We start from the raw sequence: 72,089 nt of genomic DNA on the forward strand, positions 1-72,089 counted from the left end.
TATGGTTTTGCTGTTATAAACAGAAGTTGTTGGTATTGATTGAGTGTTAATATCTTTTAAGGGGTCTTATTCTATTTCCTTATCGAGGGCTGCTTCGATCATGTGACATTTTAGGTGTGATACAACATCTGGTTTGTTAATGTAAGTGTTAATGATGTCATCTTCTGTTTGATCCTTAAATTCGAGAGCATCTTCTATGGTTAGAGGCGATCTAATGTTTTCAGTTAGATATGATACATGTTGTTTTCTAGTTTTGATTATTGTTAAACTTGGCTGAACTAGAGGATATAAGGCTAAATTCTTCACATTGTTTCCTCTTGCTATAGTCATGCTACCTGTTCGACAACTTATGTAAGCATCCACGGTTGCTAGCCAAGGTCTACCTACAGTTAGGGGATGTCCATGGAGTCGCTTTCTAGGATTGATGATCAGAAAATCTGCTGGGTATTCGCAAAAGTCTACAGACACCATTACATCCTGTAATGTGCATTCTGGTTTGACTAACGATCAGTTAGTCAATTCCAACAAGGTCATGCCAAGCTTTTGACAAGTTGTGGTTGTAAGAATATTGATTTCTGCTCCTAAATCGACTAATGCATTGGGGAAGGAGCATCCATTTCTTTGCACCGTGACTATAGGATTTCCTGGGTCCTCATATTTTACAGGTGTTTCTCTTCCTGATAGTAAATTAGATAAGGTACCAACTACATGGACAGTTGGGGTTGTTTTTATTTTCCTCTTTGGCTTTTTGATACACAATTCCTTAATAGTTTTTCCATAAATTGGAATGTCTTGAATAGCCTAGAGGAGTGGTATTTTTATACACAAATTTTTCAATTCTCCCAGAATATCAAAATCATGATATTTAATTAGGCGAGGTATGATTAATCTTTCTGGGAATGGTGGAGAGGAGGTGGTTGTTTGATCATGAGTTTTCTGTCTAACCATGTTCTCCACTTGTGGTGCTTGTTCTACAGGTAACGAATCTTCAATTTGTACATTTTTATCCCCCTCTGTTTCTATTATTTTCCTAGATCTTAATTGAAGCTCATTACACTCCCTTAACTCGGTTTCTGGTTCTGATCCTTCAATAATTTGCACAGATTGAATCGGTCTATTGTTGGGGTTCGGGTTGGGTTGGGCTGGGAGCTGCGGTTGTAGGTTGGTCTAAGGGTTTTGTTGCAATGTGTAGGGTGCTGGCAGTGTGGGTTGAGGTAGGGGGATTGTTCCTACTAGCTGATTTTTAGGTCTTTGCCACTTGGACTGCTAGTTCTGGTTCTGTGAAGTCGAGGGTGGCCATTGGGATTGATATGCATTATTTTGCCAAAACGGTGGGAAGTAAGAGGAATTTGGCCAATTGTTATTTTGATTTGATTGGTTGGGCCAAGGTGGCATAGGGAATGGTTGTTGTGGCCAATTTGAAAAAGGTGGCTGATTTTGCCACATGGCTCTCGGGTATTGTTGTGAATTATATTGCGGAGTTTGAAAGAAAGAAGATGGATCAGTCGGCGTACCTATTTGTCGTGGTTGCCATTGGCAACGCTGGTTTAGCCGGTATACTAGTTTTGTTTCTTCTTCTGCCTCCTTATAGACTATTTTTAGCCCTGGGAGTGTTGGGAAACTTTCTGTAGCATGATCTTTCGTACATATGGCACAGGTTTGCACCATATCCAGTGAGCACTCTTTGTGACTATGCTTCTTTCTACGTCTAGGACAGAATATCACCAAGTTTTGTTCTACTTCTGCCTACTTTTGTTTGGCTTGCATAATGTCCAATTGCATTTTTTGAGTTCCCAAAATATCTATTTTGAAATCCTCTAGCAGGTTGCCAATTTCTGCAGAAGTTATACTTCCACCAGAGATTTTGTTGTCCTTAGTGGTCATGTCGTGTTCTGCTGGTTTCAATCTCATACTGCCTCTTGAGGACCTGATACACAATTTAATAATGTCAACATATTCCTCTTGATATATATCACCTTTACCCATAATATTCAATGTTTCTATCCATTGTTCTTTCATCCTTTTAATTAGTGTAGTTTTCAGCACATTATCAGGTAAAGGCAGAGTTGCATAGGGAGACCGCTGGAGGTTATATTGAAATCGTTCCACATATTCTTCTAATGTTTCACTGGGTCTTGCTACCATTTGGAATATTTCGTCTTTCAATTCCCTAGATCTGCAATAGTCCTGATACTTTTTTAGGGAATCAGTTTTCATTTGTTCCCAATCATTTATTGTGCCTCCACCTAATCCCATAAACGTTCGCAACACTACTTCTTTCAATGTAGAGTGAAACAAATTTAGTTTTTGGGGGTCGGTGGTATAATCATAACCCCAACACAATACATCAAACTCGAACAGGAATGTGTCTGGATCCTCTAATGTCAGTCCATGAAATGTTTTGGAGAGGGATGGCCTTCATGGGTGTGTTGACAACTGTGTCAATGATGGGATACTGCAATATAGAGGTCTGAGGTGTTTGTGGGTTGTTGGTCATTTGATCAAATATGTGCCAATACCCTTCCAGGATATCTAGAGAGTTACTCCTAGGATGATTAGAAGGGGTGGGAATGATCTTAACAACACTCCCTAGTCTGGGATAATGAGGGTTCCTTGCTGAATTACTACCTGAGGGGATCTTAGCTCCTTTGTTTCCCCTACTTCTTCTTGAATGAACTTAATAGAACTCCCTTGATTTGGGATGCTGTGTGTTCTTGGCTGAATTATTACCTGAGGGGATTTTGGCTCCTCTGTTTCCCCTGTTTCTCCTCCTTCACAAAGATTACAAGAATTCCCTTCTTGTAAAGAAATTGGGTGAGAATTTTCAATTTCTTGAAATCTCTTCTATTTTGCTGTGGACCTCAGGGAAGGCTACAGATGGTGAGCCTGTGGCCCGAAGGGAGCTAGTAGGTTGTCTGGAAGCAACTTTTCTAGGGCCTATTGATGGCTGAGATTTGGCTTTCTTTATGATGTCGTCTATGAAAGTTGATCATCCAAGGGTCACTAGTCCCTTAGCTTTGTCAGGTTTGGGTAGTGGAATTGGATTATTTTTAGGTTTTTTCTTCTTAGTCATTCATACACACAATTCAAATATTTACCTCTACCCTAAGCTCTTAACAATTCTGCTGGGAAGCGGGTGGGGGAGCAGGCATTTTATGTGCTCTGTACACAAGTTATTACCTTTCATTTTTATACCCAGTTCTCTCTCAACAGACAGGCAACAAATACTTACTTCAGTTTTCTGTAATTGTGCTGAGAAGCGGGTGGAGGAGCAAGCACTTTACTTGCTTGTTACGTAGGTTCTTACCTTCCGTTTTCAAAACCCAATTCTTCTTCAACAACAATCATCAGATGTACATTACTCCTTAGAAATGGCTACACTCTCCCCGGCAACGACACCAAAATGTTGGGTGATAATAGGTGCCTTCTAAACTCCTAATTATCTTCACATTAATTATCACTTCGGGCAAGTCTTCTTGTTTCAAGAGTGTACACAGTATGTGGCGGCTATTTAACTCAGAGAGTAATGTTTCTAAGTTGCAGTATAGATCTTAAATACAAAAGTAAACAGATGTAACAAGTAAATTCTAATTGCAATTAAAAGAAAACTCAATCCTGTAATGAAATCAAATCCTACAACAATTCAGGTAACAAAAATATGCGATTCAAGTAACAACAGTATCAGTTAAGTGTGCAACAGTGGTAACTCTTCTCTTAGAAACTAATTGAATTTAAATCAAACGCATGACCCTGTAAAACAACGATGATATCAATCCGAGAGTCTAACAACAGTAGTTAATACTCATTACAATTGATTACATCGAGAAAAATATTTATCTAGGAAACTCAATCCAAAGCGAAAGGAAACTAATTGAACAACAATGTTGTAAATTATATAAAACAGAGCTATTCTGGCAACGCAAAGAAATAAGGAACAACAACTAAATAAAATAACATAAAGCAATAATACTATCAAACTGTCACACTTGCAATAATTGAAAATATATGACACAGGGGAAGCAGTGAATTCCACCAGAAGCCGGGCCCTTAGCCGCTAGCGTACACCGCTGGTTTCTTTAGATAAATGAAACGGAACAACAACTCCTCTTATGTATTAATCATGAAAAAGTATTACAATGTATTTGCGTTCTTCACTACAGCGAGAGTCTGCAATTAAGGATTACAATAATAATAACAATCGTCCCCCCCTTCTGCTTACAATCGTTGCCTTTTATAATGAGAAAGCGGTAAAAAGATAAATGGTAAAAGCCATCCACTTCAGACATCTTTTCATTCTTGTGCTGATCCTTGTGATTCGTTTTGGTCTTATCTGTAATTGCCGCACTCCTTCCTTGGCTTGCTTCTTTTTCGCTGTTCCTTGGTTAGGGAACAAAAGTTGTCCCTTTTCGTACTTTTCCTGTATAAAGAAGGATAACAATCAGATAAGTCGTAACTGCAGAGAATTTCCTCATTCGTACCATAATTCTTTGATATATTAACATATTAGGATATAAATAAAGGAAAAGGATGATGAGATAAATAACATATGCATACCTTTTCCATGACTCAACAGAAAGTAATAATTTGAGACTCATAAGAGTTGCATTCCCAATATTTTTTAGTCCAAAGTAGCGAGAGGATTGATTCTCTTAAATTAAGGAGAATGGTTTGTCAAAGGTCACAAGAGGGGGAGAATTTTCCTTTAAATATTCATTGGTTATGTTCTTTCCAAGTGTTCCAAATGAGAAATATTGGGATCTATATCCATGCAAGGTTAATAAGAGGATTGGATAAAGGGGAAGATGGCCATGAATTGAGAGTATTGAGGATGGAATTGGTATCTTGGTTGGTTTGATGAAAAAGAATGGTGAGGTTATCCAAAATAGTGGCAGTATAACAACAGGTCTTCAAGAGGTGATTGCTAACTTCAGAGTTGGAGTGGCATAGAAAGCAGATTGAGGGGTCAATAAATCCTCAGCATTGGAGTTTATCCCATGCCAATGTTTTTTTCCAAGTTAGGAGCCATGGGAAGAGAGTGACCTTTGGCCAATGCTTGAGGTGCCATTTTTTTTCCCACTTGCTATTGTTTTCACTGGGATCAAAGGGGGAGAGGAAGCTACAAGCTTTTGATAAGTTGAATTTCATCGTGGATGATGTCCCTAGTGAAGCGTATCAACACCACCTTGAATAGGAATTTTATGAGGAGAAAGGAGATGATGGAGATCTAATAAATTAGGAGGAGAGTGTGGTTGGAGGTTATTATCCCATTCTTTCCATGTTCACCATGTAGATCTTGATCACATCAAATCTTTCTAGTTCTAAGCAACTATAAATAAACCTTTAGCGTGAAGAGCTTCTTTGATAGGATGGATTTGCACCTATTGGGAAAGTGTTGTGAAGGAAAATCCCCTCTGCGCACAGAGGCGATCTCTCTAGCCCAATGAGTGGGTCTAGCAACAAACAAACCAAACTGACATGCCCTTTCCTAGATTATATTTGATAAATGAAGAGGAAGAGTGGCCTACCTCTTATTGATGCTAGTTGCTTGATCCCTTTGAAGATGGATTTGAGTCTTTCTCTCCAGGCTTCATTCCTTACCGTGGATTCATGTATTATTAGATGCCTATTCATGTCTCATTAGGCATGATTATCAGATATATCAGATATGTATATGTATGTATATGCTTGATTTACAGATCTACTGATGGTGATGTTCTAGTCCTTGCACTGACTTGTAAATCATCTCAGCCATCACTACCTGTTCTGCCTTCATGCTTTAGGGGGCATCTGTTACACAATATTTTTTCACACCTCCTGTTCAATTCTCGTACCCTATCCCGAAGTGCCAAAACATTGACTAACTATGTAGTATATCCATCATGATATGTAGACCAAATCCTCCCTGAAGAACTAAATAAGAACTTCCTTGAGTCATTTTTGAAGAGGATTAGCTGAAACCCTAGTTTTCTAGGTCAGTGCATTTTTCTACTTTGCTTGCCCATGTTAATGGTAGGTTTCTCATCTTTACTATCACACTACCAATGTGGGTTTTGCGATGGAAATCCATGCTAAACCCCTTCTAACAGGTTTTCCTAAGCTGGAGGAGAAGCTTCGTATAATGGAATCTTTGAGAATGACGAGATGGATATTGGTTATTGTTGATATGGTCAAGCTCTCCCATTTGGAGCTCTTGATCCTACAAATATGGGCCTTCCCCTTGATATGTGGACCTTCCTTCCTCTTTAATGGATCCATAACTCCCTCTCCCTTCCTATAAATTCATCCCCTTCGATTCCCAAATGGATAGTCTTTGATTGTTTACACCCTTATGCTGAGATTATGCCTAAATGTTATTCGTTCTAGCTTGGAGAAGGAGTGCTTGAGAGACTTTGCTTGGACAAGGTGTTGTTGGGAAAAGTATCCAATACGGAGTGACCCTATCCCACTCTAAGGGTGATAGTACCTCAGCAACAACTGAATGCAAAGCTATTCAAGATTACTTCTTTATGGGATGAGAGAGAGAAGAGAAGGATGATCTACTAACCGTTATCTTGCGCTTAATAGTCTATCCAGTCTTCACTCCTTGCTGCTTGCTCCTAGCTCCTTGCTCTTTCACCGGCCCAGCTACACAGAGATCCTGTAAAAGCACAAGAAAAGGAAACTACAAGAAGCATACATCCATAATCGATTCAGGGATTAGCATAAATCAAATATACAAGCATCTATTCACCATAAAGATACATGCATATAGAAGAACCTCAAATACTTTATTAATGGAAGAAGTAAAGTTCTGAGAGGATTACAACCATAAGAGGCCCAATCCAGCAACACCTCCCAGCAGAAAGAAATCTCCTCTTCACCTCCTTCAAGCAATCACCCAATAGTTCTATACACAAACCAACAACACTTCCTTACTTGCACAAAATTCCAGCCTCCCTAGACCTCATGAGAGAGCTCTATATATAGGAGATTTGGAGAAAGGATGAGTCAGCTTGAGGCTGGCATGAAGCTGACTAGTGTCCACTCCCACTTTAGTTAATCTTCAGTTCTTGAGTCCACTTGGAGATTCTTGCTTCCACTTGGAGATCAAGACCCTCTTACTCATCACAAGGCGAATTCCTTGACCCAAGTGTCAGTTTGGAAGCTTCCTGGGCAATTGACACCTTGCAGAATGACTGTGCCACTTGGCCAATCTCGCCCAGCGCAGGTAGCCTTCATCAGTTTTGACATTCAGCGCAGGTACAGAGTGGAGCAGTTGACATTCAGCGCAAATGCTCAGTGGAGTAGTTGACATGATCCAGAAATAGCCTGTTTTTGAGTGTTTTCAAGTGGAGAACTGATTTTCAGTGCTGTGGTTTGCTGACCTTGTTCCTCTAGGGGTAAGAACAACATGTTTAGGGACTTTGGATCCCTCAGATTATTGACATTTCATGCTTCATGCTGTTAGGCACAAAAATGTCTATAACAGTTGCCCCCTAAAGTATGAGGTCGTTTATCGGGTGAAATGCTTTATCAGGAGGATCCGAAGTTCATTCAATCGCTCAGAGGTGCCCTGTAATAAAATACAATACAATACATTATTTTTCATTCTGCTTTCATGATTTAGCTGAGGCGGGCATTCCCATGCTCAGCTTTATAAATTCATTTTGGTACATAGAACAGACGATCGTCTGATGGTAGACTGATAATTCTCTGCTAAAATTATCATCCTTGGAGTAGGATGATCATCTGCTGCAATGATGTACATAACAAATGTCTTTATATTTCTTGAATATATATCGCAGCCCGGATGGATGAAACTAGATCCGAGGTCTTCAATCTCGTTCGATCTTCACTCTAAGTACAAGTCGATCCATGTGAGAATTGCGCTGGAGTCGAACATGGAAAGACATCGCTTGATTACCGTCAATAATGTAAACCGTTAACAAGCGCGAGAGGAATCACCAATAATGACAATGACCCTCAAGGTACTGCAGTACAATTCACGTGGTGTGAATAAAGTACTTGGCGTCGAACACCACGCAAAATCTTCTGGTCGAAGGTCGTTGATGTATACCTGTCGCCGGAAGTGAGAAACTTGCCATTGAGGCATGCAAGCTTCAAAGTACTGGGGGGGGTGTTCCTAGATCAACTTCCTGGATAATGAGCTGAAGTCGACAAGAAGCGATCCATCAAAGGAGGGCCTTAATGAATCCCACATCAGTGACACGGAACGGAGCTAATGATTTTAGTGGAGGTGAAAACAATCTGTGAAATATGATTCAGGGTGGCGATCATGGGTGGATGAAGGATAATGTATGGCAGTGGATGGGACATAGTTGACTCTTTCTGAACAACATCTCTTGAACATATAACGACACTAATGTGATGGATCGGTAGCATTACCCCAAGTGTGGATGGTTTGGCGAGGACCATGGTGATGAGACCGGTGAATGAAACAACCCAACCCGATGTGATACGGAGGACAAAGTGTCATGTTCAAGAGCGACTTGCTACCATTAAAGCTTTGAGGTTCTCCCAATTTTTCCCCAGTCATTTCTGACCAGTACCTCTTTATTTTTGTCAAGCTTGAGGAGGATAACATATGCTTGTTCTATAACCTGCCCTTCGGGCAAGCCCATCGCTATGTTTTAACGAGCCTAGCGATAGGGAAACTCGTTCTCGTCTAAAGACAAGTTTGTCGCTATTTAATCATTTTAACGAGTCTAACGACAAGGAAAACTCGGTCCTTTTCATTTTTAGAGAGTCTAAAAAGGTACAGAAAGTTAACTCCAAAATTCCTTTTTCGTCATCTAATCCCTTAAGTCCGAAAAAGTATAAAACAATACAGAAGGGATGAGTTTTCGATAATTTTAACGAGCCGAATAAAACAAGCGCTCAACCTTTTTGTGCAATAATCCCTCAGGTCCAAAAAGATTAAAATCTAGAGGAGGGATAGCTCTTCCGGTCACTTTTAACGAGCTGGAAGGCCAAAAATCGGCAAACTTTTCATATTTTACGAGTCAGGAGAAAAGAGCTCAAAGAAGACTCGTCTTTTGAGGAACGAGTGATAAACAGGGATAACAGCAGATTCCAGGTACAGGTTGGAATTTTCCAATCATGGCAGTGTCACAAGGATGGCCAAGGGAAATCACTCTTCGCAGCTGTTCCTCAAAATGGGTAAACAATCATATGGAGGTGAACGATTGGCCAAATGAAATGGAGGTGGCGGGTGCAAACACGACCAAGGCTTTTATGGCTAATAAATTTACGATCGCAATGGTTATTTACCGGGAAGTTCATTTTTTAACGAGCTTGAATTTGCTCAAAAGCTTATGTTTATTTTTTAACGAGCATGAACTATGACGCTAAAACTGCTCGGATCTCGCTTTTCTATTTTTTAACGAGCATAAATTCCGCGGTAAAACTGCTCGACAGCTTATGTTTATTTTTTAACGAGCATTAACTATGACGCTAAAACTGCTCGATTGTATGGTTGTATGCCCCCAGCATAATAATGCAAACGAGGTACATGCCCCCTAGACTTTAGGGGGGTCACTTCATTTTTTAATGAGGTTGACGCCGTAAAGAACTATCCTCTTGACTCTTCATTTTTTAACGAGGTTGACCTGAGATAGGAACTATCCTCGACGCTTTAGATCCATTAGAAATAGAAGGTTTCATATTCCATTGTGGCCATTTCCGCCAGATCATTCGTAGGCGGTAGGGCAACAGTACTCATTAACCTGGGGTCTTTTAGGAAAATGATTCTGATATTTTGGAGAGGATGATTGCTTCTATGGATCTTTGGAATGCTTCCTGTTATGAATGGTGGTGCTACTTCTGTTGAAGTTGTTGTCGAACTGCTTGGTTGATCTTTTCCTTTGCCGTTTGACAACTGTGGATTCCCGCAATCTTTGCTTCTTGTCGAAATCAAAGCATCATCCTGTTGCTTGGAGGTCGACAACATTAGCACCTGGCACCGGGAAGCATTTTCACTATCAACCAGATTTTGACCTGGATTCGGAAACGGATCAGTTAACACAGCTGGAGTTTGTGAATTCTTTAAGAATCTTTTAAACTCAGCTTTGTATGGACAGTTTGCCGTCCAATGATCCTCGTCACATATCAAACATGGACTTTTTGGTTTTCCTTTCCAAGGAGAGCTCGAAGAATTCTTTTTAGGAGATGACTCACCCTGTTTCTTCTTCTTCCCTTTGTTTTGTTTCTTCTTGCTTCCTGGTTGATTGGTTTCTTTGCCCTTATCTTCCGATACAACATTTACTTCCGAAGCAAGAATTTCTTCTTTTGCATTTTGATCCGAATTATTACGGGCTTTCTTTGACGAAGCCTTTATCGATTTCGCGTTTGCTGTGCCAATCACGCCGTCACCGGCATGAGAGTCACTGTTTGATTTAGGAGGAGGAGGAATTGAAAACTCTGGTCTAGGGGCGTCAGGTATTTTGTCATAGAGTGTGCCGGACTGAGTATAAACTAAGTCCAAATATTGTGCATGAGCAATAACTTGCTCCTCTGTTACGACTCCCCCCTTGGCCACATCTTCCGTAATAGCCGGAAGTAACGACTTTATAAACCATTCAACTAATAGCTGATCGGGAACATATGTTTTCACCATCCTACGACGACGACGCCACTCATGTATATGATCGGATATATGGGTAGCAGTTGTCTATTTGAAGTTGGTTAATATTTATGTTCCCGTTTCATACCTTATCGGTAATTGAAAGTGGGTTAAGAAAGTCGTGGCTAGGGAACTAAAATTGTCGAAAGAGGCTCTTGGCAATTCAATATACCATTTAGCCGCTGGACCTGTCAATGTCCTCTGAAAAAGGCGAAGTCTTATCGAATCGTCGTTAAGGGTGTTCGACGAACACCACAGATGAAAAGTCATCACGTGATTCGACGGGTCTTCACCTGGATTTCCATTGAATTTAGGAATGTCAGATGGAAGTTTATGAGGAATCGCTGGCCACCAAGGGGCATAAGCAATCAAATCGTTGGTTAAACAGTGTAAATCGGGTAACTCTAAAGTTGCCACGAATGATAACTGTTGATTCAGGTTAGGTGAAGCGTAACCAGGGTATGATGGAATCGCTTGAGCAGTGGGCCTTTGCATACCAGCATAATGTAATTGATGTTGGTATGACTGATACGGTTGGTGGGCCTGACCACTGTAAAGTGGTTGGTTTTGACCGTTTTGGATATACGGTTGTCCACTATTCGCAAAGATCTGCTGCTCAGAACCTTGGTACACTTGCTGGAATTGTGGTTGTTGGTATTATACAAGCCATGGTTGTGACGCCATGTTCTGTTGCGCCATGCTAACCATTGGACCAAGGTGTGGGGTAATTGTACCCGTTTGTACTTGTGTCGCCCCACTAGTTGGCGATTGTGGTTGTGACCCATGGTCAAGCGACTGTTGCATTACAACTTGAGAAATATGAGGTTGACATGTAACAGGTATCGCTTGAACTTGTGACACGGTTACAATAGTCGGGGTGGTTGGGATGTTCGTCACAGGTACGCATTGTTGCATAGAATATACAATCCTTGGTTGTTGAGGTAGCATAGGTACCCAACTACTTGATGCAATTCCAGTATAACCAGAATACTGTTGAGAACTGCCATATGGATATCCTCCCGGAGGAGGTAATGAAAGGGCATACTGCCCCCCATATGGTAGCAATCCGGAACTCAGAGGGATTGTTAGTCCTTGAGGACCTGATGGCCCAAATTGACCTCCATGAGGGTCAATCTGTCGAGTTTCAACATAAGAATTACCGGGTATTACTCCGGATGAACAAACTGGAACAGACCATACTGTCGAAATAGTCCCTTGGTGGACTCCTTCTAGCTGTTGAGAGCTAGTTGGGACAGCTGGTATGCCGGTAAACATCATTGGAGTGACGGCAGGGGCTTCTGCTGTCGCTGTGTCATTTGACACAGTCCTAGATGATGACGGTTGTTCAGACATTTTAAGTCTATTCAATAGATTGCCTAGCGATTCTACAGGCACTTCCACTTGTGGTGGATTAACCTCTGATGAAGGAAAGAGAGTGACCCCTACTCCAAAATGAGTTGGAGTACTTGCTTGCGGATCCTCTGCAATTTCCTCTATCGCAATCAAACCCGGTGGAAGAGGGAGACCGTCAGGTCCATAAAATATTTCTGGTGCCGAAGAAGTGGTTGTTTCGACAGCGACAGTTGTTTGGGGAACAAAACTTTCTGGACCGGTTACAGATGGAACTGGTTCAGTTACACAAGTATTTGCCCCCAGACTAGGATCAGTATTACTGTCCTTCTGTGGTTGTTGAACTTCTTCTATAGAGGCAGGGTTTCCAGAAATGTTAGGAGTAACCAGAACCTCAGTTGCAGTTGGAACACTTGTTCTAACTTTCAAAGGAGATTTTGAACCAGTTAAACGAGTTCGCTTTGCCCGTACTGTTTTCGATTCCGGGGACAAAGACGGTTGACTCGTAAGCCTCTGCGAACGACGGGGTTTCAATTGACTTTCTTCCACGATTGCGGATTACTCGATCAACTAAAATATTAAAAGGGGAAATTTGTGTTTCCGAATTGAATAAATTTTATTAGACGCTTTTAGACACAACTTGCTTTTTCACTTTTTAAGAGTCGAGAAAAAGCTAAAGATGACTCTAGTCTCCTTCGATGTATTAACGAGCCCAAAGTGACAAATGCTCGGTTGGACTTTTTCAGTTATAGAGTTTGAAAAAGGCCAAAAGAAACTGCTCTGGAGATCTAGGCAGAGGGTGTGCCAAACCTTTCGCAAAACCACATAATACGTTTTACGGTACGGGTGGTCGATCTTCGTGAATGCTGTGTTCACTGCATTGCGATCAGTAGGGCGGCCGACATGGTTTCCTATTGGATAAAGGCTTTATTCCTATAGGGGTCTCCCAATATATACGCGACGGTAAGTGGGAGCACAAGTCTGTATTAGTGCCACCGACTCTCAGGAGGAATCACCCACCTTCGTCGAGATCGACAGTCACTACGTTTAACGATGCCGGAACACGTCTCTAGCTTAGACCTCTAGATGTTTGCGTTATGTTTCAAAGTGTTTTTAGGTTCATTCAGTATATTTTAAGTTGATCTTTTTAAAGTTTGCCTTTCAAGGTTCACCACGGGATGTATTGATACAAATTCCTAAATGCAGTCTAAGATGAGAAGCAAGCTTTTTCAATCTTTTTGACTTATGAAAATCTTAACTACTGAGGGAAAAGAGAGATAAAATCTTTTCACACAGATCAAAGAGCACTCGCTAATGCACTTTTCCCTAAATCAACATACAAACTTATATGCAAAATGCAAAGATGCAGGTATTTCTTTTCTCTTTCTTAATGTTGGTGAAATGCAAAAAGAAAGCTGTTCGTATAAATTTGAATTCAATTTCAAGTGAAAGCAAACAAGCTTGTCCAAAATCAAAAGACACCTTAAGATTTACTTGTTTCGACACTAGAAATATATAAATTCAAACCAAATATGACGAAAGCAAAAGCTCAATCAGCTATGAATAGCAAATAAACTAACTCTTAAGATCGAAATGACACTTTATCACAGGTCTAGATCTAAGAGGCCACAGTAAGACTAGTTCGCTTTCATCATGGGAAACTGTAAATGTATAAGAAATACACAAAGAACAAACACAGTTTCTTTATACAACCGAGGCGGAATAATGATAAGGAAAGTTGGTTTCAGATAGGCCTACTGACTGGTAACAAACAGCAAAAACAAGAGTGAAAACAAGGCAAGAAACAGCAAGAAACCCCAGCAGCACAAGGCAGGACTGGTCCAGCGCAGGTGGAACACTGCCTGTTTGACCTTCAGCGCAGGTAGCCACTTCGGGAACTGCGCTGAAATGCAAACAGCCTTTGTACAGCCTGCACTGAAGAACAAAACTTTCGTTTCTGGTGGTTTCCGGGTCACAGATTGCTAAAAAATTCACAGTTTTTGCTCAAATCAGAAGCTATCGGTCAAGGACACACTAAGGGATGACAAGGAGGATGAAAAGCTATCACTAAGAGCTTATTAGAGTCCTTGTGGATCAGCTCTTCAAATTATAAACTTGCCCAGAAACTGAGCTAGAGTAGCTGCCCTCTACTTTGTATTTGAGAGATTCAAACACAGTTCGATTCGGTACTCCCTTTGTTTATAAAATGAATAGCAAAAAACACAAGTAACCAACAAGATACGATCCCCAGTGGAGTCGCCAATTTGTTGTTGGGAAAAGTATCCAATACGGAATGACCCTATCCCACTCTAAGGGTGATAGTACCTCAGCAACAACTGAATGCAAAGCTATTCAAGATTACTTCTTTATGGGATGAGAGAGAGAAGAGAAGGATGATCTACTAACCGTTATCTTGCGCTTAATAGTCTATCCAGTCTTCACTCCTTGCTGCTTGCTCCTAGTTCCTTGCTCTTTCACCGGCCCAGCTACACAGAGATCCTGTAAAAGCACAAGAAAAGGAAACTACAAGAAGCATACATCCATAATCGATTCAGGGATTAGCATAAATCAAATATACAAGCATCTATTCACCATAAAGATACATGCATATAGAAGAACCTCAAATACTTTATTAATGGAAGAAGTAAAGTTCTGAGAGGATTACAACCATAAGAGGCCCAATCCAGCAACACCTCCCAGCAGAAAGAAATCTCCTCTTCACCTCCTTCAAGCAATCACCCAATAGTTCTATACACAAACCAACAACACTTCCTTACTTGCACAAAATTCCAGCCTCCCTAGACCTCATGAGAGAGCTCTATATATAGGAGATTTGGAGAAAGGATGAGTCAGCTTGAGGCTGGCATGAAGCTGACTAGTGTCCTCTCCCACTTTAGTTAATCTTCAGTTCTTGAGTCCACTTGGAGATTCTTGCTTCCACTTAGAGATCAAGACCCTCTTACTCATCACAAGGCGAATTCCTTGACCCAAGTGTCAGTTTGGAAGCTTCCTGGGCAATTGACACCTTGCAGAATGACTGTGCCACTTGGCCAATCTCGTCCAGCGCAGGTAGCCTTCATCATTTTTGACATTCAGCGCAGATGCTCAGTGGAGCAGTTGACATGATCCAGAAATAGCCTGTTTTTGAGTGTTTTCAGGTGGAGAATTGATTTTCAGTGCTGTGGTTTGCTGACCTTGTTCCTCTAGGGGTAAGAACAACATGTTTAGGGACTTTGGATCCCTCAGATTATTGACATTTCATGCTTCATGTTGTTAGGCACAAAAATGTCTATAACACATGGACATCCACCAAAGGAGAGATCCAACATCAAGGCATAGGTTGTATGCTTCCCCTTTTAGATTAATAATACATACATCTAATGTTCACTTTCCATATTTGTACACGTGTTTATGCTTTTATCCTAACGCTCCTTGATATGTTACTTGAAATTATGTCTCTACATTGCTCTCTATTTAAGCCTTTTCCATGGTCTGCCTCTTCATTTGGTCCTGATGATGAACCACACTTGTTGGTTTGAAACGCGTTGGCCAAAAAATTCTCTTATGTGATTTCTATCGAAATACTTTGCTTAATTCATTATGGATCACAAAAGCTTGAATATAGAAACTCCTTGATCTGTTAGGTAGTTTGTATTTGATGTATGTAATATATGCTCTTGTACTTTGTATCATCCTTTGAGCTTCATTGCAGGTACCTAGACATGAGGAATGAAACCTAGAGCGAAAGACTCAAAGCCATCTTCAAAGGGATCAAGCAGCTAGCATCAATAAGAGGTAGGCCACTCTTCTGCTTCATTTATCAAATATAAGCTATGAAAGGGCATGTCAGTTTGGTTTGTTTGTTGCTAGACCCACTCATTGGGCTAGAGAGATCACTTCTGTCTGTAGAGGAGATTTTCCTTCACAACAGAAAGTTTTGACCATTGTTGTCAAGAATCCTCCTAGAATTAAGTGCTTCGGCTATCTTTTACTTCCCAAAAGATGTGATCTTTAATGATGTAACCACCCACCCACATTTACCCAATTTCACCAGTCTACCAAGGTAAACGTGAGGCAAAGAGTTACTATGATATGAACCGACCTCTAAATTCTACTTATGGAAGTGGGGCCTACAATTGAAACTTTTTTGACATCCTATAGGGACTACAAGACATCTAGAGGCCAAAGAACTGCCCTTGGTAGCCAATCCCTGAGCTGAGGCTCTTTTTCACTACCCTAGGCCCATAACCGCACCCACAACAAGCCATGCATGTGGGTACAGGCCTCCAACCGCATTCACAACACTGCATCCATGTGGTTATAGCCCAATTCCTCTAGTTTTGAGCATGCGGTCCCAGGATCAGTGCCACCTTTTCAGGCCTGGCTCTAGAAAACTACCCATAATTGCCTGAAACTTTCTAGAACCATAAATGACATGATGAAAAATCCATTCAATCAAATTTGAATAAAAAACTTGACCTAACCATGCGTAACCACGACAACCATTTCGTCAAACATATGGTAAACATGTAAACTATAGGTCATGAAAGCATATCTGATCATAAGAGTCTGAACCATGTCTGAGAATCACCAAGAGGGTCTTATGCCTTCTAATAATAGCTGCAACAACACTAGTGTGCCCATGCTTTCATTAACTATAACATAGTTAGAGCACATTACAGAACCATGCTTGTAACCAACAAATAACCAAAATATTAACCATGAAATAAAATCCATAAAATCATCAAAATAACAAGTACGAGTGCTCATAGATTACCATAGGGAATAACTGTTATTAACTTTTGCAAAATCCAACCAAGTTAGGGACTTCCACGTACCACATGACCATAGATTTGGCTAAAGCAAATATTTCTTTCAGCCAATCACCCTATTGCCATATTCCAAGCATGAATGTGGGATATCAATATATAAACAACCAGGGCTTCCCATATATTAAACCACTTCAACCCTCATGCTATTGCGATCTCGCCAAAACTGGTCAAGAGATCACAAAGCCCAAAACAAGCTTGGATGCCTCAAATTTTCTTCACCATTACCTTGAGGAATTTTCCTGTCTCCACCCACTTGTTGAGGGCTTCCCAAATATTAAACCACCTCCACCCCCAACCCTTGGGAATTTTCCTGAGACCACCTCACCCAGTTCCAAAACCTTCTGGCAATCCAATGCTCAACCATAAAAGAATCCCATCACACCATGGCTATCTGGAAATGACAAGGCAAGGCTGAAACCATTGTCAAACTAGGAAAAACCCATTCCAATGACAACAAATGAACCAAATACACAAATGCATGTACCATGCATTCACACCTCAACTAGGAAATCACATATGCAACATGTTACTTGCAAAGTCCTCCTATTGAAGCTGCTTAATCCAACCTTCCTTACTTGTCCCCTTCCTTCCTTTTCTTTCCTTATCCTTCCTTTGCTTGCTTGTCCAAGTGCTTTCTCTCTTTCCTTTGCTACACCTGCTCTAAAACTGGACAAAATATGAGCCAAAAGTTGCAAACTGATTCTCAGGTGCCTTTTTATCATTAATGTCTCTATTTCCTTCAATTTCCCTCTCATGCAAATATGTGTGTTTTCACCTTCCTTTTCTCCTATTTTCCTTTATTTTCATAAATAAATGCTAATTAATGCCTCTTTGTCTTTTCCAATTTCATTAGCCATAAATAAACCGAAAGTGACCCCCAATGTGATGTTTTCCCACCATTCAGCTCAGAATACGTGTCCCATGACCTTGGTATTTGTTTTGCCTTTATTATCCTTTTTACATGAAACTTTAACCCGGGGCTATTACAAACCCCTCCCCCTTGGGGGAACACTGTCCTCGGTGTTCTGTGACACTTATGACCGACAAACCGCTGAAAACAGAACATACTTCCCATGGAGCTTTATAACACAAATCGATGCAGTATTGCAATAAACAACTACTGAAAACATGACAATCATACCATTTGCAAGAGATTTATAACACAACTCATTACGATATTTACAATTACAACCACGTATACTTATACACATTTGATTCAACCAAAAAATAAACATATTGTTCATGGTGCTTTATAAACCAGCTTAGTATAGTATTTACAATAATATATGTGTAACAACCTTGGTTAAAAACTCATGTAAAAATATATAAAGCCACAGTGATGGCACACGTATTCCAAGTTAAATGGTGGGTTGAACATCATAGTGGGTGTTCATTTGGTTGTTTATGGTTAAGGAAATTGGCAAAGGCAGTGGCTAAGGCATTAAAGAGGTAAAAAGGTATTTCGACACATTTATTTATAAAAATAATGGAAATTAGGAGAAAAAGGAGGTGAAATGTCACAGGTTGCATGTGAGGAGGAAATTGAAGGAAAATAATGGAAAATGAAGAAAATAGAGGCCTCATTAATAAAAAGGCTTATAAGGATCAGTTGGAAAGCTTCTTCCTTTCAGTGTGAACCTTTTGTCAATTAAGTTTTGGAGCTCTCTCATTATTCTCTCTCTCTCTCATACTCTTGGAGACAGAGTTTTCTTGGAGCACCCTTGGTGGGTGTGGCATACTTGGATTCTTGGAGAAAGAAGGCAAAGGAAGAGTAGGAAAGTGCAATAAGGCATCATCATTAGCAGCTACATCAGATTTGCTTGCAGGTACTGAGTTGCATGTATGATTTCTTCACTAGTTTTGGCATGCATGGCACGTGCATGTGGTTTCTTGGTTGTGATCTATCATTGGCATGGAGGATTGTCTGGATCGACAGTGGATTGCCTAGCCTTTCCATTTCCTGGATATCCATGGTGATTGTTGGTTTACTTTCATTGTTTTGTTTTGGTTGGTTCTCATGTTTCCTTAGCTTCGATTGAGTTATTAGTCCTAGAAGCCCTATTTGAACAAACACTCTGGAAGCCCTGTAACAACTTGGGGTGAGGTTACTAGTCTTGGAAGCCCTGGTTGAAAAAAATGCTTTGAAATGCCTATATGATTTGTTGGTTGAGTTACTAGTTCTGGAAGCCTTGGTTGGACAACTGCTCTGGAAGCCCCGAAAGGCTTGGATGGAGACCAATCTAATGATGGTTTTTTTGGTGATGTTTGACCATGAGGTGGAATCATTGTTTGATTGGTTGAGGTGGATGTCCTCTAGAAGCCTTGGATGAGTTTTGACTGATGTGTTCTATGAGATCCCACATTCATGCTTGGAATATGGCACGGGGTGAATGGCTGAAGAGATATTTGGCTCAGCCATCCTACAGTTGGGTGGAACGTGGTAGTCCTATCTATGGTTAGTTCATTGCATTCATTAATGAGAAATCCATTCCTTTGATTTTAATGTGTAAAGTTACTGATGTATTTATGGATGTGATGGATGATATGTTTATTGTATTCATGTTCCTATTATGCTGGTTATATGCACATTTTATGATAGCAACTATGTATGGCTTTTAGCATGTTTTTAGTTGTATGTGAATGGATAATGTGTCTATGAATCAATGGAGGATAATGCAGCAAATGGCATGAGGGAACAATGGTTCATAGCGATTCTCATATAAGACCCCTACACTTAATTCTGTTATTTACACCTGTAGATTACATATCAATGATATGTTTGAAGAAACGCCTGTCATGGCTAATGGGGTTCTAGTTATGATCTTGTTCAGTTTATTTCTTTTTCGATTCCATTTCCTTAAAGTCACCAAGGAGGTTGAATCTTATCCATAGTGGCCTCTCGTCACATGTTTACCCTGACTGGCTGGTTTCTTGGGTAGATATGGGAGGAGGATGTCACAGAGTGGTATCAGAGCATGGTTCAAACACTTGGACTGGATGGGCTCTGTCATAGGTGACATGAAGATCAAAGGTTTAAATTTTAGACCTTTCTTTCATATCTGTTATAAATTTTCTTTTGTGGCATATTAGAAGTTGAAAAAATTTCAATATTGAAGGTAAATCCCACTAATAATGTGGTTAAAATTTCAAATATTGGTTCACAATACTTTAGGAATTATGATCTAAGGAAGATAACCTTCCTAAATGCACCTTTAAACAGACCATGTTGGAATTTCTGCAATAACTTATCTTCTGTAGGATTTAAGAAGCTAAAAAATTATCCACATTGAGGGGACATACCACTGATTATGTGGTAGAAAGTTTAGATATTGAGTCGCAATATTTCAGGAGATATGAGTAAAGGGAGTCGAGCCTTCTGAATGCTCTTAAAATCAGGTCTCAAATAGGTCATGGTGACATTTTTGTTATAACGTTTCTTCTAGGAACTCTGAGGAGATAAAAAATTTCTACAATGAGGGGAAATTCCACTGATATTGTGATAAAAAATTCAGACATTTATTCCCTATATTTTAAGAGATATGACCAGTGGAAGTCGAAATTTTTGGATACTCCTAGAATTGTGCACCAAATAGGATTGTGTTGGTATTTTTGTTATAACTTTTCATCTATGAAATATCAAAAGTTGAAACTTGAACCATAGTGAGGGAAAATACCACTGATCATATGGTCTAGTCTCCATAACTTGTACTACTACAGTTTGGGATATATGCATTGAATCATTCGCTATATTAGTTTACATGCAAAGTGTTTGATGAAATGCTTAAATGGTTCAATGATTAATTGCATACAATTTGTTTGATAAAATGCCCCAATGAGTACATTGTTTGTGGTTGGGGATAGTATTGATGTGTAATAGTATTGTTGTAGTTCATATATGCTTACTTGTATGCAAATAGTTTTCTATATTAGTTTGCATGTAAAGTTTTTGAAGAAATGCTTACATGCAAATGTAATAGTATAGTGGTTGTTTGAAGAAAATGTAAAAGTATGGTAATTGTTTGAAGAAAATGTTATTTTTTTGGATGGGATAGTATTTTAGTATGATAATATGGATTTAGTTGATCTATTCCTATTTGCATGCAAATAATTTGAAGAGTTGCATGCAAGGAATTTGAAAGGTTGCATGCAAGGAATTTGAAAAGTTGCATGTAAGGAAATGGAAAGGTGGCATGTTTTTAGTTATTATGTTACAAGTGGAATAAGTGCAATGTTTTGACTTAATCTCATAAAAAATGTATGAGAATTGAAAATATTTTTTTTTCAAGTGTGGTTAAATTTAGTAGAGCTTTGGAGATCCCATTTCCATAATTGGACATTGGATATCAGACCATTATAGTAGCTTCCTCCTTCTACCTTAGTGTGGACCATGGATAGTAAGGGGGTATGTTTATAGGTTGTTTGAATGCTTGATTAAGTGCGTGATATGTGTTTGTGCTTATAAAATTGTATGAAGGAATGCTCTTTTTTTAATACGATTGTACTAACACAATATGTGTTGAGACAACTGATATGCACTTGTGTGCAAGTGGGTACTAGTTTTAGTATTATGACTATGATTGTGAGTTGATTGCCGACTATGACATGGTTGTTAGTATTGGTGAAGGTTGATTTCAAATTAATAGACACATCGTCTTGATTTTCGGAACATGTGATTGACATGTGTGAGCAGTTGCAGGGCAACGTGTTTGGTATTATCTTGACAAGGTAATAGTTGATTTGTTTATATAACTAGCATCTTGGTGAATGTGATAACACATAATAAGAATCAATTGCAACAAGGTAAAAAGGTAAAATAAAGGAATTGGGTGAGAATTCCTTTGCCTATATTTGGAAACTACAATTCCAAATGAATGAGTGCTTTGCATGAATACAAAAAGTTTTATTAACCTTAATTTTGACTGACATTATGTGGATATGTGTTATATTCATGAATATGTATTTGATAGGTTGTTATCTTAAGGTTGATATTTGAGATAAGAGGTTGAGTTCTAATATTGTAAAGGCATGAATAAAAGCATGAGTTAATGTTGTGTGATGTAGGGAATCAAATGACAAAAGAGACTGTCATAGATCTTGAAGAAGGCTCGAGCTAAGCTTTCACTCATGAATCCTTGGAAGTACTGGGAAATCATGGGGGTTGAGTCATGGTGTTTTTTGGAAGTCTTGTGCTTTCAGTGTTTTATGATTTGTTTATGCTTGATTTTCAGTTTTGATTATGTATGGTTCATGGCCATGCCACTTTGTTTTTGGTGTTGTATTGTTGTTGGTTTTCCATGATCTTCTTCTTGTTTGTTTCTTGACTTGCCTTTTATTGTTTCGAGTCTTGGGAATTGGTTGGGAAAGAGGAAAGTTAATGGAGCTCGGGGAGAGCTGTGTGGTACCCAACAGGTAATGCAAGTAATGCAAGACCCGGATGAAGATCAGTGTATGAGTAAGCACATTAGAAGGTAAGACTATGACAATCGGATTAGGTTTGGTCCATTGGTGTAAATGGACAGTGGTAGTATAGTCATGAGAAAGGTAACCAAAAAAGGTAAAGTAAATGGATGTGAGGTGTCAAATGCCTTGGCTATGTTGGGGATTATTGTTCTCAATATCATGCATGAATAAAGGAAGTTCCCTTAATCTTGACCTTGATATCTGGTAATTATTTTATGATCATGATTATGTTGTTGTTTATTATGTATACATGTATGTATGTATGTCATATTTGAAAGGGTGATCATGAATCATGATTATTTTATGTTAATGTTTACATGTACATATGTATCTATGTATGATGTTGACTGACAAGATCATTATTATTTTATGGTGTATGTATGTGTACATGTATCTATGTCACTATTTGACAGGGTCATCAGGAATCATTCTCGTGGAGGAATGATTGCTTATGAAGGAGAATGGCATGACAAGGTTCTTGGTCTTATGAGGAATCAATTGGGAAGAGCACTCATGAAAAATATATTAGGTTAGTATCATGTGGTTATGATTTGATATTATGTGTATGTTATGGATAGGCTATACTGAGGGATACATCAACGAAATGAAAGTAGTGTGGTCTGCAACATGTTGGGACAAGCATGGGTAAGACACTGGAAACAAAGTTGCTTGGCAGAGACAGTGCGGTTGGGATGTGTGGTACTATTGTTATGCATATGTTGTATATGTTGTACATGTTGCATCTGTGATGTTGTGTACATGTGATGTTGTGCATATATAGCGTGTGTAGATGTTGTTTATGCGATGTTATGTACTGGGTGTTAGTACAAATAGTGTTGTATGAATGCTACATATTCAATACTGGGTATAGATGGTGCTATGTACATATTGGATATGCAGTATTGTGTACATATTGTATTGTGTGCATGATGGATATACGGTGTTGTGCGCATATTGGATATGCAATGTTGTGTATAGATGATGCTATATATGTGTTGGATATGCAGTGCTATGTACAAGTGGTGTTGTGTGGATGTGGTGCATTGGTACTATGTACATATGGTGTGGTGTGCATGATTGTACATGTGCAGTTGTGTGCATGTGGTGCTGTGTATATGTTGTACAACTAGAACTGTGTCAATGTGTTGCTATGTACACGTCATGCATGTGTTGTTGTGTACATGTGGTGTCACGTACATGTCATGCATATGGTACTATGTACATGTGGTATTGTGTACACATTGTACAATGGTGTAGTGTACATGTGGTGTTGTGTAAACATTGTGCAGGTGGCACCATGTACATGTGATGCTGTGCACACGTTGTGTAGGTGCATGTATTGTGTTATGCATTGGGTGTAGGAGTATGAGTTGCATTGTACATCAGGTATAGGTGTACGAGTTGTGTTGTATACTAGGTGTACGTGTATGCATTTTTTGTTGTCACAAGTTGTGTGTGGATGTATGTATTATGATGTACATTGTGTACATATATGTACATACACTAGGTGTAGGTGTAAGTGTTGTATGTCAGCTATAGGTGCGTTTTGTTTCATAGTGTTGTATGGCGTGTGTGGTTGTATGTGTGTGATGCACACTATGCGTATGCGCACCTGGTGGAGGAGAAGGCACTGGGTTTTTGTTGGGTTTGGCAACCGATTTGGTGTGTGTACAAAAGAACAAAGGCAGTAGTAGGGATCGATGAAGGATAAGTATTGGTATATTATTTCAGTTTTACTATGCATGTGATTTATGATTCTGGTTTAAGATGATTACATGTGATCTATGATTTTGATTTATGATGGTTACATGTCATTTATGATTTTGATGGTTATGTTTTGAGCTAACCTGATGTGATATTTCTGTACATGTTGATTTGGTCAACTGTGCTAGTTTGACTTGTTGTGATAGGAAGCAAACATGATTGCAAATGTATCCTATTGACAAGCTACCAATGAGGTATGATGTGAATTTATTTCAATTTATTTCAAATCTAATGGAAGTTATGTGTTTGGTATAGGAATGCATGAAATTACTAGTTGGGTGATTGAAATCGACTGCAAGAATTGGCAACAACAACAAAATAAATTGGAACATGCAGTGACATGCTAGTAAAGTATTCAGGAGCAAGGCCATTGTGGAACACTGGTACCCAATAGTGTCCATTGATTTCCATGAGCATGCTATGACTGGTATGATGGTTTTAAGGTAGGGATATGCCTTGGTTTTTGTATCTTCTTATGCGAGGAAGCCTTTCCAAGGGATGGACTGCCCAAGATGGGGGTGCCAGTGGAACTTGGAAGGTGAGTGACTGCACAGAAGGGGTGACTGGATTCCGGAGGGACTATGTAGTAGAGAAGGGAAGGTCATGGATGGATTTGTTTTGGTCATTATCATTTCTAGATAGAATCAGATGCACATTGGGAGTGTCCCTGGAACAATGAGCTGATAAATGTTTAATGAGAGGAAAAGTGGCATAGGATTATAATGCTGGACATTGGATGCAGATTTGACTTTGCAGTGGATTCTAAACTTCCTGGGAAGGAGGTGAATCCTGGTATTAATTTGAGGGTGGAGGTGTGAGCCTCTGGATTCCCTTGTTGATTGATACGGGCATCATATCCTTTCTTTACTGGTTAAGCAAATGTGTATATGTGTATATCATTGTAAATACCATAATGAGCTATGTTATAAAGCTCCAATATGCAGTATGGTTTTTATCTAGTCATGTTGTCATGATGTTTTGCTTTTAAGCGGGTCATTCATTGTAAATACTACAATCTATGTTATAAATCTCCATGGGCAATATGTTTTGTTTTCAGTGGTCATGTTGGTTATAGGTGTCATTGAACACCGAGGACAGTGTTCCCCCAAGGGGGAGGCTTCTGTAACAGCCTTGGTTAAAAAATCATGTAAAAATATATAAGGCCACAATGATGGGACATGTATTCTAAGCTGAATGGTGAGCAGGACATCCTAGTGGGTGTTCATTTGGTTGTTTATGGTTAAGGAAATTAGCAAAGGAAATTTCTAAGGCATTAAAGAAGCAAAAAGGTATTTCGACACATTTATTTATGAAAATAATGGAAATTAGGAGAAAAAGGAGGTGAAAGGTCACAAGTTGCATGTGAGGAGGAAATTGAAGGAAAATAATGGAAAATGAAGAAAATAGAGGCCTTGTTATAGTACCATTTACCACTCTTGGTATATGTGATGCTTTGTTTATGGCCTAGTGCAACCCCTCCTTCCAGACTTGGTCCAAATATATAAAAATTAGTGTTTTATTCCTATACGCTACCTTTCCTTGAGCTAAAATCGTGTACACGTGGGTCAGTTAATACCCAACCCGTGTATATGTATTAAAACACTTAAAAAAATTAAATTTCCTTAATTATGGGCGGAGTTCATGGGTTTTACCTGTTGATTACCTCCTATTGCCTGTGGCCCAATTGTTTCCCAACTAAAAAACTAATTGGGAGAAGTATAAACAAACTTCTTCTATGGGAAGGCCTTAAGGAGGAGAAGAGATAGAGTTATTATACTGAGATTATCCTTGACTGAGTCTGATGAATCCTTGTGCCTCGTGTACTTCCCCAAGCTTCAGGAAACCCTTGTTTCCTTGATTATATATATCCTTCCTTGTGCTTGAGATATCATGGTGTTGGTGATGGAAGAAGATTGTTGAAGGCTAGGATAAGACGAATCTGAAGGACGGTTCTGCTTGGAGCTAGAAGAAGAAGACTTAGGTGAATTCTTTCCATGTTATTTATAGCTTACTGCAATAAAGGAAATGCTGTCTTGTTTCCGAAATTAACTATGTTTATGCATCAAATTATGTTTTAATTCATATATGAATGTTGTTTTGATGTATGATCAATCAGTTTTTTATATGATATAAAGTCAATTTCGTGAGTATGCTTTACTTCTATACTACTATGTATGTTTGAATTGAATGATTTTTAGGTTTGAAGAACATCGGGAGTTGCAGAGGGTCTAAACCCTGCGGGACCTACTTGAATGAAGGAAATACAGGTACGGTCACTCTTACGTAGTTTGTTAATATAAGCATTTTGCCTGAGCTGTATGAGTATTTCTTGTTGTAGTTTGCTTCTACTCTGTTGGGGTTATAACCCAAAGCCCTAGGGTGCTTTCACCCGAAACAGAATTGGCGACTCCGTTGGGGATAACAATCTTGTTATTCCTGGTTTGGGTGTTCATTATCAATCAGGGCTCAGCCTTTGGTTTGCTTGATGTTACAATCTTATTTGGTCTATTAGAGTCTCAGGCCTTAAGTCTGATCTTTTGGATCAAACTTTGTTTTTTTATTTTTCCCTACAAAGCTTTGTATACGCTCTTTACTTTGTTTATAGTAGCATATACACACTTGTTTCTGTAAAGTGAATTCACGTATACACAAGTTTCCTATGTCAGAAGCGTGTGTGCACGCTTCTGCGTTTGAACATAGTCGTGTATGCAAATTTTTGCATTGTTTTTTCAAATCTTTCAGCCCAGATAAATTTGTTTCCTGGTATTTTCAGTCTCTGTGTGGTCAATTGTTGTCTGAAGAATTTAATTATTCTGCAAGCTTACTATTTCGAAGTCTCTTCCTCATTGAAAAGATTTGGCCTAGGTTTCTTTAGTGAGTTTGTAATTTGTGTTTTGGCACACAAGACTTCGTCCTAAAGTTCTTGATTGTTTTGGTCCTCCAGAACACGAGATTGTTTTCAGTTTTAGTGTCAACCTCAACTTTCGAATCTACTTGCTTTGCTCTCCTTTGTTTTGTGGCCTCATAGCTTTTCTTGCTTTTCAAAAGTCTTTTTGACGAATTTGGAAGTATTTCTTTTCTGGCTTTTTGGTCAGTTTTGTCAAACTCTTTGCTGCTATTTGGGTAATTTTGTACAAGTTGAAGTCTTTTTGCTCAAGTTTTCATTCATTTACGAGTTTTTAACTTGCAAATACTCCTTGTGCTATTTTTGCGATCTTTTGAAGTTTTAGTAGCATTTTGGTGGTTTCAAAAAGTTGTTTCTGCACTTCTTTAAAAAAAAATATTTCAAAAAACTTTGTTTTTGTTTTTATTTTTCCATGTTTGGTTTTTGGTTTCCTTTTGTTCTTGAAAGTGAATTGTGATCTTTTACAATTTGTCCTTCTTGTTTGCAGAGAATTTTGTGTTCAAAATTTGTATCCTCATTAGTACTTAAGTTGGCTCATTGTTAGTTTTAAACAATTGCTTTTTCTTTTTGAGTGATTTAGGATCTTGCATCTCCATTATATCTTGCATTAGGGTAGTTTGGATTGTTAAAGCATTCATAGTCTTTTAGTTTTTGGGTGTGTGAAGTGTGTTTCAAGAAAAGAAGAGAAAAAGTAGTTTGCTTTGTACAAGTTTCATAGAACCCATATAGAGATCTCTTTTCATCGAAGAAAAAATGATTGCATTCATGTAGTTAGTTTTTCATTGATTTATGTTGCGTCATACAAACATCATTGGTTTCACTCCCATCTTGACCCTTAAATTAAAGAAAACCCATTAAAATCTAGCGATTAATTAAAAAACTAGAAATTTTATGTTGTCTGTTATAGACATTTTTGTGCCTCGCAGCATGAAGCATGAAATGTCAATAATTACAGGGATCCTCAGTCCCTAAACATGTTGTTCTTACCCCTAGAAGAAAAAGGTCAGCAAACCACAGCACTTCCCATCAGTTCTCCACCTGAAAACACTCAAAAACAGGCTTATTTTGGATCATGTCAGCTGCTCCACTGAGCATCTGCGCTGGAATGCAACTGCTCCTCCTTGTACCTGTGCTGAAAGTCAAATCTAATGAAGGCTACCTGCGCTGGGCGAGATTGGCCAAGTGGCACAGTCATTCTGCAAGGTGTCAACTGCCCAAGAAGCTTCCAAACTGACACTTGGTTCAAGGGATTCGCCCTGTGATGAGTAAGAGGTACTTGATCTCCATGTGTAAGCAAGGATCTCCAAGTGGACTCAAGAACTGAAGTTTAACTGAAGAGGGAGAGGACACAAGGCAGCTTTATGTCAGTCTCAAGCTGACTCATCCTTTCTTCTTCTCTCCTATATATAGAGCTCTTCTATGAGGTCTAAGGAGGCTGGAATTTTGTGCAAAGCAAGGAAGTGCTGTTGGTTTACAGTTAGAGTTATTGGGTGATTGCTTTTATAGAGGTGAAGAGGAGATTTCTTGCTGCTGGGGAGGTGCTGCTGGATTGGAGCCATTGATGGTTGTAACCTTCTCAGAACCCTTTTACTTCTATCAATAAAGCTTTGAATGTTCTCCTATATACTTGTATTGCATTGATGTATTGTATTTACTTGTATATCTGATTCACTCTAATCCATGCATCAGTTATGAGTACATGTTTCTTGTAGTTTCCCTCTCTTGTTTGTGCAGGATCTGTGTGTAGCTGGGCTGGCAAAGGGAGCAAGGAGCTGGGAACAAGAGACGAAGAGAGAGGACAGGATCGAGAAAAGCGAAAGACACCGGTTGGTCAATCTTTTCTTCCTTCTCTGTACTTTCATAAAGGAAAATATCAAAGCTTTACTTTAAGTTGTTGCTAAGGACTGTCACCCTTAGAGTAGGGATAGGGTCATCCGAGTCGGATACTTTTCCCCGCAACAAACTGGCGACTCCGCTGGGGAGCCTAGTATCTTGTTGGTGTTTGTAGTATCTTTTCTATTCATTTCCTGAACCAAAGAGTACCAAATCGAAAAGCTTTTGACTATATCAAAAGCGAAGTAGAGGGGCTGCTACTCTTGCTCATTTTCTGAGCAGATTCATGATTTGAAGAGCTGATCTACAAAAGACTCTTGTACTCTTTGTGATAGCTTTTCATCCTCTTGATCATCCCTTAGCTTGTACTTGACCTATAGCTTTTTATTTCAGCAAAAACAGTGAATTTTTGAGCTTTTTATGACCCGGAAATCCTTGTAAACGCAACTCTCGTGTCTCAGTGCAGGCTGTCCACAGGCAGTCTGCATTCCAGCGCAGGTACTCCCTTCAGGAACTGCGCTGAGAGCCTGCGCTGATCCAGTTAGGCTATGTCCTCCTGAGGTTTCCCACTGTGTCTGAGCCCTGTTTTCACTGTTATTTTGCTGCTGATTGCTTGTCATTGTACTTGCTGTAAACCAACTTTCCTTGACATTATTCCGCCTCAGTTGTGTGATGAAACTGTGATTGTTCTTTCAGTATTTCTTGCTTCAGTTACAGTTTCCCATTGTGAAAAGCGAACCAGTATAGCTGTGGCCTCTTAGATCCTGAACTGTAAAAGTGTCTTTGTGATCTTAAGAGCTAGTTTTATTACTGTTCATGGCTGTTTGAGTTTGTTTGTTTTTCATTTTATGGTTTGAATCTATACATTTCCAGTGTCTAAACAAGTCGATCGTAAGGTGTCTTTTGATTTTGGACAAGCTTGTTTATTTTCGCTTGAAATTAGATTCGAAGTTATACAACAGTTTCCTTTCTGTCTTACATCAACATTAAGGAAAAAGAAAAGAAATATCTGCATTGTGCATTTTTCATTTGACTGTGTGCTTGACGATTTAGGAAAATTTTCATTTTAGTGTGTGTTCTATGATCTGTGCGAAAAGTTGTGTCTTTCTTTTCCCTCAGTAGATTAAGGTTTTCAAAGTTGAAAGATTGAAAAGTTTTGCTTCTCATCTTAGATTGCATTTAGGAAGTTGTATATATACATCTCGTGGTGATCCTTAAAGGCAAACTGCTAAGAAAGATCAACATTAAAATAAATCCAATTTACATAACAACGCTTTGTAACATAACGCAAACATCTAGAGGTCTAGGTAGAGACGTGTTCCGGCGTCGTTAAACATAGTGACTGTCGATCTCTACGAAGGTGGGTGATTCCTCCTGAGAGTCGGTGGCACTAATACGGACTTGTGCTCCCGCGTACCGTCGCGTATATTGGGAGACCCCTATAGGCATTTATCCTTTATCCTTAGGAAGCCGTGTCGGCCGCCCTACTGATCGCGATGCAGTGAACACAGCATTCACGAAGATCGACCACCCGTACCGTAAAACGTATTCTGTGGTTTCGCGAAAGGTTTGGCACACCCTCTGCCTAGATCTCCAGAGCAGTTTCTTTTGGCCTTTTTCAAACTCTATAACTGAAAAAGTCCAACCGAGCATTTGTCACTTCGGGCTCGTTAATACATCGAAGGCGACTAGAGTCATCTTTAGCTTTTTCTCGACTCTTAAAACATGAAAAAGCAAGTTTGTGTCTAGAAAGCGTCGTTAATAAAATTTATTTTAAGCGGAACATAATCACCTGTTATTCCCACGTTGATCTTTCAGTTGAAAAGTATGGAGCCCACCAACCAAGGAGGTAACCTTGGCGGAAGTCCAAATCCCTTCTCCTCTTGGGGAGATGTTGGTGCGCCTCATATGGCAACATTGTCACTTCCAGGATTGACAATTGGCCTACCTGTATGGCTCTTTTCGACTAATGTAGTCTAGATCGCCACTAATCCTGAGCAGTCGAATCAACAGTCAGAACAGTCTAGAACTACCCACCAGCCTTCCACTTCTTACAATACTTCCTCTGATCCTTCATCTTCGCAAGGTAGAGTTGGCAAGAGTCAACCTCCCAAGGAGAAGAAGGAAAAGAAGAAGAGAGAAAAGAAGCAGAAGGGGCCTATGGCGAAGGCGACTGGGGGCAAGCAAAAGACAGCTGACAAAAACCCACACACTGCACCGACCGAGCCTAAATCTCCATGTGTCATATGTAGAGGAGACCATTTCCACAGGGATTGTCCCTGTATTCCCCGGATACTAAGGGACTGGTCCCCTCGTCTGCACAATTCGGGGGCATCAACCTCTGACAATCAGGTTGATGGCTTTCCGTCAACCAGCGAAAGTGAAGGATCAAGACAAAAAGGGGGAGTAAGATTCCCCTGTAAGTTGTGTGAAGGCAGTCATGCCATCCACCGTTGTCCCTTCTTAGACGAAGCGAAGAGAGTTTTGGAAGATCGTCCGGTTTCACCGGTAAAACTTCCTCCTGGATACAAAAAACTCGTGCCAAGTCCTTCGTTGGTTGAAAATACAGCTGGCCCGCTCAAGTGGTCGGCTGAAGCGTCAGTCACTGAAAATGAACCTACTGAATCCAGACCGGACGAAAGTCCAAAGGTCGATACGGCAGTTGACCCGGTTCTACCTTCAGAAGTTTCATCTTCAAATGACACCGTCGCCGAAGAGTCATCTTCATGCGACACCCTCACTGAAGAGAATAAGGATGACACCATCCAGGTTCTTTTCATCAGCACCGACTCTGATGAGCGTCAGGGCAATGCGCCCATTCCTTTATCGCAGGAAGGAACATCATCAGGGTCATATCCGGCCGTATATTCGGTCCCACCACCAAGCAACCTGGTTGTATCCTTTGATTGGAATCAACTAGGCAGACCCCGATTACCAGCCAGTGTACCATTCAGAATCATTGTCCAGATCTATAGAATGATCATGGCTGGTACTATCATTGATGAAGGGGCGTCTGTGAGTATCCTTTCCTCTGTTGCTTGGAAAGCACTGGGTTCCCCGGCGTTTTTACCTGAGTTAAGAAATCTCTCAGGTTTTGATAAAGGAACCAGTCGACCATTAGGAATCCTCCCCAATGTGCCTGTCACGTTGAAAGGGAAGACCGTTAATTTGAACGTGATGGTCGTCCAAGGACCCTTGGATTATAACCTACTCCTTGGACGCGACTATATTTATTGCATGGGAGCGATAGTCTCCTCACTCTTTAGAGTAATGTGTTTTCCACACGAAGGAAGGGTGGTCAAGCTCGTAGAACAACTTTCGTTTCCAGGATCTCGCATCGCAAATAGTCAAATACCATTCCTAAATGGTCTGTTCACTCAAGATTCGCCTCCACCCCCAGTCCTCCTTCCCGATGAGTGCGAGTGATTCGGAAAGAAAGACTGGAACCCAGGGGGCATGCACCCTGGTCTGCTTCGGGCAGAAGAAACCTCGGGCATAAGGTAGAATTTCCGCAGAAGAATATGACTAGTCCGTACCCCGTCCATGGATGGAAGAGGGGTTGTTCTGGAATAGTATTCTTTTGTTAAAGTTATGTGTTTGGCAAAAGAGTCATTCACCTTTGTCTAAATAGGTCGGCACTGCCCAAGTAGGAATTCCCTTTATTGTAACAAGTAGTGACCATCTTTGGGGAAAAGCAAGCCTCACCCATTAAAACAAATGTTTTGAAGGATAAGTAGGGGCAGCCTCCAAAGAAGGAGACTATATTGTTGTGACAAGGGGTAACCATCTTTGAGTAAACCCAATGATAGACATCGCCGAAGAAAGAGATTGATTTGCGGCAGCGAATAGAACCCTCTTCGGATAATAAGAAAGAAGCAAGCCTCCCTCAAATATACCAATGTTTTATCTTTGAGTAGTGTTCTTCTCTTGTCACAAATAGCTGTTCGTTAAAAGTTGGGCCGACGGGAAGACAAGTACCGCGTAAGACCCCTTAAAATAACGAGAAGACTAGTATCGTTAACATTAGATTGGCAAGATGACAAGTAGCTGTGAACACCCAAAGAAAAGCAGAGGTAGGGGAGAGGAGGGGCAGCCTCGAAATCCTATCCTATGTCTGGGGGCATGCAAACTTTTGGAATGTAAGCAAGGGGCGACTATTTATTTTTTAAATTTTTAGGTCCTCCCTTTAAACCTGTAGGTCTAACCCTTTAAACTCGTAGGATTAGCCGTTTCCGACCTTGCATGAAGAAAGCCTGTGGGGCAAAGGTAAAAACTTGCCAAAATTGGAGCATAGCTTCGTGAGATAAAGCTCCTTAAAAAATATCTATCTCACAGGAGGCGTTCTTATTATGACTGGTATATCGAGCAGTTTTAGCACATAGTTCATGCTCGTTAAAAAAATAAACGCAAGATCCGAGCAGTTTTAGCGCATAGTTCATGCTCGTTAAAAAATAAACATAAGTTTATGAGCAGGCTTTCCTTTAGATTTCAAGCTCATTCAGAAAAAATGAACCGGTAAATACCCTTTTGAGATCGTAAATTCATCAGCCATAAAAGCCTTGGTCGTGTTTGTGCACCGTCACCTCCACTGTTCATTTGGGCGATCATTCACCTCCATTTGTGTGTTTACCTCTTTTGAGAAACATCTGCGAAGAGTGATTTCACCTAGCCATCCTTGTGACACTGCCGTGATTGGAAAATTCCAACCTGTACCTGGAATCTGCTGCTATCCCTGTTTATCACTCGTTCCTCAAAAGACGAGTCTTCTTTGAGCTCTTTTCACTGACTCGTAAAATATGAAAAGTTTGCCGATTTTTGGCCTTCCAGCTCGTTAAACGACCGGAACGCTATCCCTCCTCTAGATTTTAATCTTTTTTGGACCTGAGGGATTATTGCACAAAAAGATCGAGCGCTTGTTTTGTTCGGCTCGTTAAAGCAATCGAAAACTCATCCCTTCTGTATTGTTTTATACTTTTTCGGACTTAAGGGATTAGATGACGAAAAAGGAATTATGGAGTTAACTTTTCGTGCCTTTTCAGACTCTCTAAAAATGAAAAGGACCGAGTTTTCCTTGTCGTTAGACTCGTTAAAATGATTAAATAGCGACAAACTTGTCTTTAGACGAGAACGAGTTTCCCTATCGCTAAGCTCGTTAAATCATAGCGATGGGCTTGCCCAAAGGGCAGGTTATAGAACAAGCATATGTTATCCTCCTCAAGCTTGACAAAAATAAAGAGGTACTGGTCAGAAATGACTGGGGAAAAATTGGGAGAACATCAAAGCTTAATGGTAGCAAGTCGCTCTTGAACATGACACTTTTCCTCCGTTCCACATCGGGTTGGGTTGTTTCATTCACCGGTCTCATCACCATGGTCTTCGCCAAACCATCCACATTTTGGGGTAATGCTACTGATCCATTGCATCAGTGTCGTTATATGTTCAAGAGAGGTCATTCTGAAAGTGTCAACCGTGTCCCATCCACTGCCATACATTATCCTTCATCCATTCATGATCGCCACCCTGAGTCATATATCACAGTTTGTTTTCACCTCCACTAAAATCATTAGCTCCGTTCCGTGTCATTGATGTGGGATTCATTAAGGCCCTCCTTTGACCGATCGCTTCTTGTCGACTTCAGCTCATTATCCAAGAAGTTGATCTAGGAACAACCCCATCAGTACTTTGAAGCTTGCATGCCTCAATGGCAAGTTTCTCACTTCCGGCGACAGGTATACATTAATGACCTTCGACCAGAAGATTTTGCGTGGCGTTCGACGCCAAGTCCTTTATTCACGCCACGTGAATTGTACTGCAGTACCTTGAGGGTCATTATCATTATCGGTGATTCCTCTCGCGCTTGTTAACGGTTTTCATTATTGGCCGGTAATCAAGTGATGTCTTTCCATGTTCGACTTTAGCGAAATTCTCACATGGATCGACTTGTACTTAGAGTGAAGATCGAACGAGTTTGAAGACCCCGGATCTAGTTTCATCCATCCGGGCTGCGATATATATTCGGGAAATATAAAAGCATTTGTCATGTACATCATTGCAGCAGATGATCATCCTATTCAAAGGATGATAATTTCAGCAGAGAATTATCAGTCTACTATCAGACGATCGTCTGTTCTATGTACCAAAATGTATTTATAAAACTGAGCATGGGAATGCCCACCTCAGCTAGATCATGAAAACAGAATGAAAAAATAATGTATTGTATTGTATTGTATTACAGGGCGCCTCCTCAGCACTGGAATGAACTTCGGACCCTCTAGATAAAGCATTTCACCCGATAAATGGCCTCATACTTTAGGGGGCAACTGTTATAGACATTTTTGTGCCTCGCAGCATGAAGCATGAAATGTCAATAATTACAGGGATCCTCAGTCCCTAAACATGTTGTTCTTACCCCTAGAAGAACAAGGTCAGCAAACCACAGCACTTCCCATCAGTTCTCCACCTGAAAACACTCAAAAACAGGCTTATTTTGGATCATGTCAGCTGCTCCACTGAGCATCTGCGCTGGAATGCAACTGCTCCTCCTTGTACCTGCGCTGAAAGTCAAATCTAATGAAGGCTACCTGTGCTGGGCGAGATTGGCCAAGTGGCACAGTCATTCTGCAAGGTGTCAACTGCCCAAGAAGCTTCCAAACTGACACTTGGTTCAAGGGATTCGCCCTGTGATGAGTAAGAGGTACTTGATCTCCATGTGTAAGCAAGGATCTCCAAGTGGACTCAAGAACTGAAGTTTAACTGAAGAGGGAGAGGACACAAGGCAGCTTTATGTCAGTCTCAAGCTGACTCATCCTTTCTTCTTCTCTCCTATATATAGAGCTCTTCTATGAGGTCTAAGGAGGCTGGAATTTTGTGCAAAGCAAGGAAGTGCTGTTGGTTTACAGTTAGAGTTATTGGGTGATTGCTTTTATAGAGGTGAAGAGGAGATTTCTTGCTGCTGGGGAGGTGCTGCTGGATTGGAGCCATTGATGGTTGTAACCTTCTCAGAACCCTTTTACTTCTATCAATAAAGCTTTGAATGTTCTCCTATATACTTGTATTGCATTGATGTATTGTATTTACTTGTATATCTGATTCACTCTAATCCATGCATCAGTTATGAGTACATGTTTCTTGTAGTTTCCCTCTCTTGTTTGTGCAGGATCTGTGTGTAGCTGGGCCGGCAAAGGGAGCAAGGAGCTGGGAACAAGAGACGAAGAGAGAGGACAGGATCGACAAAAGCGAAAGACACCGGTTGGTCAATCTTTTCTTCCTTCTCTGTACTTTCATAAAGGAAAATATCAAAGCTTTACTTTCAGTTGTTGCTAAGGACTGTCACCCTTAGAGTAGGGATAGGGTCATCCGAGTCGGATACTTTTCCCCGCAACATTGTCATTAGAATACACCAACAAGTTTAGGTTTATTAGGGCCTTGGATTAGGCGAGAGGAGAGTTAACTCTCCAAGGCCGCTCAAAATTACAAAACATAGAAGTTTGATTAATGAGAAAAATCCAATAGCATTAGGGAGACTGGAAAAGCTCTCTAACTGAGAGTAAAGCACGAGGGAGAGTGAAGATAAGGACGAGAGATTCCCCCTCTCTTACTTGTCAAATCTTGCCTCACGACTGTTTTGCCCGGCTTCTCATATGAGTTGGTGACCATACTTGCCTATCCTAGGGATCACATAGGTGGTTGCGGAGGGGAATCCCATGGCACCTGAGGTTGACGTTGTATCATGTTCAACAATACATCTGGAGGGTACCCTTCCGAAGCTTGGGTGATTGCACCGGAAAAGGCTGTTGTCCGTGTTAGGTTCCTATATCAATAGGTTTCATTTTTCATGATTGACTGTAGCAGAGCCAAATATGTTCATCCTTTCCATGTTGCAAAGGTTCCATATTTTGTAAACAAATGAAGGAAATTAAAAAATGAAAAGAGGGTATGCCCTAAAAGAAAAATCAAAGGGCAGAAAGAAGGGAATGGTCAAGAGAAAAATAATAGAAATGAACCCCAAGCCAAAAGACCAGGAAAGTGTGCTAGTTCAAAAGCCACTACTGTTCCATTTTTGAAGAATTTCATTGTGTGCAGGTGGTTGACTCTTGCCACAGTTGATGAATAGCGAGACAATTCAATCCTGGCTAGATCATGTTTGAATTTACTTGTCTTTAGAATAGAGAATAATGGTCTGTCCAAACAGTTCAAGCTTGGCAGATGAGTAAATAGGTAGAGAAACAAAGGAGCCCAACTGCTTAATCTAGGCCCTTGGAAGAGATAAGGATAGACTTAGATAGGAGGGCATTCAAAAGAAAAGAGGAAAATTAGGGTTTGCTAGTCCAAATGCACCCAATCAAAAGGAAGAAAAAATGCTAGGTGTATTAGGCTGGGTAGGCAGTTTGAGGTTGCAGAAGCAAGTTTGTGATCATTTTTGGTCTTGTCAAGAAAGACTTATCTTATGGATGTCACAGGTACCATGGCAGTCGTTTGGTTGCAAAACAGTGGAGCATGACTAATTTCCCCTCTCATTCCCCCAAGTACCTTTACTAACATCCCCTCAAGAACATTGGGATCTACCTAGTAGTCCTACTTCACTTCATTTTATGAGAAATGCTAAGCTGAACTCTGAGTTTACTTAGTCAAAACAAGCCACATTTCTTGTGTAAAAGATCTTACTATTTTACTTCATTTCCCCAAAAACCTAAGTTATTACCTTATAAGCTTAGCGTTATCTATCCATAAAATCATATTAACATTAACTTTATTGTATAGCTCCTTTACAATTTTCTCACCCCTATTTTATAAAAAACTATACAAAAAACCCAAAAAAATACATAATATCCCTACCCCTAGCAACTATAGCCTTATAACACAGTTTTGGGGAATTATTGGTCCATTTGGGACCTTAATAATAGCCCCTCCGCACTAAAAAAAAATTGGGGTTTATTTGACATCCGGTTAAATAAACAACCGCACTGAAACCCCCCCACATAAACCATATGTTAACCCCTGGCGCGCATGTATATATTGGGATTTGTTTGACATTTGGCTAAACAAATAACCATAGTCACCCGCATAAACCACATAAATACCATAACCAAAGTTTAAAACCCCGAAAAACATTATTAAATGTTAAAATGATGCGCGGGTCCCCCTGTTGTAAACCACTGCCGCTTACCTCGCCCGTCGACCGTCCGATCAAGCGCCATAGATCCAACGACTGGCGGTGATATCGGAAGCTCCCATTTGCCGAACGTTAGCGTCCGGGGGATGGGTGGTATTTTTGCCATACCCCTGCCACGCATCGGGTTCCCGGCGTGATGGGAGCCCCCTCCTTCGAAACCACCATGGCCTAAAGGCAGTGCGAGGAATACCACTTACCGCCCCGATGCCTACCCCCTGACGTCATACCCACATCACCTGATGACATCGCATCCACATCGCCTGCCACCACTCCGTATCAGCGCCATGTCATCTGCTGACATCAGCACCCCGCCTCCGTGCCACCCGCCACATCATCGGACCCGTCATCCGACACGTCATCCTCCGTACCCGCTACACGACAAAATTACGTCATGATGGCATCATCACAAAAAAGCGCCAAAAATCCTGAAAATGCCAAAATTGTGTTAAAACCCGTGAAAGTGATGGTTTTTGGGTTATTTCTATTCGTTCATTTGTGGAAACCTTTGCATGCAAATTACGACGAATTTGCCACCAAAGTTGCACAGTCCGTCACCCAACAAATTTGCTTCATAGCTCGATCCCTCAGCTCGGCTCGCCACCTGCTAATCGCTCATTTCACCGTTAAAATAGGTATTTACCTATAGTCGTGCCCAAACCCTGTGTTTTTCAGTTTCCTCTGCTAAATTTCTTATGAACTCCGAAATTTAAGTTAAAACCCATCAAAACACTTGCAAAAAGTGCACCATAACCACAATTTTCTCCAATTTTTCACCAAGAAATCCTGTAAAAACAGTCTCCCTTTGCAAAATTTCTCCTGTGGACTCGAACTCAAGTTCACTCTATTCTGTGAACGCCGAAGGAAAAAACCCGGAGCTGTCCATGTCCATTTTCCGCTAAAGAAAACTCTGCAGACTATCTTTTTCACTATCATTTTCACCCCATGAGTTCATTCAGCCGAATTTAATCTATAAAATTCCACAGAAAGAGGCCCAAATCTTTTGTTCTACTCATTTCTCCTACAAAGACCTCAGTTTCCAAATTCACACTCATAGAATTGAGCCATGGAGACTCCAATGGCCTTAAACATTACTCCTCTCAATGCACCCCACAAGGAATTGGAATTACTACCTTTAGCTGATAGGGATTATCTAATCCAAGACTTGGTTGGTGACAAAAACCACCTATAGGCATTCTGTGAGCTGAGGAACAGTTATCTGAATAATAATGATTTTTATGGGATATGGGAATCAATTCTACCCATATACTTCCTCCCCTCTGTCAATGTCTTCCCTGAGATAATTCACCTCTGCTGTGAAAACTATGAACCCACCCAAAGGGTAGTCAAAACTCCATCTGGGAGCATCCTCTTTCATATAACTCCTGATTCTATAAATCAAATGCTAAACTTCAAACCAACTCAGCTTTTGTTTCCTCTTACTATGAAGTTTTTGCTTGATGAAGGTCCCAAACTCTCTAGCTCAGAGATAGCCCTAATTTCCCAAGTATTTATGAGAGCAGATCACCAACCTATAGAGCCACCTCCTTTTCACTATTCATGGTTCAATGAAGTGGGTAAATTACTTGTTGATATGATATCTTATGTTCTAGGTTTCAAGACAAGTGAACATATTGATGAAACTATATTGGCCATACTGTCCACATTTACCCCAGGGCAGCCCCCTGCTGTCAAATACAATTATGCCAAATTCATCGCAGCAAGATACATGACCAGCTATTGAATCTAGAAAGGGAGGGATTCTTCAAGTATTCATCCTACATCTATCATCTGTTCCTGTATTATTAGCCAGACTGTTTCCAATTCCCCATCAAAATATTGGACTCTAAAGGAGAAAAGAGGTCTATGATTTTCTGGACCTCAGTCTTTCATGAAGTCCACAACTCTCCCTAATCCTACTGTGAGTTCATTGACATGTTTTTCTATCCAATCTCTTCTCTCCTAAAGAGAACTCCTCCCGCTAGACTGTCTTATGATATGCAGAACATATCTCTCCAAGAACTACAAAATAGGTGACTGGTACTTCTACCAGAATTACACGGTCATCAGGATATATGGCTGTGAGCTGTGCCCCTACAGGCTGCCAAGATATGTGCCAATGAGACTGTTTGCCTTGGGATATTACATGCAATTTATCAATTCATATTTGACTCATTTTCATAGCACCAAGAAAATGTCTCAGTTGAAATTTAGAGACCAACTAGGCCCCTATGTCATGAACAAAAAAGAAGGATGGCAAGAGGCTGATCAGATATTGGGTGAAAAACTCAGATTAAAAAGGAGTTTTTGGTGGGTACCCTGCGACTCAGATGGCTTTATCAATGCAAGAAAAATAAAATATAGACTGTCAGCCTATGAGCATTGCAAAATCCCAGAGATAGAACAATTTGCCAACCAAGATGAGTGGGTGGAAGGCACACTAATTGAACAATTCACTGAGGAAGAGAAAATGGAGCAAACTATGAAAGATCTGGAAAAAACTCTTGAATTAGATTCTTTTGGGCAGGTGTCATTTAAACCCCCATAGCAAATAGGAGAAGGCACATCAACTGCTGCAGCTTCACAAACTGCCCGAGAAGGGACTACACCAGCAGCAGGGACAACAAAGGGCAAGGAGGTAGTAGATACAGAGAAAGAAACAATAACAGCACCAGACTCTAGCATGAGCATGGAAGAACTCATGAAAGCAGTAAAAGAGCTAGAAGTCCAAATGTCAGAGCTGAAAGAGGCCAAAGAAAAGTTGGCCAAGCTAGAGGTAAGCTATGACAAATCCAAGATAATAGTGGCAGAGAAAAACAAAGAGATAAAGGCCTTGGATAATAAGGTGAAATCCTTGGAAAAAGATCTCACTCTTCACAAACCTCTAGCAGACATTAAAACAATTTTGTGGACCAAAATTGGCCAGTCTATCACTGACCAATGGCAATCAATTCAGACAATCCATGAATAAATAGAATTGATATAAATAGCCCGATTAGAGATGCAAAGGGCCAGGGCATCATTGGGAAACATGCTTGAGTAGGCCAATAGACTTATTCAATTTTTGAATACTCATACCAAAGAGAAACTAGCAGCTCTAGATATCAGAAACAGAACAGACACCATTTTGATAGTAAAAAAAGTGCTGACCCTCAGGAATTTTGTTCAAAATCTAGAAAGAAAATGTCAAGAAATGCAGGCAGAAATAAATGCTTTTACAACAAAGTTTACAGCCTTGCAGCAAAGGAGTCTACCGAGTCTGTTAACCAGCAATCAGAGGCTATTAACACATGAACAGTATGCTAACAGGGTTAATAATTATGTTTCCAACTAGATCACTACATCGTCAAGAACTTCAGAAGGCACAGGACCTCCCACTGGACAGAGCTTATATGACAAGCTGGAAAATCTGTTCTATATTGAACATGAAATAAATCATCTTTTTGATGTCCAGCCCAACTTCTACAGGTATACTGAAGCTGATGAAACACTAATAAAAATACAAAGACATCAGTTGCCTACAGATCAATGGTGGCAGGGGATGCTGGAGATTTTACCAAGGTAATTTTGGTTCCTTTTCATTTTTGATCATCTGCATATCAGCAAAATCAAATGCACGGGCCACCTGTCAAAGAATGAAAACAACAGAAAAAGGAAATCCGGTTGAGACTGCAGCTCATTAAAGCAAGACCATGCACATTAAAGACACAACTACCAGCCGACTTGTTGGGTCAAAAAGTCAAATACAACAGACCACCTAAGGCAGCCAGTACAACGCAGTTACTCCTACATTCATTATGCTCGGTTCTCAATGTCATTTATTGCCTTTGAAGGAGTAAATGGATGAATTTATTACTTGATATTTTCTTTGTGAGATATTTTGTATCTCCTTTTATATAAATACCTCCCTTGGAGATGTATTGTTGTTGGCTGGTGAATATCATTCTGGACTTGCGCTGTAATTTTGAGAAACTTTCTGAATAAAGATTGTTGGAATGCTTTGCTAGTGAACTTTCTGTTGTGGGATTAATGGTAGAAGAATATATTGCAGAATTCTCATGTTACTTCATGGAATAATAAGTCTTGTGCCCCTTGTCTTTACTGTTCTTATGTTTTACATATCATCTATATATCATATTCTGAATTGCAGGAAAAAATAATAACACAGAATTTACTTGACTGTACTCTGTGTTCAATTCCCGTTAATTTTTATGTTTTCTACAGGACCAACATGGGCAAAAATTCTTGACTGCTCTTGTCTCCCTGGTTCTTTCACTCTGAACATCATCAAGGAATTCTTAACTACTCCTTGGTAATGTTTATTCAATTTCCCTCTGTTAGCATAATGAGAGATTCTTGATTGCCTTTCATTCCCTGACTTCATTTCATCTTATTCCAACTAGAGAATTGTTCTATGTTTAATTATCTTGCTCTGTAGTCCTCCTATTTCCAAGGAAACCATACCAGAGGTTCATTTTCAACTGACTCCATTAACCCAATGGTCTGAAATTCTCCTATCTTACAACCCTGTTTTACTGAATGTCACCTTCCAAACAGCAAACAAATACTTGTGCTTCATAACTAGCCTAACATATAACAAAACAAATCTAAACCAAAAAGAGAGAGCCCTCTCTGGTTGCAGATTGGCTAGAATTTGCAGCTAAAAGACTGGTTAGTGGTTACCTCGACCATATTCCCTTTTCTCAAGATCTTTTGGGGAATAACCTGAGTGCTAACATCATTGGCGACTCCACTGGGGACCCTCTGAATGACTGTGTTTGTTACTGCTGTCTATTTTCTAAAGCTACAGATGGAGCCTGAAGTTAGCGAGGTAGCCTTTGAAACTATTCTTGTTGTGCATTTACAGGAGTAAATAAAAGCTGCTTCAGTCAATCTCCAGTATAGCTTTAGGCTTTAGAACAGCTGTCTCAAAAATTCAATCAAGTTTCCCTGTATTTCAAAAAAGATCCTTAAGAAAAATTAAAAACTTTGCAATTCATACTTTCTTAGAAAAATATTGTAAAAAACAGTGTCCTTCAAACATTCCCAGAAAATACCAAAAACAGAATTAGAAGCTGGCTCAAAAGAAGAAAGTGTGTTACACTAGGTCAAATCCTGATCCAGATCCTCCAGCTATTTTTGAAAATCCTAACTTGATCTCCAAGAACCTTGGAAGACAAGAGAGTCTAGCTAATATTGCTGATTTAGACCTTGATATACTTCAGCAAAATCTTACAAAACCTGAGCTTACCCCTGGGAGAGCAGTCCTTTCTGTCAATACTAGAGCCTCTCCGAGTTCTTCATCCACACCTCAAAGTATCCTTTCCACTCCCCCATCCAATGCACATATTTCCACTGTTGTCCCTGCTGTTCCAATTGTCTTATTTCTTCCTGCTGTCGCATTTATCCTTGTAAATATGGAAAACTGTTATGCTCCTCTGCAATTACCTGCAAATCCAGGGGCTATCCCTGCGGATTATTAGAGCAAAATTACATATTTTGATGGTACTAGCTCCTATACAACCCAGAAACACACTAAGAAAATGATGGACTACTTTGAGAATTATGAATCGATGACAATGATGTAAGAATGAAAATTTTTGTTCAAAGCTTAACTGGTGAAGTAAGAACCTGGTTTAGGGCACTTGGTGCAAACACAATTGCTGATCTAGATGCCCTGTACCAAACCTTTTTGAATAGATGGGAAAAGAAGAAGGACCCATTGCATATCCTATCAGAGTATGACAGTTTAAAAAGAGGCCCACAAGAAATTGTCTAAGACTATTGTGCTAGATTCAACAATGTGTACAATGCTATCCCCCTCAAAACCTTAGACCTCCACCTGACTTAGCATTAATCAAGTTCCCTGATGCATTTGACTCTGACATGGCATATTAGTTAAGAGAAAGAGCTGCTGCCAGTTTAGAATACATGCAAAGTATAGTTGTTAGTGTAGAGGAAAAACTGATCTCTAAAAGAGCCCGAGCTAGAGCTGAAAGAAGGACTACTTTCAAAGAAGAGTCTTCAGCATTTGAACAAAAACTGGATGCAATCATCAAAGGCATGGATAGACTAGGTGACAGAGTGGAAACCATTGAAAGGAAATCTTCTTGGGAGGGTCAACCAAGTAACACCACTAGGAATCCAAACTTCAGAAAAAATCAAAATCCTAACACCGGGAAAGCTGGCCCTGATCAGAATATCAGACCTCCATTTCAAGAGAACTATGCCGAAGCATCAACCTCTAGTGAGCCAACAGAGGATACTCAAATCAACCTGATGGGTTTAAACAATGAAAAACACATCTTTCTAACACAAGATGACCAAGAAGCTCATAATTTCAACCAATTTCAAACCAAATCCGGAGAATCATTTGATTTTAGGGAAGGATATGATGCAACTGTCTATGAGGTTCATAAACAATACAAATTAAGGAGCAGAACGATAGATGTGCCTGAACCTAGCAGGCTGAAAGATGCCAAACAACCTAAGAAAGCAAAGGATAAAACTTCCCCGACAGAACTCCCAACTAAAACAGACCTCATCCCAAAGGAAGCCACTGTTGAGGACATATCAGATTTACAGCCCTCAAAAACTCAGCCATCCACCTCCTTTCCCTCAAAAGAAAATCTAAATTGTCCTCTTGAAAATAATTGCAAAACAGATGTAGTTCAGAACAACGCTCATGATGAAGAAAATGTCACTGAAAATACAGCAGAAAAGGAAAAGCTTGCTATCCACAACACAAAAATTCAAGTGGAAAAACCCTTCAACCTAGAGACAGAAATAGGAAAACTGAAAATAGCCATTCCACTGTCCGAATTGAATAAACATGAGGTTTTTAGGGAACAAATCAACAGGTCACTTCAAATATCAGAGAATAGAGATGCAGTCAATGTTTTAGTGACCAACCAAAACTAATTTTTGGCCCTGAGGTAAATGGCAAAACCATAGATGGAGGAGTCCCCCCATTCTATGTGAGCTTAAACATTCATGACAAAGTGCTGCATAATGCAATGTTTGATTCAAGAGCTTCACATAATCTAATGCCTAAGTCTGTGATGGAAAGATTGGACCTAGATATCACAAGGCCATACAAAGACTTGTTTTCTTTTGATTCTAGCCAGGTCAGGTGTCTAGGCCTAATCAAAGACCTTTGTGTTTCTCTAGTCCAGTATCCAGCTAAAACAATTTTAATGGATGTAGTGGTAGCTGATATCCCACCTAAATATGGAATGCTTTTATCCAGATCTTGGGGTGAAAAACTCCAAGGATCTTTGCAACTAGATATGTCATATGCCACCATTTCAGTCTTTGGCCAACCAAAGAGATTGTATCGGGAAACATTGATGAAATATGTGGTTAGCAGTCAAGAGAAGCCACAAAACTTCCCCATTTATTCCATGCACTCTGATATGGATTTGTTTATCTTATACAATGCTGAAATGTGTCCCAAAACTGATGACAAACTGCTAGAATAATCACAAGCCAGAGACATAAATGAAGAATCTACCGCCCAAGATAAAAAATTTATTGAAATAATTGATGCCACCATTGAACAAGACATACCATATGACTCACAAAATCCAAATCTGCCTATTACAATAGGTTCCAAAACTCCTAAGGCTAGTGTTAATCAAGAAATCTTATGGTACTTAGAGTTTGATGGTTCAGTGAAAAGATTAGGAGAAGGGGCAGGGGCTTGGATACACAACATGTAAAATGACCATGCTCAAGGTCATGCATATAGGCTAAATTTCAGATGTACAAACAATATGGCCGAATATGAGGCCCTTTTACTAGGTCTCAATCTCATTAAAAGTCTAGGGGCAGCTAGGATTTCAATTCTAAGGGACTCAGATTTGATTATACAACAGATGAAGGGAAACTTTGTTACGAATGATCTTAGGCTAAGAGCTTACAGAGGGGCAGCCATTGAAATACTTAACACTTTCTCAGAATCTTAGCTCACCAAAATTCCAAGAAAGCACAATTTACATGCACATAGTTTTTTGCAAGCTACCATTTGAGCCCAACCACCACTTCACTGCTGAAATCAAACACAGATCTGCTGCCCCAGATAATGTCAAAAATTGGCAGGTGTTTGAAAATGATACACAAATAAATAATTTCTTGACTTTAAGGGAGGAATTTTCAAGCACAAACATAGACACAAGCACCATTGATGAACAACAAAAAATAGACAAAATTGAGCAAAATATATCAGCTGAAATAGCAAATCAGATTTTGCATCCAACAATTTTTTCCAACAAAAATTTACAATAGCTGAAACAAATGGACCTTGATGAAATGGTTGAGGGAGAACCTGAAGTAATTGAACTAAAGGATATTTTTCTGCCCACAGGGCTAACTCCTTTGGAGGATATATTTGATTCAAATGATATTCCAAGAAAGCCAAAAATGCAACCACTAAATGCAGAAATTGAGGACTGAAATATTGGAACCACAGAAAATCCCAAAATGATAAAACTGTCCAAAACATTGCCTCCTAACCAAAAGGTGAAATACATTGAGTTGTAGAATTTCAAGATGTCTTTGCATGGAGTTATGAGGACCTCAAGTCCTATGATACTTCTGTCATCCAACATACAATACCCTTGAAAGAAGATCAAAAACCTTTTAAACAAAAGCTTAGAAGGGTGAATCCTGTCCTCCTTCCCCTTATTGAAAATGAAGTCAAACGAATGTATGAAGGTGGAATAATTGCACCTATCAGGTTCTCTGAATGGATTTCAAACCTAGTGCCTACTAGGAAGAAAACGAGAGAGATAAGACTGTGTGTCGACTTAAGAAATCTGAATAAGGTCTCTCTCAAAGACCACTATCCCTTACCCAAGATGGATCATATTTTACAAAGGGTAGTGGGAGCTTCTAGGATCTCATTGTTAGATGGATTCTCAGGATTCAATCAGATCTTAGTTCACTCGAATGATCAAGATAAAACTGCCTTTACAACACCTTAGGAAACCTTCAAATATGTAAAAATTCCTTTCGGACTTAAAAATGTAGGGGCCACATTTCAACGAGCAATGGACATAGCCTTTGCAAAAGAGATCCATGATTTCTTGGTTATATATCTCGATGATCTCACTACTTTTTCAAAATCAGACCAAGAACATTTAGAACATCTGAGGCAAGTGCTCCTAATTTGCAGAAAATATGGCATATCGTTGAACCCAAAGAAATCATTGTTTGGCCTAGAAGAAGGCAAACTCCTAGGTCACATAATTTCAAAAGATGGCATTAGAATTGACCCGGGCAGAATACAAGCTATTCCCCAAGTGCCTCACCCAAGGAACATCAAAGAACTACAAGCTTTCTCAGGAAATATCAATTTCCTAAGAAGATTCATACCCAACTTGGCTGAACTGATAAGACTGTTAAATAATATGCTGAAGAAAGATTCTAAAGTCAAATGGACAATAGAAGCTAAATAAGCCTTTGAGGACATCAAAATAGCTTTAACAAAAACACCAGTCCTCACAAGCCCCAAGTTTGATAGAGACTTCATGATCTTTTCCTTTGCATCTGAGCATACAATTGCTGCTATCCTATTGCAAAAAGATGACCAAGGATGTGAGAAGCCCATTGCTTTTTTTAGCAAAGCACTTAGAGATGCACCTTTAAAATATCAGATCATGGAAAAACAAGCTTATGCCCTTGTAAAGGCCATCAAGGATTTCAGAGTTTATATCTTCTATTCTCATGTCATAGCTTATGTCGCAAATGTCGTGGTCAAAGACATTCTAACTCAAGAAGGAATTGAAGGTAAAAGGGGCAAATGGATAGCTAACATTTTAGAATATGACATTGAAATTAAGCCAAAAAAACTGATAAAAGGACAAGGATTAGCCAAGCTGATGACTGAAACCAATTTTCAAGCCCTTGACATCAATGAACTGGATAACGAATAGGAGATGGCGACTCCACAGATCAATCAAGCCTTTTTACAATCACCTTGGTATGCTGACATATGTTATATATTGTTAAACCTGCAAGCTCCTCCAGGGTTATCCAGGACTAAAAAGAGATTCTTGAAAATGAAAGCTTCAAAGTTTTGTATTATAGATAATGTGTTGTTTTGGAAAAACCATGAAGGTATTTTGCTTAATTGCCTAACACAGGATGAAACTGAAAAAGTACTCAAGGAATTTCATGCAGGGGACTGTGGTGGACATTTGTATTGGAAATCAACAGCTGATAAAATCCTAAAGGCTGGATTTTATTGGCCCACCCTCTTTGCTGATGCAAAGAAATATGTAACTTCTTGCCACAAATGCCAAATTTTTGAAGGCAAGAAAAAGTTGTTGCCCCTGCCCCTCAAACCCATTTCAACTGAAAGGCCATTTCAACAATGGGGTGTAGACTTCATTGGGGAAATCCACCCTTCATCCTCTGGTCAGCATAGGTGGATTTTGACAGCCACAGACTATTTTAACAAGTGGATAGAGGCTATCCCTTGTAGGCAAGCCAATGACTCAATCATCATGCAATTCCTAGAAACCAATATTCTGTCTAGATTTGGCTGTCCAGAGAAGATTATTACAGACAATGTTGTTGCCTCTAAATCCAAAAGAATGATCAGTTTCTGTCATAAATAGCACGTTACACTAGGCCACTCCACAGCCTATTACCCCCAAGGTAATGGTCTAGTTGAATCCTCCAGCAAGAGCTTGATCAATATCATAAAGAAATTATTGGAGGAAAACAAGAAAATTTGGCATAAAAAACTTGTAAATGCACTATGGGTAGACAGATTGACCACCAAAAGATCCATTGGAACAAGCTCGTATGAATTGGTTTATGGCATGGAGGAAAAATTCCCTTCCTCTTTGAGAATCCCAGTGATAAAATTGCTGCAAGAAATACAGGCAGAACCTAATGATATTCAGAGAAGGATCAATCAAACTATTCATTTGCAACAGACAAGAGAGGAGGTATATCAAATATCTCAGGTTTTACAAGAAAAACTTAAAAATATATTTGATAAAAGAACCAAAGTAGAGGATTTCTTCATTGGGGATAAAGTTTTAAAGTGGGATTCCAGAAGAGAAGATAAAGGGAAACATGGAAAATTTGATTTTCTATGGAAAGGACCATTTATCATTCAGGCTGTACAAGGAAACAACACCTATTTTCTGAAAAGTTTGGATGGTACAGAGGCAGATGATGGGCCAGTAAATGGTCGAATGCTGAAGCATTATTTTGATCCGGTTTGTTGAAGAAATCAACACTTTAGTTTGTACATAATAATGTTTACTTTCTGAAGTTTATTACAGCAATATGATAGGGAATAAGATGCAACAAATTTTGAGGGAAAGGCAAGGAATTGTGACACCTAGTGGAATTGCACTATGAGTTTATCAGAAGAAGTTGAAAAAGACACTTGGGAGTTGTGAAAATGGTGACAAATATTCAGACAGACTGTCCTAAACAGAGCTGTAACTATGTGAATGAATTCATGAGAAACACTTAAGTTTTGCAGAGGCATCATTTGTGTACAACAAAGGAGAAATGTCAGAATGCAGCAAGAATTGAATATAAGGCCATCTGACCTGCTGTTCTTGACTTTTCACCAGGAAAAGCCATCCCCAAGTGGAGCCACTATTAGGTTCCTATACCAATAGGTTTCATTTTTCATGATTGACTGTAGCAGAGCCAAATATGTTCATCCTTTCCATGCTGCAAAGGTTCCATATTTTGTAAAAAAATGAAGGAAATTAAAAAATGAAAAGAGGGTATGCCCTAAAAGAAAAATCAAAGGGAAAAAAGAAGGGAATGGTCAACAGAAATATAATAGAAATGAACCCCAAGCCAAAATACCAGGAAAGTGTGCTAGTTCAAAAGCCACTACTGTTCCATTTTTGAAGAATTTCATTGTGTGCAGGTGGTTGACTCTTGCCACAGTTGATGAATCGCTAGACAGTTCAATCCTGGCTAGATCATGTTTGAATTTACTTGTCTTCAGAATAGAGAATAAAGGTCTGTCCAAACAGTTCAAGCTTGGCAGATGAGTAAATAGGTAGAGAAACAAAGGAGCCCAACTGCTTAATCTAGGCCCTTGGAAGAGATAAGGATAGACTTAGATAGGAGGGCATTCAAAAGAAAAGAGGAAAATCAGGGTTTGCTAGTCCAAATGCACCCAATCAAAAGGAAGAAAAAATGCTAGGTGTATTAGGCTAGGTAGTCAGTTTGAGGTTGCAGAAGTAAGTTTGTGATCATTTTTGGTCTTGTCAAGAAAGACTTATCTTATGGATGTCACAGGTACCATGGCAGTTGTTTGGTTGCAAAACAGTGGAGCATGAATAATTTCCCCTCTCATTCCCCCAAGTACCTTTACTAACATCCCCTCAAGGACATTGGGATCTGCCCAGTAGTCCTAATTCACTTCATTTTATGAGAAATGCTAAGCTGAACTCTGAGTTTACTTAGTCAAAACAAGCCACATTTCTTGTGTAAAAGATCTTACTATTTTACTTCATTTCCCCAAAAACCTAAGTTATTACCTTATAAACTTAGCGCTACCTATCCATAAAATCATATTAACATTAACTTTATTGTATAGCTCCTTTATCATTTTCCCACCCCTATTTTATAAAAAACTATACAAAAAACCCAAAAAAATACATAATATCCCTACCCGTGGAAACTATAGCCTTATAACACAGTTTTGGGGAATTATTGGTCCATTTGGGACCTTAATAATAGCCCCTCCCCATTCAAAAAACATTGGGGTTTATTTGACATCCGGTTAAATAAACAACCGCACTGAAACCCCCCCACATAAACCATACGTTAACCCCTAGTGCGCATGTATATATTGGGATTTGTTTGACATTTGGCTAAAAAAATAACCATAGCCACCCGCATAAACCACATAAATACCATAACCAAAGTTTAAAACCCCAACAAACATTATTAAATGTTAAAATAATGCACGGGTCCCCCTGTTGTAAACCACCGCCGCTTACCTCGCCCGTCGACCGTCCGATCCAGCGCCATAGATCCAACGGCTGGCAGCGATATCAGAAGCTCCCATCTGTCGAACGTTAGCATCTGGGGGATGGGCGGTATTTCTGCCGTACCCCTACCACGCGTCGGCTTCCCAGCGTGATCGGAGCCCCCTCCTCCGAAACCACCATGGCCCAAAGGCGGTGCGGGGAATACCGCTTACTACCCCGCTGCCTACCCCCTGACATCATACCCACATCACCTGATGACGTCGCATCCACATTGCTCACCACCACTCCGTATCAGCGCCATGTCATCTACTGACATCAACACCCCGCCTCCATGGCACCCGCCAAGTCATCAGACCCGTCATCTGACACGTCATCCTCCATACCCGCTACACGACAAAATTACTTCATGATGACGTCATCACAAAAAGTGCCAAAAAGCCCGAAAAAGCCAAAATTGTGTTAAAACCCGTGAAATTGATGGTTTTTGGGTTATTTCTATTCGTTCGTTTGTGGAAACCTCTGCATTCGAATTACGACGAATTTACCACCAAAGTTGCACAGTCCGTCACCCAACAAATTTTCTTCGTAGCTTAATCCCTCAGCTCGGCCGCCACCTGCTAATCGCTCATTTCATTGTTAAAACAGGTATTTACCTACAGTCGTGCCCAAACCCTGTGTTTTTCAGTTTCCTCTGCTAAATTTCTTATGAAATCCGAAATTTAAGTTAAAACCCATAAAATCACCTGCAGAAAGTGCACCATAACCACAATTTTCTCCAATTTCTCCAATTTTTCACCAAGAAATCCTGTAAAAACAGTCTCCCTTTGCAAAATTTCTCCCATGGACTCGAACTCAAGTTCACTCTGTTCTGTGAACGCCGAAGGAAAAAGCCTGGAGCTGTCCATGTCCATTTTCCGCTAAAGAAAACTCTGCAAACTATCTTTTTCACTATCATTTTCACCCCATGAGTTCATTCAGCCGAATTTAATCTATAAAATTCCACAGAAAGAGGCCCAAAGCTGTTGTTCTACTCATTTCTCCCACACAGACCTCAGTTTCCAAATTCACACTCATAGAATTGAGCCATGGAGACTCCAATGGCCTTAAACATTACTCCTCTCAATGCACCCCACAAGGAATTGGAATCACTACCTTTGGCTGATAGGGATTATCTAATCCAAGACTTGGTTGGTGACAGAAACCACCTATAGGCATTTTGTGAGCTGAGGAACAGTTATCTGAATAATAATGATTTTTATGGGATATGGGAATCAAATCTACCCATATACTTCCTCCCCTCTGTCAATGTCTTCCCTGAGATAATTCACCTCTGCTGTGAAAACTATGAACCCACCCAAAGGGTAGTCAAAACTCCATCTGGGAGCATCCTCTTTCATATAACTCCTGATTCTATAAATCAAATGCTAAACTTCAAACCAACTCAGATTCTGTTTCCTCTTACTATGAAGTTTTTTCTTGATGAAAGTCCCAAACTCTCTAGCTCAGAGATAGCCCGAATTGCCCAAGTATTTATGAGAGCAGATCGCCAGCCTACAGAGCCACCTCCTTTTCACTATGCATGGTTCAATGAAGTGGGTAAATTACTTGTTGATATGATATCTTATGTTCTGGGTTTCAAGACAAGTGAACATATTGATGAAACTATATTGGTCTTACTGTCCGCATTTACCCCAGGGCAGCCCCCTGCTGTCAAATACAATTATGCCAAATTCATCGCCAGCAAGGTACATGACCAGCTATTGAATCTAGAAAGGGAGGGAGTCTTCAAGTATTCATCCTACATCTATCATCTGTTCCTGTATTATCAGCCAAACTATTTCCAATTCCCCATCAAAAGATTGGACTCTAAAGGAGAAAAGAGGTATGTGATTTTCTGGACCTCAGTTTTTCATGAAGTCCACAACTCTCCCTACTCCTACTGTGAGTTCATTGACATGTTTGTCTATCCAGTATCTTCTCTCCTAAAGAGAACTCCTCCTGCTAGACTGTCTTATGATATGCAGAAAATATTGCAGCTCTCCAAGAACTCCAAAATAGGTGACTGGTACTTCTACCATAATCACACGGTCATCAGGATATATGGCTATGAGCTATGCCCCTACAGGCTACCAAGATATGTGCCAATGAGACTGTTTGCCTTGAAATATTACAGACAATTTATCAATTCATATTTGACTCATTTCCAAAGAACCAAGAAAAAGGCTCAGTTGAAATTCAGAGACCAACTAGGCCCCTATGTCATGAACAAAAAGGAAGGATGGCAAGAGGCTAATCAGATATTGGGTGAAAAACTTAGATTAAAAAGGAGCTTTTGGTGGGTACCCTATGACCCAAATGACTTTATCAATGCAAGAAAAATAAAATATATACTGTCACCTTATGAGCATTGCAAAATCCCAGAGATAGAACAATTTGCCAACCAAGATGAGTGGGTGGAAGGCACACTAATTGAACAATTCACTAAGAAAGAGAAAATGGAGCAAATTATGAAAAATCTGGAAAAAAAACTCTTGACTTAGATTCTTTTGGGCAGGTGTAATTTAAACCGCCACAGCAAATTGGAGAAGGCACATCAACTGATGTAGCTTCACAAACTGCTCGAGAAGGGACTACACCAGCAGCAGGGATAGCAAAGGGCAAGGAGGTAGTAGATACAGAGCAAGAAACAATAACAACACCAGAATCTAGCATGAGCATGGAAGAACTCATGAAAGCAGTAAAAGAGCTAGAAGTCCAAATGTCAGAGCTGAAAGAGGCCAAAGAAAAGTTGGCCAAGCTAGAGGTAAGCTATGACAAATCCAAGATAACAGTGGCAGAGAAAAACAAAGAGATAAAGGCCTTGGATAAGAAGGTGAAATCCTTGGAAAAAGATCTCACTCTTCACAAACCTCTAGCAGACATTAAAACAATTTTGTGGACCAAAATTGGCTAGTCTATCACTGACCAATGGCAATCAATTCAGACAATCCATGAACAAATAGAATTGATAGAAATAGCCCAAGTAGAGATGCAAAGGGCCAGGGCATCATTGGGAATCATGCCTGAGCAAGCCAATAGACTTATTCAATTTTTGAATACTCATACCAAAGAACAACTAGTAGCTCTAGATATCAGAAATAGAACAGACACCATTTTGATAGTAAAAAAAAGTGCTGACCCTCAGGAATTTTGTTCAAAATCTAGAAAGAAAATGTCAAGAAATGCAGGCAGAAATAAATTCTTTTACAGCAAAGTTTACAGCCTTGCAGCAAAGGGGTCTACCCGGTCTGTTAACTAGTAATCAGAGGCTATTAACACATGAACAGTATGCTAACAGGGTTAATAATTTTGTTTCCAACCAGATCACTGCATCATCAAGCACTTTAGAAGGCACAGGACCTCCCACTGGGCACAGGACCTCTGTGAGATATTTTGTATCTCCTTTTGTATAAATACCTCCCTTGGAGATGTATTTTTGTTGGCTGGTGAATATCATTCTGGACTTGCGCTGTAATTTTGAGAAAATTTTTGAATAAAGATTACTGGGATGCTTTGCTGGTGAACTTTCTGTTGTGGGATTAATGGCAGAAGAATATATTACAAAATTCTCGTGTTACTTCATGGAACAATAATTATTTTTACCCTTGTCTTTACTGTTCTTATGCTTTACATATCATCTATATATCATATTCTGAATTGCAAGAAAAAATAATAACCCAGAATTTACTTGACTGTACTCTGTGTTCAATTCCTGTTAATTTTTATGTTTTCTACAGGACCAACATGGGCAAGAATTCTTGACTGCTCTTGTCTCCCTGGTTCTTTCACTCTGAACATCATCAAGGAATTCTTAACTTCTCCTTGGTAATGTTTATTCAATTTCCCTCTGTTAGCATAATGAGAGATTCTTGATTTCCTTTCATTCCCTGACTTCATTTCATCTTATTCCATCTAGAAAATTGTTCTATGTTTAATTATCTTGCTCTATAGTCCTCCTATTTCCAAAGAAACCATACCCGAGGTTCATTTTCAACTGACTCCATTAACCCAATGGTCTGAACTTCTCCTATCTTACAACCCTGTTTTACTGAATGTCACCTTCCAAACACCAAACAAATACTTGTGCTTCATAACTAGCCTAACATATAACAAAACAAATCTAAACCAAAAAGAGAGAGCCCTCTCTGGTTGCATATTGGCTAGAATTTGTAGCTAAAATACTGGTTAGTGGTTACCTCGGTCGTATTCCCTTTTCTCAAGATCTTGTGGGGAACAACTTGAGTGCTAACAGTCTGGAGGTCAACGTAACTACCTCTGATACGTTCGCTAGTAGGTCTAGGGCATAATTACCCCAGTCTATTTTCGGAAGGCCCTTGCTATTAACTTTCTTGTATTTTGGTGTCCAGTCCTCATCACCCAGAGAAAAAATACTCAAGATTTGTTTGATTGGTGATATCTTTAGGGAATTTTTAGTGAGTTTTCTTTGCTCCTAATCGGCCTAGCTTTATAATCTTTTTAGTCTTTAAGTAGATTTTTTAAATAATTCAAAGTGGCTGACCGACTATCTCGACGGTCTAGGAGACTTCGTGGGCTATCACCTACGAGTCCTGAGCCTTGTCCTAGAAGGCATAGGAGCGATTCTACCAGTGGTTTTCAACTAGTGGCAGCAGGCGCATCAGAGATTGATCCTCCGCTTGAGGTCATTGATTCACAAGATAGACCTGGTACCAGTAGAGAGTTAGAGAGGAACACACCAGTTCTTTCTCAAGTAATTTTTTAGTCGGAAGATAATATCGAAGTTGAAGAGTTTTCGGAGTTGGTTGCAGCTCCGAATTATCCTCTTCCTCCTAATCATCCAAACGTCCTATTGTACGTTGAAACTCCGACTCATAGGCCTTTGAGCTCAGGTTTACATCCATCTATTCCTTCGATGACCATTTCTGGAAACATGGCATCTACGACGAGTGTTGCGAGCATGCAGACTCCCATATCTGTATAAGGAGGGGGAACTATTTCCATCCCTTCTATTAATCCCAGCACGACTTTATTTGGGTCTACTTCCATTCCATCAATGAGTGGAAGTTCTCAGGCTACTGCATTCGATTTTGGATTTATCCCTTATGGAATGTCATATCAAGGGATTCCTTCAGTTCTGTTGAACATACCATCAACCGCCTCTACATCCATGATGAGTGGATCAACTTCTTTTTAGGGTTTCCCATTTGGAAGTGGTCATATACCACATTTCAATCCGACAGTAGGGTCAATTCCTTTCTCTTTTACAAGCCAAGGTAATAACCCATTCCAGAGTTGGACAAACCCTGCAGTTAGTGGGATACGAGATGGGGAATCAATTTTTCGGCCAACAAGGGAATATGTCGTATTCTTCAGTTAATTCGTTTAAGAATTTTCCACCCTTTGCTAATGCGTGGAATCCTTATCAGGGGCTATCAACGCCTTTCCATACTTCGTTAGGGGGTAACTTCACTGGTTACAGAGGATTTTCGGCAGGAGTTGGTCAAACTTCAAATTTTGCTGGACCACAAGGAGCACCTTTTGGTTCAGTAGGCTCTACGAGTTACTTCAGGCAACCTGGTGTTTTTAAAAATCCAGGTCATTCTTTTTAGACCTTTGGGAACCTCGCCTGAACTGGATAGAATTCCCAAGACCTACCACGACTCCCTTTTCTGGCCACGCTGAATTTTGCAGACTTAACTAAATTGAAAAATGATATGATTTAGTACAATCTAGCTTTGCCTCCGGTCCCAACTAAACTTCCCTCGGATATCCCAAAATTCAAAGGGAAGAGTGGTGAAGATCTGGGAGACCACGTTGTTGGAGAGGTAAATCCCCTCTACGGATAGAGGCGATCCCTACTAGCCCAGAATGGGTCTAGCAACAATCAGTCAATGCTACTATGCAAGTTCCTAATTGCGATTAAAAGATAGGCAAAGAACACCTACTTGGATTCCAATGCTATTGTTTGATGAAGAGATGCCGCTCTCGCTCCTTCGCTCTGGCCGGTCACGATCCTCCGCGATCTCCGCGAATAGATACCTGCACACACAAAGAGAAAGACAAACACAAGCGTGAAATCTAATAAAACCAATTATACATCAGTCAGAAAGGATGTAATTCACATTAACCATTACAGAGACAAATGAGAATGGAACCATAACAGTAGTCATCTATTATTAATCAATAACAAAGAAGAGTACAACCAAATGTTCTGACGTCGATATCCTTCTCAAGAGGGTCCAGTCGGCAAGTCTCTTAAGCATTCACCTCTAGAAAGGGATCTCCCAAGACAAGAAACTCTCTCTCTCTCACAAGCAACACAACACCACCTTCCTCAAGCTATCTAGCAATTCCACACTTATCACACCAACTACATATAGTAGCAGCAATCTGAGCACTATAAACTCCACACAATCCAAACTAGCTGCTCATGGCAATGGTAGAGGTTTAAATAGGAGAGGGAGCCTCCTTGAATGGTGGAAGGATGAGCTTATCTTCAAGGGAAGTGGTTTCAAAGGTCGAACAGACATTCCATAGAAGGGAGGCGATACTCACAAGGCCAACAACCAAGCATGTAGTTATCTGGAAGGCTGGCTGTTGGAACAAATTCGCCCAAACGGGATCAGCGCGGGTGCAAAACTGGTCTAGGGTGCTGACATCGCAAAGCAATAATGGACAAGGCCAGGTCAGCGCGACTTAATACAAACAGAGGCTGTGCTGGCCATGAAATTCGACCAGCGCGGAAAAGTCGTGTGCTTCCGCGCTGACAACGCATGAGGTCTGTTATGAAGCACCAGTCATCGCGGATATTTTAATAACAGTCGCGTTGATGATGAAAACTTTGGAAAAGTGGGTTTTTGACTAGTTCAGAGGGCATGAACTTGATTATTGTTAACTCCTGACATAGTAGGGTGACTGACAGGGAGACAGTGAGAAATTCCTGTGTAACAGATGCCCCCTAAAGCATGAAGACCGAGAGAGTGGGAGGGGTGAAATGCTTTACAAAACGCGCCGAACTAGAACACCACCAGGAAGGACCGAATATCTCTGATAATCAAGTACATGCAGTCTAGGCATGGGCGTAGCCATCCAAAAGACATGCGAAGAAGGTCTGTGGAATGGACGCAGCCATCCAGCTAAACAGACCATAATAATGATAAGGTATGGTCGCAGCCATCCATGAAGACTCAGGTATGGGCGCAACCATCCATCAATGAGTCATGTAATGATCATCCACAAAATCGTAGCCTGGACCATAACAGATAAAGATCCAGGCTCTTGCGCTCCGTCCCGACCTGAACAAAGTACAAGTCCAAGCATGTGAATACATGAGTTGAAGTCGAACATGCATGAACATCGTTTGATTACCAGCCAATGATGAAAACTATTAACAGACGCGAGAGGTACCACCAATAATGACAATGGTCCTCAAGGTACCATAGGCACAATCCACGGCGTGTGAATCAATGAGCTGGTGTCGAACACCCGCAGAATCATTCGATCGGAGGCCAATGATGAAAACCTCGCGTCGAACACGAAGAACCTGCCATTGAGGCATGCAGGCTCCAAGGCACCTGAAGGGAGTCTCTAAGTCGCCTTCCTGGATAATGAGCTGAAGTCGACAGGAAGTGACCTTGATCGAAGGTGGGCCATAATGTTTCCCACATCATCGACACGAGACAGAGGTAAAATATTTTGTGTGAGACATCAGAGGAGGTTGCACTGTTGCAGAGGTCAACTTCTCTTGAACATATTGGCGGCACGACAGTGGATTTGGCAGTATTCGACATCAAATGAGCAGAGGGTATGACGATGAGGCAATGAGCAAATGAGAGGTCAAATAGGATAACCCGTACCCACGGAGGCCAGTGTGAAACAAGATGAGAAGTCCCCACCCGACACGAATGCAGACCAGTGCCATGTTCAAGAGCGACATACTGCCGACACGACAATTATTACAGTTCCATTTTCCCAACCATTTCTGGCAAGTACCCTGGTTATTTTTGGATGACAAGCTTGATGGGGATAGTGGTGAGCTCCAGTATTGTAGCAATAATGCTACAACTCCTGGGGCTTCCTGTCTCTTAATTTTATCAACCCGGTAGTTCGTACAAACTTGGAAGCGGCGGTGCTGTATGCACAAGTACTAGCTCTTGTCGCAGCTGTCACTTGGTCAGCTGGCACAAGTCCGCTAGGGCTCAAGCCAACTTCTATAGGCTCACAGAAGAAGCTTTATCAATGATGGACGAAAGCTAGCTCAGAGGAGACTAATCTACTTGACAAAAATGAACTGAAAGCAAATCAAAGCATGTAAACCTAGGAAACCCTAATTTGACTAGTCTAACTTCTATAATGCAAAGAATGTGAATGAAACTTCTACCAATGCTGCTACTACCTCTAATAAGTGAAAATGCATGGATCTAAACTACTTGCATCATAAAAGACATGTTTTTGTACTTTTTCATTAAGTGGATGGAATGATTGTGATTTTGTGCTTATTAGGATTTGGTTGTGCAGATGGGATGGAGAAGGAAGGAAAACGTGGGACAGGTTGGGGAGGCTAGGAGAGGTCCCTAGGGGTCCTTAGCATCCATCCACAGAGGTTCCTCACATTCAGAAGCTCAGCAACCGAGTGAGTGGCCTCCTACAGGATGTCTGCAGGGGTTTCTACAGGATAGTCCTGTAGGTCTTCTACAGGATAGTCCTGTAGGTCTTCTACAGGATGTTCTGTGCAATTCTACAGGATGATTGGCCGTGGAGGTTTTGGGGGATGATGGAGTGTTGGAATGGTAGGGGGAGATGTGTAAGGTAGGAATAAGGCTGGTGATGGCTCAGAAGTGGAGGAATAGGATGGGAAACGTGTGCATGGAGTGGTTTGTTGAATGGAAGAGTGGTATCAACGAAAGGCTAGATAGATGGAGCTATATGAGTAATGGAGGAACTAGAAGTTGCATGAGCGGAACAGAGGTCAAGAAAGTGACTTGAGAGGTGGTTGACAAGCAGAGGAAGGTAATGGAGTGATATGGAGCGGTGTAGATGAAACAAATAGTTTATGAGTGTCACCAAAACGAGAATGCTTCAACCTGAGCTACCTGTGACATAAAATCAATGAACAGCAATATAAATTGTGAAGGAAACTCATGCATGGCAGTGGAATGAAGAAGTAATGCTAAATATAAAAGTGCATGAATGGATCTAAGTAATGCCTCAGCCTACTTCCAAACAACTACAACAATTCTAGCTAATAAAACCAATCTGTTTAACTTCTACAGGAAATCTAATCAGCAGCTATACTCAAATGCATGTAAAGGAAAATGGAACGAAATGCTAAAGGAACAATATTGATACAAAGGGAGGAGGCCTGAGCTCTCAGGTTGGGCCCAACCCTGAGAGCTTTAGGCTCCTTTAAAAACTTAGAACCTGATCCAAAACTGCTTGCTTTTATTCATAATCAAAAATCTAATGCCATGCCAAAACTGGCTTACAAAGAGAAGAAAACCAAATTGACTAACTAGCTGCTATGAAATGACTAACTACTAGCTACCAAAAATGACTATCCATTAGCTACAAAATGCATACTAACTAGCTAACCAAAATGAGGCCCCAAGCCTTCTTATTTATACAATTTGAGGACCCAACAGTCCTCCTAAAAGTTAGGGACTTGGCTGCCCAAGACTTGGAGTTAACAGCAGTGCAACTTGACTTGCTTGGCTGCCCTTGAGCTCATTGATTTGGTGGCCTTTGAACTCCGAGCTGATGGTGGAGAATTCGAGGTAAGGGTCCATAAATGAGGGGGACACCTTCCTACAAATCCTCTAGCTTGTTCTCCCACGAATTTGGCTGCCAAGTGCTCATTAAGACCTTCAATTTTGTCTCCAAGTTGACCAACAAGGCTACACAAAGCACCCATTAGACTTGTTGGCATAATGACTAACCAAATTCACTCTATTAACATAAAAATAATCAAAAACATGCAATGAACAAATGAGAATGGTGGACTAAGCCAAATTAGGAGGTTGAATGAGCCCAAATAATTGTACATTTTTGGGGCTCATCATCACCCCCCTACTGAAAGTGTTGCTCATCCTCTGAGCAACCAATCTCTCTCTTTGTCTTTGATGGCCCTGATGGCCTCCTTGTCATGCATTTTGGCTGATTTTTCCTTTGGCTTCCCACTTTTCAAACTTTCCTGTAGAACAGACTCTGTCTTCCTGTAGAACTGTCTGCTAACTTCCTGTAGAAAGTCCCAAACAACACAAAGCCTTGAGCTCATTTGATGAAACTTCCCCAAGAGTAATACAACTGATCCATCTGCAAGTTGTTGAGAAGCACTCCTTCCAAGCAAGTTCTCCATGGCACCTTTTACTAGCAGACAATTTTGTCCCATTGGTTCCACGACAATAACACCCATGGATTTTCGATCACAATCAAACTCCAATAAAGCCAGCCTCTCTGATCTTTGTATCCACCAATCATAACTGCCCAATTTCACTATGCCACTGTTTGAGAATGGCAATTGCATCACCTGCCATTGGGTCTGGACTCCCATTTTTTAACCAATTTGACTGCAACTCACAGTCACACAAGGTGGCTGGATATGTTCTTTTGACCACAGGCATGCTTTCTCTGGTTAAGGTGGGGATTCGGCTGTGCTTTTTCTCCTTGGTTCTCAGGACAGAGTTTCATCACTGGGTAGACCTCTCCTTTGACCCATTCTCGGGTTATAATACTGCTGCTGCCCCAGAACTCGACTGTTAAAATGAAATATGGCTCTCACAAACAGAGTGCAGAGCTTAATTTTCACACCCACCATCATACATATAACCATCTAAAATTCACATTTTTCATACAGGTCAGCCCTGACAGTGATTTATCTTTCTACAAGCGAAAAAAATAAGGTTGTAACAGGAACTATGGAGGAGGATATTGATGCAGAACCAATGAAGAAATTTTATGAAACCACAAGTAAACTGCTATTTTGACCCATAGACAGATTTCTTTCATACTTTCTTACTCAAAAATAGTTTTAATTCACCACCTTTCAGATGTATCATGCATGGAGGAGTGTTTTTTCAAGCCTACCACTTGCGGGCTTCCCAATTTGTCGAAAAAAATCCAAGCTTTTCTGCTCTAGGAGGCTCTGCTGTTCTTTCCTGTAGAACGTCTTCCTATAGAAACACCTGTAGAGTGCCCCTACGCCTCTGAGCGAGCTTGATACGTGGGATAATTTTGAAAACAGGTAGAAACCAGTGGAGGATGACTAGTTCATTACTTTTGGAATCGGAGGATGCATACTTCAGTCAAGTGCAAATGGACAGCAGGTGGTGTGAGGTTCAACCGAGCATTTTACATTGCTGCATGATTCTTGGTGAGGGAGTGAAGTGGCCACATGCAGACTGCAGTTCTATTTATTAACTGTATGTCTCCTTCTATTTGTTAATCAATTGAAGCCCTGTGCACTAAAGTTCCACAAATCTCCCATTAACTGTGTTTCTCAAATTTTTCATGAATGACCATACACGTATGCTGCGTGATTTGTGGTGATGTGGTGGCAAAACATGCACGTCGGCTTTTCTTGAACTGAAGTGATGTTATGAACTGCTGTTGTTAACTAGTTGTCCTCTGCTTGTATTCAATTCCATTAGTTGCACTAGAGTTTAGAATGTCCCCAATTGACTGTGTTTTGTCTTTGAACTTCACGTGAATGACCATGCTACGTGACTGCCGGCTAAGTTCTTAGGGACGACAATCAGCTGAACCTCACTAATTCGTGGCTTAATCCCACCATTCCATTAATTCATGCAGTTTTCGAATTAAGTTTGTGCAATAGAGGAATGGGTTTGTCACATACCTCGAAGTGAAATGGCTGCCGTGAGCTCTGTGGCCTGTCCTTGCTGCATGCATTGATTTTATGATTGCATGATGGCTTGGCTGCTAATCTTTGATTGTGTTTTTCATGTGCAGGTGTCCTCTGGCCGGATCTGAGTGCATGCAATCAATTCCACGTTCAACTCTGCCCGTTCAAGCTGCTGCCATTGAATTTTCTCAAGACCAGAACTTCTTTTTGCCATTTCTCCCAAACGGTCGATCGGATTGAGCTGAAACTTGGTGGGCATGTTCCTACCATCATGATTCATCTCCCATAGCAAATTCGTGATCAATGGATGCACGGATTTCGAGAAAATTGGAAAATGGCTGAAGATTTCAGAGCTCAATTTCTCGGAAACCGTGCATCGGAATTGGCTGAAACTGCTTGGGGAGGCTACTATCATCCATGTGCATCTCCCCATGAAACAGGTTTTGAAACGGATGCACGGTTAGGGAGAAAATTCAAAAATGGCTGATGGTGATGGAGGCTGATTCCTTGGAAACCGTGCACCGGAATTGCATGAAACTGCTCAGGCATGTTTTCATCGACCTTGTAGAATTCCCCATAAAGCGGTTTGTCAAATGGATGAATGGTTTTCAAGTTATGGCAAAAACAAATTTGGTTCTATGGATTTTTGCCTCAAGGCTTTTTGCATGTGCTTGCATGGGATGACAAAATGAATTTTTGCTGTGATGCAGGTATGGAGATGGTGGAGGATGAGTTGGAAGACTGCAGGAGGACTCTTGAACCTTTGAGGAAGCTACCATGCTTGCAACACCACTTTTTGAAATGCATGCCTAGTTTCCCACAATTTCTACAGGAAGATCCTGTAGAAGCACAATGAGAGGCACAAGGAGGTGGACGAATGATGGAGAAAGGCAAGGGATGGACACACCAGTGCTTGTAGGCCTAATCAACAGATTCCCACCATTAGATTCATTTTTTAGATTGAATTTGGCTCGTCCAAAGGTTCTACAGGATGTTTCCTGTAGAAATATAGAGCATCCTGTAGAAAACACAGTTTGGAGGAAAGAAGCATAATGACATGAAAAGAATGATGGAAAAGGGGTGAGGAGTGGAAACATAGATGAGTGTAGGCCTCATGGACATTTTCCAAGCCTTCAAGTCCTCTTTGGAGATCAATTTGGCTTTTTTGTAAGCTTCCTGTAGAAGATACAAAACTCCTTTGTCTTTGATTTGAGTGCTCCTCCTATCATGAGACGTCCTTCTTTAACCTGCAATGTCATTGCTGCAACATGAAATGGAGATTAGCTTTATTTTTCTTTTTCTTTTTTCTATTTTTTTTTTTTTTTTTTTTTGAAAAACAACTAGGGCGCCTCATGGAGGTTTTCACCCTAATTGCCTGCCTTGGGCGCCTCCAAGGGAGGTTTTCACCCAAAGATCTTTTTCTCTTTTATTTTCTTTTCTTTCCAACCCATTGACCGCCTCATGGAGGTTTTCAATCAATGAGCCAATCTAAGGCGCCTCCGAGGGGGTTTTCACCTTAGATTTTTGTTTTTCTCTTTTTTCATTTTTTTCCTTTTTCTTTTTTTCTCTTTTTTTTCTCTTTTTTCATTTTTCTACCCTAACCTACTTGAAAAACAAAATCATTTTCAAGTATAAGAATACTTCCAATGGAGCCATGTGCACATCGAGATTAGAGACAAAATGATGTGAAGGCTCGCAATGCATGCTTTGATAGGTATCCAGATCTCAGAGACAAAGTGATCTGTCTTTGAAAGGATCAAACGAAGTTGAGGAAGAAAGTACTGCTGCAACTTAGTGACCTTCTGAAACCATATCTCAATATAGCTTTGATATCCTTGGTTCTTTTGCTGATCTGGATCATTCTTCATGTCACCTTCTATCATGACTTTCTCATCTTCCTCCTTTTGCTGATCTTTCTCTTGAGTACATGGAGGATTTGATGGTAACCATGAGGGATCTCTCTCGATCTCTGATTTAGATCTCTTTTCTTCATCAAGTGCAGCCCATGGTTCTTTGATCTCCTCTTTTGATTCTCCTTTTGCTTTTGGTCCTTCAATGCTTTCAAGATGATCTCTTTTTTGCATTACTTTTCCTGAGCTTTGGTGAACATCATTGAGCTCACGAGGAATCATTTGCACATGTTGTGCCTCATATTTGCAATTGGGTTGAGCTGCTCCATTGCATGGTTTTGGAAATGGAGGTACGGGTAGCTGAGTGGAGGTGTGAAATTGAGATGGAGATGGATGGCATTATGGTTGGGTAGGCATTTGGGGTTGCCTTGGTGGAGGAGGAGGCGATGGTTGTGGATGAGCAGGTGGTGGAGGAAAATGAGCAGGATGAGAGTTATACTGGGGCCTCCACTCCTGATAAGGTGCATTCCACTGAGGCTGTGGCTGAGCATAAGAGTGAAACGAATGAGCAACTGGTTGGGCATAATATGGATCTATGAAGGAACAAGGAGAATATGACCAAGGAAGAGGTGTCGACCAGGGAGGATGAGCAGGGGGATCCCAAGAAGGCATGAAAGTGGCTTGATAAGGGTCATAATAGGTCTCGGGTATCCCTTGCAGTTCCTGCTGGTAAGATCTAGGTCCATGTGGCCTCCTTTGGTTCATATAACAGAGTGATTCAGTGGCTCCCTTGGCTCTTTGATATGTAGCTTTGATTCTGGGCAAGGAAGGGCACTGATCTGTAGGATGGTATTCTTTACATACAAAACACACTTCTAGGGAGTGCATTGGACATTCGTTCCTAGGATGCTTTTTAAGGCACCTAGGACAAAAATTGATCAAAGCCCTCTTGGCTTCTTCTTGCTTCTTTTGGATCCGCAAGGTATCCAGTTGCATGGCAAGAAACTGCCTCATATCACTCTTGAAATCTTTGATCTGATTTTCAAATTCATCTTTGGACAAGATGTTGCTCCCAACATCTCTACTTGTAGCCATTTGCTTCAGAGGAATGTTTCTTCTTCTTCTCCCCTAGAGGTTCTTCAGATATGTCTTGATGTCCACCCAGGGGTCCTTTCATCACAGCCATCGAAGAAGAACGTTGGCTGTGTGAAGCAGTGGGGGTGTTGTGCAATCATTTTTCTAACTTATCTCTACTCCTACAAAGCATGAAATAGATTGAACTGCAACTAACTATCTTGCGAAATTGAAAGGACTAATATATTTTGCTCAAATGAAATTGCAAGAATGAAATGCTAGTCTACGCTTGCGGAATTGAAATGCTAATCTACGCTTGCAGAATTGAAATGCGGAATTGAAAGGCTAATCTATGAAAGCAGGAAATGCTAATCTAGGAAAGCAAGAAAGGCTAATCTACTTTTGCATAAATGAAATTGCATAATGGAAATGAAATAAACTACTTAGAAGAAGGTTGTAGTAGAAAATAGAAGAATAGCAACAATCACCAATACTCTGCCGCTTCCCCGGCAATGGCGCCAAAAAGATGGTGAGCTCCAGTATTGTAGCAATAATGCTACAACTCCTGGGGCTTCCTGTCTCTTAATTTTATCAACCCGGTAGTTCGTACAAACTTGGAAGCGGCGGTGCTGTATGCACAAGTACTAGCTCTTGTCGCAGCTGTCACTTGGTCAGCTGGCACAAGTCCGCTAGGGCTCAAGCCAACTTCTATAGGCTCACAGAAGAAGCTTTATCAATGATGGACGAAAGCTAGCTCAGAGGAGACTAATCTACTTGACAAAAATGAACTGAAAGCAAATCAAAGCATGTAAACCTAGGAAACCCTAATTTGACTAGTCTAACTTCTATAATGCAAAGAATGTGAATGAAACTTCTACCAATGCTGCTACTACCTCTAATAAGTGAAAATGCATGGATCTAAACTACTTGCATCATAAAAGACATGTTTTTGTACTTTTTCATTAAGTGGATGGAATGATTGTGATTTTGTGCTTATTAGGATTTGGTTGTGCAGATGGGATGGAGAAGGAAGGAAAACGTGGGACAGGTTGGGGAGGCTAGGAGAGGTCCCTAGGGGTCCTTAGCATCCATCCACAGAGGTTCCTCACATTCAGAAGCTCAGCAACCGAGTGAGTGGCCTCCTACAGGATGTCTGCAGGGGTTTCTACAGGATAGTCCTGTAGGTCTTCTACAGGATGTTCTGTGCAATTCTACAGGATGATTGGCCGTGGAGGTTTTGGGAGATGATGGAGTGTTGGAATGGTAGGGGGAGATGTGTAAGGTAGGAATAAGGCTGGTGATGGCTCAGAAGTGGAGGAATAGGATGGGAAACGTGTGCATGGAGTGGTTTGTTGAATGGAAGAGTGGTATCAACGAAAGGCTAGATAGATGGAGCTATATGAGTAATGGAGGAACTAGAAGTTGCATGAGCGGAACAGAGGTCAAGAAAGTGACTTGAGAGGTGGTTGACAAGCAGAGGAAGGTAATGGAGTGATATGGAGCGGTGTAGATGAAACAAATAGTTTATGAGTGTCACCAAAATGAGAATGCTTCAACCTGAGCTACCTGTGACATAAAATCAATGAACAGCAATATAAATTGTGAAGGAAACTCATGCATGGCAGTGGAATGAAGAAGTAATGCTAAATATAAAAGTGCATGAATGGATCTAAGTAATGCCTCAGCCTACTTCCAAACAACTACAACAATTCTAGCTAATAAAACCAATCTGTTTAACTTCTACAGGAAATCTAATCAGCAGCTATACTCAAATGCATGTAAAGGAAAATGGAACGAAATGCTAAAGGAACAATATTGATACAAAGGGAGGAGGCCTGAGCTCTCAGGTTGGGCCCAACCCCGAGAGCTTTAGGCTCCTTTAAAAACTTAGAACCTAATCCAAAACTGCTTGCTTTTATTCATAATCAAAAATCTAATGCCATGCCAAAACTGGCTTACAAAGAGAAGAAAACCAAATTGACTAACTAGCTGCTATGAAATGACTAACTACTAGCTACCAAAAATGACTATCCATTAGCTACAAAATGCATACTAACTAGCTAACCAAAATGAGGCCCCAAGCCTTCTTATTTATACAATTTGAGGACCCAACAGTCCTCCTAAAAGTTAGGGACTTGGCTGCCCAAGACTTGGAGTTAACAGCAGTGCAACTTGACTTGCTTGGCTGCCCTTGAGCTCATTGATTTGGTGGCCTTTGAACTCCGAGCTGATGGTGGAGAATTCGAGGTAAGGGTCCATAAATGAGGGGGACACCTTCCTACAAATCCTCTAGCTTGTTCTCCCACGAATTTGGCTGCCAAGTGCTCATTAAGACCTTCAATTTTGTCTCCAAGTTGACCAACAAGGCTACACAAAGCACCCATTAGACTTGTTGGCATAATGACTAACCAAATTCACTCTATTAACATAAAAATAATCAAAAACATGCAATGAACAAATGAGAATGGTGGACTAAGCCAAATTAGGAGGTTGAATGAGCCCAAATAATTGTACATTTTTGGGGCTCATCAGATAGCATATGCTTGGAGAGCGTCATTTCGACAATGCCCGATGTCATCAAGTTTTAATGAGTCTGACAAGGGAAAAACTCGGCGTCTTTTCTTGTTTAGAGAGTCTGAAAAGACAGCGGAAAAGAAAACTCCAGGGGGGTCCTTTTTCGTAAAGTTGTGTCTCTCGAGCCCGAAAAAGTATAAAACAATGCTCGAAAGAACCGCCCGACCATTACGGTCAAGGAGTACTTTTCGTAAATAGTGACTTTGACCCGAAAAAGTAAAAAAGCGGTCGAAAGCACGTCGTTTTGGGGCCAATAGCGAGTGCAATGCGACAAACACCCGGCAATATTTTTAAGTTAAATGGTCGAAAAAAGAGCTTTAAAAGCGACCGCCCCTCTTTCCTTTTAACGAGTCGAGAGGGAACCCGACAATCGTTTCTTGGTTTATGTCGGAAAAGAGTGAAGACGACATTGCGAGATCAAGTGTGAACAGGGCTTATCATAACTCCACCGAGACGGAAATCTGCACAAGAACACTACCCACGTGAAACCTGTTCAACATGTTAAAAACATAGTAAAACATGTAGAAAATCATAGTACAACGACATAAGCATGCAATATATGGCGAAAATTGAACAAAAACCCACATTTATGAGTTACCATAGTCAAATATAGATTTTTTACCATAAATAGGGGGGTAAATGAGTTATTTTTACCATTGTTACCATTTGAGCTGTGGAGAACGTTGAGAAGCTGCAAAGTTGACGGAGCAAATTCCATCCCGTTCGAGCACCGTTCTTCCTGCAACTTGTTCCAGGTAGGTTCTCCTCTCCCTACGCTCCATTTTGAGTCCCTTTTTCAGTAATTTAACGGTGGAATTTGGCCATTTGGGCGATTTTTTGGAGCGTTGGTGCGCTCTCGGTCAGCGCGGAAATCCCTATCGGGTCCACGCTGATCGATAAATTAATACACAGGCCACCTCCGGGTCAGCGCGGAAAACACGTGTGCTTCCGCGCTGACCCAGTGGAAAAAGCACAGGTCCGCCATGGTCAGCGCGACTGTTTTAAAAACAGCCGCGCTGACGCCGCAAAGAATTGTTTTTTCAAAATTGAACGTATAAATTCTTGCAGGCAAGCTTCTAATGCTTTTTAATGGCCATGCAGGACAAAATGGCATTTGTATGGCAAGAGAGAGCCCATGATAACGAGGATATTGCTGCTTATGCTGATGCTGGGAGCCGCAATGCCATGCGAGCATGCAGATTTCTCAAATTCTTCTTGACTCCGCATCTACGGGCGCAACCTGATCTCTTGGAGTTCCTTATCAGATCCTGGAACCCAATCGATGGCAAGTTTACCATCCGCGGACGTGACATTGATTTCGATGCCATGGATATTTATTTCTTGACTGGATCTCACCGGGGTGAGATGCCCATCCTGGAGGGGCAGCGACCCAGCGGCGAGACCTTGGATCAATTGATGGCTCGTGTGTGTCCACGGGCACACAAGACACGGAGTGGAAAGGTGTCCATTCCGTCGGTGGACGACATCATCCTACGGAGCATATTGTTCATGGTGACTCGGGCAACGGGCTCTTTGGCCAACCATGAGGCCTCAAAGACCCACCTACTTCTGGCTCTCGAGTGTCTGCAGCCCACCATATTCAACTGGGCGGCAGCTGTGACTACTAGCATGAAGAGACAGTTGAGCAACTGCCGACGCGGGGAGTCAAAGCAGTTCGGTTACGGGTCCATTCTAGTCCCACTCATGATGGAGCGGGTGCCAGCATTACAGCTACAGGATATGGCCCTTGATCCACCCAGGGGTCCCCGAGAGACGAGGGCTAGCCGGTGGGGCCACATCATGCCGCGAGGAGGTGGCGGCCGCCCAGTGGCATGGGGGCATTATTTCCGAGAGTGGCTGGATCGTCATGTGATCTTCGTGGAGGACTGGCCGTATGCCAGGATTGATTTCAAAGGTGACCCGGACATGCCGCTGCCTGCGGGAGAGCAGTGGGACGATGGTGGTAAGCCACTTGATCTCTTTTTAATTTTTTATGTTTTGTAATGTTTTTTGATTTTTCATGTACATGCCTTGACAATAAATGCTATGATATGCAGATGTAGGACCAGTGAGACCCCTTGGTTTGGCTCCAGAGGAGAGAGGCACAGGGTGATGGAGTCTTGGCCCTGGCTCCTCCAGGAGTCAACACGCCCGAGATCGTATTGCAGAACCTCGAGGGCCTACTGGAGGGAGTCCCAGATTACCAGGGGATCGAGGAGGTCCCCATAGCATCCCAAATTCACACAGTGGGAGTAGAGCCCAGGATGCACCGCCTTTTGAGGCGAGTGGCACGGGCGGTAGTATGCTATAGAGAGCATAACCTACCACAGTAGTTACCTAGGATTTATTTCCACTGCTGTTTTTGAGAGACTCATGTCTCAGATGTACTGAGGACATCAACCTTATTTTTGACATATACACTTATTTTTGAGCGCCTTAGTGCGCCACACGATATATATATATATATATATATATATATATATATACATACATACCGATTTTTTGGATGGATCTTGGTACATGTGATGATGTTTTTATATGTTATGCAAATGCTCAATACAAATGTGATCTAATGTATCAGTTGCACAACACACGACCCACATATTTTATTTTTCCAAATGAAAGCTCGACACGCATGCAAACTATGCTTGGAAAAATATTTTATTTATATATGCTTTACTCTATGGTTTTATTATGCTTTCTATGTCTTCTTGTATGATGTTTATCTATTTCGCAAATTTCTGTCCAACACATGATTTGCCAATGCATCAGTCAACGTGTTTAATCGTCTCGGGATATGTTGATACGTGATATAATCAAAATTTCTTTCTAACAATCTGACACGTAGATACAACCTTAGAATGAGTTGGTTCTTGACGGAATATCGCCCGTTGAGTTGATGGACGACGAGCTGGGAGTCCAGGTTTACCATCATTGCACGAATGCCGAGGTCAACTGCTTCGGCTGGTAACTTGATTACGACACTGTATTCGGCAACATTGTTAGTGGTACGACCGAGGCAGACTCCTTGAAGGTCTAGCAACTCTCCGTGAGGATCATAGATTGCCCATGCCGCAGAAGACAAATTGCAAGTACTACGGCAGGCGCCATCAGCGAAACCAACATAAGGTGCACTAGACATATGCACAAGAAGCAGAAGACAAAATAAGAGGCAAACACGCCTTCACACCAAAGCAAAACGTGAAATCATGCACACACAAAACACACTAAAACACACGTATGCACACGTATGCACAAGCTGGGTGCACGAAATCATGCATAATATTCCTTCAAATAAAGCCCGTTGCGGGGCTTGTCAAGAGGATTTCCTTCATAATCAATCAGCTCATATGCACCCTTCTGCAAAACTTTCTTCACGATATAGGGACCCAGCCACATGGATTCGAGTTTTCCTGCCCCCAGCTTATCCTTAGCTTGATCATAGAGCAGTACTGGATCTCCCTCAACGAAGGAACGGGGTTGAATGTTATGGTCAAAGTGAGCCTTGACTCTCTTCTTTTGCGCTTCGATAGCCAGAGAAGCTAAACGACGGGTCTCGTCTAACCGCTCTAGGTAAAGAAGCCGTTCCTCCATCGGAGTGGTGTTGGGAAGCAACTCGACAGCCAATTTCAACGAAGGAATCTCACACTCAACGGGAAGGGTGGCCTCCAGTCCATAAACAAGCTGAAAAGGAGTGAAACCGGTGGCGTCCTTCACAGAGGTCCGGTAGGCCCACAAGGTAGGGAACAGCATCAGATGCCAATTAGACTTGTGCGTATTGACGGTGCGTTGAAACATA

The sequence above is a fragment of the Pinus tabuliformis genome, chromosome 3_2, assembly GCF_031772625.1.
Source record: "Pinus tabuliformis cultivar Carrire ecotype Pingquan chromosome 3_2, CPIR1, whole genome shotgun sequence".
Lineage (NCBI taxonomy): Eukaryota > Viridiplantae > Streptophyta > Pinopsida > Pinales > Pinaceae > Pinus > Pinus tabuliformis.